Source organism: Gymnoscopelus braueri (genome assembly GCF_963280865.1).
Source record: "Gymnoscopelus braueri genome assembly, chromosome: 6".
NCBI lineage: Eukaryota > Metazoa > Chordata > Actinopteri > Myctophiformes > Myctophidae > Gymnoscopelus > Gymnoscopelus braueri.
The window spans coordinates 47,474,147-47,546,235 of record NC_137607.1 but is presented as its reverse complement, the minus strand read 5'-3'; the positions used below and the strand labels follow the sequence as shown (position 1 = coordinate 47,546,235).

General features: G+C 41.7%; 5 protein-coding genes across 8 annotated transcripts; 1 reads left to right on the top strand and 4 right to left on the bottom strand.

The window, feature by feature from the left end:
• Positions 1-1,836: 1,836 nt before the first annotated feature.
• LOC308086977 (5-hydroxytryptamine receptor 3C-like) lies at positions 1,837-12,807 on the top strand (the record flags this gene model as incomplete). The annotated part of the gene is made up of 8 exons (XM_080430618.1): positions 1,837-1,863; positions 2,845-2,949; positions 4,179-4,285; positions 6,197-6,366; positions 6,707-6,843; positions 7,313-7,523; positions 11,742-11,930; positions 12,503-12,807. 8 exons carry the CDS (start codon positions 1,837-1,839, stop codon positions 12,805-12,807), a joined length of 1,251 nt encoding a protein of 416 aa, XP_080286744.1.
• Positions 12,808-37,483: 24,676 nt separating this feature from the next.
• Positions 37,484-45,272, bottom strand: LOC308086711 (uncharacterized protein). Of its 4 annotated transcripts, XR_013933265.1 has the most exons (11): positions 41,930-45,272; positions 40,303-40,482; positions 40,082-40,208; positions 39,848-39,971; positions 39,661-39,749; positions 39,464-39,562; positions 39,267-39,365; positions 39,070-39,168; positions 38,310-38,370; positions 38,164-38,221; positions 37,484-37,918 (listed from the first exon to the last, which is right to left on the bottom strand). XR_013933265.1 is itself a non-coding variant. In XM_080430360.1 (10 exons), exons 5-9 carry the CDS (start codon positions 39,745-39,747, stop codon positions 38,311-38,313), a joined length of 444 nt encoding a protein of 147 aa, XP_080286486.1. In that variant the 5' UTR covers positions 39,748-39,749; positions 39,848-39,971; positions 40,082-40,208; positions 40,303-40,482; positions 41,930-45,272; the 3' UTR covers positions 37,484-38,221; position 38,310. The 4 variants fall into 4 exon arrangements, 2 of the variants coding, with proteins under 2 accessions (XP_080286486.1, XP_080286487.1); XM_080430360.1 differs by having other exon boundaries at positions 37,484-38,221; XM_080430361.1 differs by having other exon boundaries at positions 37,484-38,218.
• A 4,593-nt stretch (positions 45,273-49,865) lies between these two features.
• On the bottom strand, positions 49,866-56,392 carry LOC308086976 (5-hydroxytryptamine receptor 3C-like; the record flags this gene model as incomplete). The annotated part of the gene is made up of 8 exons (XM_080430617.1): positions 49,866-50,170; positions 50,541-50,729; positions 52,529-52,739; positions 53,258-53,421; positions 53,837-54,006; positions 54,527-54,633; positions 55,026-55,070; positions 56,258-56,392. 8 exons carry the CDS (start codon positions 56,390-56,392, stop codon positions 49,866-49,868), a joined length of 1,326 nt encoding a protein of 441 aa, XP_080286743.1.
• Positions 56,393-65,609: 9,217 nt separating this feature from the next.
• LOC308087163 (receptor-transporting protein 3-like) lies at positions 65,610-67,495 on the bottom strand. Its single transcript, XM_080430875.1, has 2 exons — positions 67,365-67,495; positions 65,610-66,002 (listed from the first exon to the last, which is right to left on the bottom strand). The coding sequence occupies exons 1-2, from the start codon at positions 67,370-67,372 to the stop codon at positions 65,636-65,638; spliced, it is 375 nt and encodes a 124-aa protein (XP_080287001.1). The 5' UTR covers positions 67,373-67,495; the 3' UTR covers positions 65,610-65,635.
• Positions 67,496-70,075: 2,580 nt separating this feature from the next.
• Positions 70,076-71,776, bottom strand: LOC308086975 (receptor-transporting protein 3-like; the record flags this gene model as incomplete). The annotated part of the gene is made up of 3 exons (XM_080430616.1): positions 71,613-71,776; positions 70,794-70,887; positions 70,076-70,327 (listed from the first exon to the last, which is right to left on the bottom strand). Exons 1-3 carry the CDS (start codon positions 71,756-71,758, stop codon positions 70,076-70,078), a joined length of 492 nt encoding a protein of 163 aa, XP_080286742.1. The 5' UTR covers positions 71,759-71,776.
• Between the last annotated feature and the right edge of the window lie 313 nt (positions 71,777-72,089).

Here is a 72,089-nt window from a genome sequence, read left to right as displayed (position 1 = left end):
CCACCACCCAAGCATCCGCCTGTGGGCTCCAATTCTGTATGAAAATGTTCAAAAATAATAGCATATCTACAAGAATCAAGGTGGTTATATGTGTAATTTACTGTTAAGGAGACAGACCCATATCAATAATAATCATAAAAGTTGTAATTTATTTATTTAATTTGAATGGAGAATATAGGCCACAGTGCACAGTTTAAAAAATATATATAAAGTATAACTAGGCCTAACATTCATATGCATACAGCATGACAAATGAGAAGGATAGCACAAGAGCAGATTTATAAATAGGGTTAGATTTTTGAATGACTCAAAAGAGATGACTTCTTGAAAATAGATGTGTACGTTCAAATCGAAAATTCTGAAAACATGGTGGTCAAGTCCTGGGTAATCTCTCAAGAACAGATTCTGCTCTGCGTTTGAATCTGTCGGGGAGGTTCGTCATAACATGTACGCAGTAGCCTACACGTGGGCGTGCCTTCAGATCAGGAAGCAGGCCGCGCTTTACCCAATCAAATGTAGGCCGGGATTCACGTGTCCGTCGATCCTTCCCCACTCGAAACAAACCGACACTCATTTAACAATAGCGTCCACGGAGCAGACAAAACCACGGAAAGATATTCACATTTTAACTTGCTCTTTCATCATAGAAACAAGTGGGCTTATAACCAAAACGGTCCATGTTCTCTGGGAGAAGTGGTGTTAGTGTTCCGTGTAGAAATATTGTTAGTGGGAATGAAAACATAGTCGCACCACCGGAAGTGATGCGCTGAAGGCAAACCAAAACCCCGGTTTCCTTGCGCACGGGTGCTACGTTTTCTTCCTCCCAGAGCCAACTGAGATAGTCAAAAACAGCAGAGGGCGCTGTTTTTCCTTTTCATTTGGCGCTGGGTTCCCAGATTGAGTCCTGGGTAACGTTACAGATGCCCTGCATGCAGGCTTCACAGTGGACAGGCTCGTGGGGTCCTCTAACTTCAGGGTTATGAAAGGACCCGTTCCTTTCGCCCACATTTTCACCACTTTTCCCTGATCTTCTCCATCAGCTTCTCCAGGAGGACTTCAATGTTCTCTGAGGGGAACCTGGGGTCCTCCACATAGGGGCTTCAGTGCACCACTTGCATTTCTGACGAAAGCGTCTGACCTTAGTGTACAAGGTATTTTAAATGTAACTGTGCTGTTTTACATTTCTGCCTAATAAAATATTCAATCAATCAATCAATAGATAGCTGGGGATGGATGCTTTGTAGTTTGGAGATCATTTTGACTGGCATATGCTACATTTTGACGACTTCAGTCATGTCATTGACACCGCGGCCATCACTACACATACCACCCCCCCCCCCCCCCCCCCCCCCCACCTTATTATTTTTTTGCAGATCTAAAGAGATCTCATAAATAGCCCCTATAGAATCCTCACAAAGGAAATCCGTCGCCACAAAGGAGTTACGGAGAACTTTAATCCATGGATCCTTCAGCACAGTTTTAGAAACGTTTTAAAATTCTGCCCTCGTTTCTCTCTGAATAATTGATTAATATGAATAAATTGAATACATAAAAAAAACTATGATCCAGTAATTTACGTAAATTACTAAAGTAAGTTACTTTACTTTATTTGGACAGGACCAATGAACATTCAGTACATGAACGTGTATTCAATAAGATGAAGATTATCGCATGTAAATACCGGATTTAGCTGGAAGCTCATTTCCATTCGCAGTCCTCATCAAGATTGATTGTTTATGTAAAATACCTTTTCTTTGGTTATAAATTTCTGTGATCTGCAGCCATTTGGAAGCTGAAGAAACCATTACACTCTGACAGCGTTGAAATCACAGTGTGATGGATGACAAGAATTCTAAACTGAAGGTAAAAAAGAAATTCATGGTGCAATACTGTACATGTGTCTCATTTGTAGGTTAAAAAAATGGATTAAGCTCTGATTGTGATAAACACTTCTAGTTCTGTCATATTTAACTGTTGATTATATTACTTAATCTTGCTAATGTCAATTTTAGCTGCTCCAGCCATCAGTCCAGAACTTTGTGATTTTGTGCATCATTACCATCAGTGTCATGAAGGGTAAGGAGTGGTCTTTTAATATTAATGCTTAATTTTTGTTGTTATCTCGCTCCAAACACCACCCCAGCATCCGCCTGTGGACTCTAATTATGTATGAAAATGTTCCGAAATAATAGAATATCTACAAGAATCAAGGTGGTTTTATTTGTCACTAACTTATAGTTAGTACTTATAGTAGAAGCAGTGGAATGTTGTTGGGACCTGTTCCGCACATTATGCTACAATCACAATGGGGTCGGCAACCTTTTTGATATGAAGTGCCATGTTTTTATTTCCTTGATAGTCAGTGTGCCATATAAACATTAAGAATGATGACACCGCATCAACATAAAATATTTCAGATTTTGATTGTCCATATACATTTATTTATTTTTATTTTTTTGAAATATTTTCAGGATTAGACTCCAACCCCAGGCATCTCTCTCCCAGACTCCCTCCCCAGTCAGAGTTCAGAGTTTGAATGAATGTAAAATTATGTGCAGGATGTAATTTGCGTACAGATGTGAGGGGACTTGGTTTAATTGACTACATTTCCTTTAATATTTAACTTTAAAAGAAAATCCTCTCACACTTGTGGCAGTGTGCCAGTCTCCAGTGACTACCCTGCGCTGGGTCAATGTTGGCACCCGTGCCTAAGATGATATATAAAAGCGAGCAAGTCTGTAAGAGAACAAATAACCATAACATGACCAGGGTCGTCCCACAGCTCCATGTGATGGTGCCATTGTATTGAACTGTACGCGTCCGGATCCCCCTGCTCTCCTGGAGGCTCTGGGACCTGTCTTCAAGCTGAGCGCCATACGGCCCGTCATGAACAGGTCGACAACCACCTATGTCAACACATCCTTCACCCTGTACGGTATTCTCGGCGTGGTACGTCCTCTTGTAGAATCAGTGAACGTTCTGTTCTCCACAAAATAGTTATTACAGTGTGGACCAGAGGTCAGCAACCTTTTTGACATGAAGTGCCATGTTTTTTTTTTCTTAATAGTCAGTGTGCCATTAAAACATTAAGACCACATCAAATTAAAATATTTCCAACAGATTTTGATTGTCCACAGATACCTATTTTTTTTTTCACATCAGGACATTTTGTCATTAGACCCCAACCTGTCTCCCAGACTCCCTCCCCAGTCAGTTCAGAGTTTGAATGAATGTAGAATTATGTGCAGGATGCAATCTGCATACAAATGTGAGGGGACTCAATTTAATTGACTATTTTTTTTTATTTATAATTTTTTAAAAACCAGAAATCCTCTGTTTCACACATGCCAGCATGTGCCAGTAATCACCTCTCCCTCTGCCAATGTTGGCACCCGTGCCTATAAGGTTGCCTACCTCTGATGTGGACCATTCCACTCCAGACACCCAGACAAGAGGTTTATAGTATTTCATTTAGTTCAAGTATTGTTATGCAGTCTGGACTTTCAATTGTCTATGGTAGTTTGTCTTTAATTGTATTGTGATACATAAGCCGTCTAAAGTGACACAATGATGTTTAATTTCCACAAAATAATAGGTCTTAAAGAATTATATATTGCTTAATTATTATTTTCTCTTTTATAAAAAACAGGATGAAAAAGCTCAGGTTCTGAATACATACATCTGGCTCTATTTTGTGAGTATTTTATCTTAAACAATGCAAAACAATTACTTGTGGTTGACCACTATTTGGACTTTACTTAATTTCTTTCACTGTTCTACATTCTGACAACAATGCAACAGTCCAAAACTCAGTAATGACAATACAAATATTCTGCATTGTCTATGACTTCATTATTAAAGGAGTAGTTCACCCAATTTTTATTTTATTTTATATCAATTACACACCCCATAAAGCCTTAAATTCATGGAGATTTTATAGTTATTGTCGCATTCCTGAGCCAATGATTGGATGACCGGGTCAGTAGGAGGTCATCAAATTATTGTTTTAGGAATGCGACAAAAACAAAAAAAACTTAATGAATTCAAGGCTTCATGGGATGTGAAATTGATAGAAAATAAGTAATTTTTTGGGTGAACAACTCCTTTAACCCAGCATCCATATGACCTACAAAGACCTACTTTGTGTACAGCACAGTAACACTGGTTTGTTGTTTTAGACCTGGATGAATGAGTTCTTCAGCTGGGACCCGGTCCAGTGTGGCACCAACATGATTACTCTACCAAGAACAAAGTTTTGGGTTCCAGATGTAGTGATTGAAGAATTGTGAGTTCTGTTACATGTACTACATGATTGTCTCTTAACAAGTAGAGTCGTTCCAATACCGATAACAGTATCGTAAAAGCTAACGATACTGCCCAAAAATAACGTAAATTATGATATCTTCATTTGCACTGAAAATTTATTTTCAGTTGATGTTTTAATACTGTTTTATACTCTTACTGTACTATTTACATTATTATTTTACTAACTTGTGGCTGCACTTGAACTATTATTAATGGAATTGTTATTTATTCCTAGATTGTTCTTTTATTACGCGTTGGTACTGTATCGGATCAGTACAGAATCAGAATCAGAATCAGAATCAGTTTTATTGTCACATCACAGGTTTACAAGGTAAAAAAGTGGGTGAAATTCTTTTTTGTACATCGTTCCCATCGCAACGTTAGTTTCCATAGAAAGAAGAGGGGGGGGGGGGGAGAAGAAGAGGGTGGGGGGCAGGTGGGAAGGAGATCAAAAACAAGAGAGCAACAGAAGGCCAGACAAGTTATCTACATATTTACAAAAACCTGAGATAATAAAAAAACTAAAAAACTAAACTAAGGTGCCTGAGCATAGCAGCAATGTATTGTATACTGTGCATGTTATACTTATACTGTGCATGATAGACAAAGGACGTTAAGGTGCTTAGAGGAAAAGGAGCACAATAAAAAGACCCAAAAAAAGTCAGTGCGTTATACAAGGGATTAAGGTGCAAAAGGTCAGTGCGTGTCCACCTAGAGTGGACTGACCCTAGTATAATCCGCATGTAGCTCCATGAGGGAGTGCAACAAAAAGTCATTTGTACCTGGTGTAGTCCACAGGTGTGTCCGAGGGGGGGCTAAAGTCCAAGTCATTGTCCCTGGTATAATCCACAGGTGTGTTCAGGAAGAGCCAGAAAAGTCTGCGCCGCCTGCTGTCAGGCTGCTGAACTCATCCAGGCTTATGCCCCATTCAGCATTCTGACAGCAGCTGGATTGAAACTACACCAAAATCTGGTGGTGGAACTCTTGATACTGCGGTAGAGCCCCTTGCCCGGTCGCGGTCGTTGTAGGGGGTTGAACAGTCTGTGACTTGGGTGGTGCTTGTCCTTGATGATGCGCTTGGCTTTGACCACGCACCGCTTTTTGTACAGTTCCTGGAGCGCTGGGAGCTCGATTCCCATTATCCGCTCTGCCGATCGCACTACTCGTTGTAGGCTGACCTTTTCTCGGGCAGTGCAGTTCCCGTACCAGGCCGTGACACAGCCTGTTAGGATGCCTTCAACAGAACTGTTGTAGTACAGCCTGAGGATGCGACGTCCTACTCCGAGCTTCTTCAGGCGGCGGAGCCAGTACAGTCGCTGCTGAGCCTTTTTCCTCACGTGTGTGGAGTGCGTCTCCCATTTGAGGTCCTCCTCGATGTGTACTCCGAGGAACTTGAACTCGCTGACCCTTTCCACTGCAGCACCGTCGATGAGGATGGGCGCATGGTCTCTCCGCGGCCTCCTGAAGTCCACGATCAGTTCTTTGGTCTTGTCGACGTTAAGAGAGAGGTTGTTCTCACGGCACCAGTGTGCCAGTGATTTGATCTCCTCTCTGTAGTCAGACTCGTCGTTGTTGACGATTCGGCCTATCACTGTCGTGTCGTCCGCGTACTTTATGATGGTGTTGGAGACATGTGTGGCTATGCAGTCATACGTGTACAGGGAGTAGAGGAGAGGGCTCAGCACGCATCCCTGGGGTGCTCCGGTGTTGAGGTACTCAGCATGATAGCCTGGCATTGGCCAGTGAACCCACGTGATAAGTCTAGCTAATGTCAGGCTAATGTCCTGATGATGAGTTGAAAACAAGGAATGACTTTAAAATACTTCACAAAAAGGTCATTCTAGAGCTGTATGACATCAGTCTGCTGTTCTGCTTTGTTCCCATCTTGCAGCATGGAGAAGAACGACGCCCCGTCTGTCCCCTACGTGACCGCCTATCATGACGGCTTGATACAAGACTGGCTGCCCATGAGGGTAGTCAGCTCCTGCCACCTTGACATCTATACCTTCCCCTTTGACGTCCAGAACTGCACTCTCACCTTCAATTCCTTCTTGTACCTTGGTGAGGTGCACTATGAATATTACTAATAATGGATAATAATGAATAATGGACATTAGATATGTTCAAAACTTTGAGTTTTCAGGATTCAAATTCAAAAGAATCTACAAGCTCTACAAGCTCAAAACACTTTGTGCCGCGCTTTGAGCTTGCGGATCTGCTACTTTTGATTATTTTGTGTGACCCTGTAGTATGATCAAGTAGGGTGTTAATTTGCAAAAAAAAGACAAAAGGTTCAAACGTGGAGATGAGAGGTTTCTGCCCGACAGGAACAAATCATAACTTACCCTTTTCTTCTTATTTCCTTGTATAATCTCTCGTTTGGTCCCTCTTCTCCTCTCAGAGAATGAGGTGACATTGACACTTGGGGATTCACCAGAGGCTATTCTGACAAGTTCAAAGGAGGTGATGACAACCATGGGAGAGTGGGAGCTGATGGACATCACATACACTAAAAATATCCCTGAGCTTGCATTCCATGTACGTTTAAATCTTTAAAAATAATGTGTTGTTGCTTTTTTTCCCTCCAATGTTGTCGTTATGCCAATTAATTCCTCCCCACGGACAATTGTGTGCTGTCACTGCTGTTGTATCTTACTGACTCACCTGCCAGTGGGGAGCCCCAACCGGGAGGACGTAGGGCCTTCATTCTAATCCTCCTGCCCAGCACTCCCTCCCGACAGGCGCCCCCAGCCCGTAGGAATACGTGCAGCGACAAATATCATCTTCCCCGCCCCGGCTTCCCTCCCCGAACACGGGCTAATTGTGTTCTTGTAGACGCTCCCGGTGGTGGGAAGGCACTTTATCACTGCACCACCCGAGCACTTTAAATCTAAAATCTTAAACATATTCAATGGAATATACTGATAGCAGATATTATGATATGTAGTAATAATACCCTGAACCCAGAAGCGGTGAACCTATATGGTTTGTTCCTTGTCCCTTGTAGATCAGACTGAGACGCAGAGCTACTCTCTATGTGGTGAACCTCATCCTTCCCAGCTGTTTCCTCATCACAGTGGACCTCTTCAGCTTCCTGCTTCCTCCCCAGAGCGTCGACCGCTCCTCCTTCAAGATGACCCTCATCCTGGGCTACACCGTCTTCCTCCTCATGATGAACGACCTGCTGCCGGTCACTGGAAGCAGCATACCTCTCATAAGTCAGTAGTACAAGCTGTCCAGGCGTAAAGGCCAGAGGACTAGCTATAGCTTTCTGTACGGCTTAACTGAAATGTGTGTGTGTGTGTGTGTGTGTGTGTGTGTGTGTGTGTGTGTGTGTGTGTGTGTGTGTGTGTGTGTGTGTGTGTGTGTGTGTGTGTGTGTGTGTGTGTGTGTGTGTGTGTGTGCATCCCTTGAAATACAGAATCGTCCCATCATAAGGAACCCACTTTGTTCCTTATTTGTGGGAATCAATCAATGACACACTTGTTACAAGTTCAAACAGTTCATATAGATACGTACAGTATATAGTATAATCCAGGTTGTTAACCACTTAAACCCTCTAGATTTAGTCAACTGGACCTGAGTTGTCTCTGTACTTGAACCGTTTTTTTCCCTCCAGTCTACACCAAATCACTTTGCCAAAAATAATCAATCTACAAGATCGGCTTATGTTCCCCCCAGAATTAAGCATGCTGGGGTTCAAGTGGATAATACACAAAAACTATATATACAGTGATTTTATTATTTTCCTGGAAAATATAGATACTGACATTGGACAAATTCTCAGTGGGCTGGAGCTTTTCCCATCGTCGTACATACCGGGAGAAAAGTAAGGGAACACTCTCTCAGTGAATCTGTCTTTGAATGTATACATTGGTGTTGAATCGGTAGCATTGATGAACACCACCTTCCCCTTGTCATAGTCCTGGAAAAATCCTTCCAGGAAAAATACGCCCAGCCGGCTGTCCTGTATTTGAATTTCAGGTAGATGGCAACCCTAGTGTGCGTGTAAAGGTAAGTCCCCACCAGACCGACTGGTTCAGACTATTTCAGACTACTTCAGACTGCAACAGACTGGTATTTGGTTGGCAAAAGTTGGCATTTAGTCTGTCAACCGACTGGGAACCAATCGCCAAAAGAAAAGGAAAAACAGCGCCCTCTGCTGTTCTTGAGAGAGCATAGCCTGCCAGCTTTGCCAGGTCTGCTTATTATAAGCGACTTTGGGCTTGTTTCCCTGATGTTCCCAGCGTTTTTTCTTTTTTTCTTCACTGACGTGCAGTGGTGTAAAGTAACTAGTACATTTACTCAAGTACTGTACTTAAGTACAATTTTGAGTTACTTTTACTTTACTGGAGTATTTCCAATTGTCTATACTTTTACTCCACAACAATTATTTGAAATGTTTAGTTACTAGTTACTTTGCAGATATAAATCATTATAAAACATACATTAACCACTTTAGCCCTATTTTATACCTATAAGCTATTTGAAAATAGCAGATCTACAAGCTCACAATGTGTTGCGATGCACGCGTTCTGAGCTTGTCGATCTGCTATTTTCAAACATTTTAGTACTTTTACTTTTGGTACTTTAAGTACATTTTTATACCAATACTTTAGTACTTTTACTCAAGTAAATGTTGAATTCCGGACTTTTACTTAACAGACTCAGAGTACATCTATTGCATTGATACTTTTACTCAAGTAAAACATTTGAGTACTTTTTCCACCACTGCTGACGTCTACACAACATTTTTGAAAACGGTTATTCGAATAATCAAAAATAAATACATTAATTAAAGGTAGGGTAAGTGATATTTTTTGGTTAAAACAAAAAGTATTTTGTTAAAAGGTTAAAATACTATATTCTCATAGTAATCATTGCTATAGAGTGTTTTTTCAGTAACAGATGTCTCCCTGTCTCTCCAGCTCTTTAATAAACAGAAAATACATTTTTCGGTAGGTGTCAAAATCTCAGCCAATCAGGAGAAAGTACCCATTTTTAAGCTGAATTTGTATAGTGTTCCAGTTCCAATTTTGTCTGCTCATTTCTTAGTGTCATCACTTCCAATTTCACTTGTTTAATCTGTATCTTGATTGAGTTCTCTGTCCTGGTTGGATAAAATTGGAAATGAAACTGAAACTGAAACGAAAATGCATTTTATGTTTAATAAAGAGGTGGAGAGACAAGGAGACTCCTTGTCTCTCCACAGCCGACTGTAAATACTATTTACTCTATATATGCTTCCTTTAGGTGAGATAATTAGGAAACACTCTATAAATTTCCACTGTTATGCAGATGATACACAATTATATCGATGAAGCCAGATGAAACAGATCAACTGGCTAAACTTCAAGCTTATAGACATCAAGAGTTGGATGACCCGTAATTACCTACTCCTCAACTCGGACAAAACTGAAGTTATTGTACTTGGCCCTAAGCACCTCAGAGATAAACTAGCCGATAAGAATTTTAACCTAGATGGTATTACCTTGACCTCCAGGGCCACTGTAAAGAATCTGGGAGTCACGTTTGACCAAGATATGTCCTTTCAGTCCCACATAAAACAAATTTCAAGAAATGCCTTTTTTCACCTGCGTAATATTGCAAAAGTTAGGCACATTCTGTCCCAAAACGATGCAGAAAAACTTGTCCACGCATTTGTTACCTCTAGGCTGGACTATTGCAACGCTTTATTATCAGGCTGCCCAAGTAAGTCCCTAAAAAGCCTGCAGCTAGTCCAAAATGCCGCTGCGCGCATACTGACAGGAACCAGAAGAAGAGATCATATCACTCCTTCATTGGCCTCGTTGCACTGGCTCCCGGTTAAATACAGAATAGAGTTTAAAGTTCTCCTCCTCACATACAAGGCTCTCAATGGACAGGCACCAGTATATCTCAAAGAACTCATCAAGCCCTATAAACCAGCCAGAACACCATTGCGTCCACAGTATGAAAAAATGCTTACAGCTCCAAGAAACCCCAAAAAGATTAGAACAGGAGGTAGAGCATTTAAGTTTCAGGCACCTCAGCTGTGGAACCTTCTCCCAGTCTCAGTCCGTGAAGCAGACACACTCTGTACATTTAAGACTAGACTAAAAACCTTTCTCTATGATAAAGCCTATAGCCAAAGTGTATAGACTCAGTCACCCTATAGTCATCCTCTCCTCCCCCCCCTTTTCCTCTCTCCTCTCGTCCTCTCCTTTCTCGTCCTCCCTTTGGTTGTGTGGGTTTGTGTCCCATTGGTACAATTGTAATTAACCCTGTACAGATTCACGCTCTAGTAAGGCCTGCCACTAATTCTACAACCGGGGACCTGCTCCCCGGAGTTTCTTTTATTTCCCACGTCGCAGGTCCATGGACCCCCAGCTGCAGCTCAATACTGTGACTGCGGACCGGGCCTCTCCATGGAGCACGACCGTGGATTTCTACTACATTACACTATACCACTACACTATACTGTATATTATCTTAACATTCTTTTATTATACCATTATATACTGCATACACACTATTGCTGTACTATATTATTTTATTATATTATATTATCATATACTATCTTACACTATTATATTTGCTGCTAGTGTTATTGTTACTACTTGCACTGTATCTCTCTTTCTGTCTCTCCTCTGTCTGTCTCTCCCTCTCTCTCTTCTTTCCCCCGACACGGTCGAGGCAGAAGGCCGCCACCCTAGAGCCTAGGGTCTGCCTGACGTTTCTTCCAGTTAAGAGGGAGTTTTTCGTTGCCACTGTCGCAAAATTGCTTGCTCAGGGTGGGATGTCGGGTCTCTTCTCTACATGTAAAGTGTCTTTAATAAAATTGAATTGAATTGAATTAATACTGAACAAACACTCTATAGCAATGAGTACTATCAGAATATAGAGCTATTTACCACTTATTTTAACCAAAGTAAATCACTTACCCTACCTTTAATTTATTGAAATTAACACCAAGAAAATAGCCAAAACTGAGCACATTTCGATCTATCAGGCCAAATCTAATTTGAAAAAAATATATTAAGAGTATATGAAAGCCAATTAAAATGTTTATACTATGGAATCTTACACACCTGCTCCCAATAAATTACGTCATCACCACAGCGCAAAAGTAGGTCAAATCAATCAATCTCTCTCTCTGGGAGCAACAACGAGAAACAGTGAATGTAGGTTTTCATAGACATGGTCGCTTGTTTCTCTCACATAATCTGGCAACACCGACAGCCCTTTGTTGTCACGTCTTCTCTGCTACATAGCTACTCCCAGTCGGGCAAAGAACTGAACATGTTCGGTCGGCTCTGGGTCGGCCGAAAAGGTCCTGACGGACCACCCGACGGACCCCTAACCGACTGGACGACTATATAGAACGCTTCCCGACGCCAAGTTGGCCCAAAGTCGGTCTGGTGGGGACTTACCTTAACAGAACTCTCTCTTCTCAGACGTGTTCTTCTGTCTCTGCCTGGCTCTGATGGTGGCCAGCCTACTAGAGACCATCCTCATCACCAATCTCCTGTGTGACTCCAGTTGGAACATCACTCCGGTCCCCCGATGGGTCCAGGTGTTGGTCCTACATATCCTGGGCCCTCTTGTAGGCCTTCCTCCAAAGCCCAAAGAAAAAACTAACTCAGGTATGGGAATAATATGGTATTAGTTATATAATCAAAGAATATGAGTTTTATTCCACTATAGCATTTGTTCTCAAAGTGGGGTCCTTGGGGGGGTACCAGGGGGTCCCCAGCAAAATGTGTTATCATAGCGTCAATCATTTTAACCACTTCAACCATATTTTATACTTTAGTTTGACTAAAGTATAAAATAGAGTGCCGCACTATGAGCTTGTAGATCTGCTATTTTTTTTAAATTGCGACAATTTTGCGACAATTTTGCGACAATTTTGTCCACATTTCTATATACATCTGATATACATCCTCAATGGAACAGCGACGTTAACAAACTCTTCTCATGAAAACAACACAATGCATAGCATCCAATGAAAGGAAATAACCAAGTACATTTAGCTGACCATACATGCACTGAATTAGGAGTAGGCCTAATGCACCTGCATGTGCCAGAAGGGACAGGTGATGTCAGTTCAGAACTTTGCCGTTTTTATTCACCCCATTCACTCAAAGCCAGTGATCTATTTACCTCCCATGCCCAGCTATTTTACACTAATGTCATGTGCATACCTGTTTCCTAGAAGTGAATGCCTGCCCTCTGGTGGCAGTGGAGGACAAGGCTGATGAGAAAGCTCCAGAGGAGAGGGGGCCAGAGGTGGAGGATAAGGCCCTGGAGGAGATGAGGAGGCTGGGTAAAGACCTCCAGGCCATCCGCCTCCAGGTGGACCAGCAGCTGACAGGGAACCAGAGCTCTGAGGAGTGGGTCCAGGTGGGTTTCATCGTTGACCGCCTGCTCTTCATCTTCTACATCATCTTCTTATCAGTCAGCTTCATTACCATCATCGGTATCTGGGCCAGCTCACATGCAGCTGATAATTATATGTAGATGACCACTGTTTGTTACAAGGCCCATTATTGTAGACCAGGTTTTTCAGGCCAAAGGACCCCATAGCTGAGAGAGAGATGAAGCTGGGACCCCCACTACATATTGGATTCATGTTAAATGTGAGTTTTTAGACATTTAACGACTTAAACCCTCAATACTTTGTAAACTTGACCTTTGGCTCTGTACTTGGTCAGCTCTTTTTTTCTCTGAACAACAAACCTCTATGCCGAAAATAGCCGATCTACAAGCTCACAACGCGTCGCAGGCGCGTTGTGAGCTTGTAGATCTGCTATTTTCGTCTAATGTTCCCCCAGAATAGTGATGTGAGGTTTCAAGTGGTTAATAAAAATAAAAATTTAAAAAGTCTTAGCCTAGTCTAAAAAGTTTTAGCGGCCCCCCTGAAGTATCTCTGAGGACCCCCTAGGGGTCCTGGACCCCTTGTTGAAGACCCATGTTGTGACATGAATGTTTGTTGAAATTGCTCAAGATTTCATTTGGGCTTTTCATCCTTTTTAGTTGACCTTGTAATTTGAACTGTACTCCCATGTGCTTTTTTCTCTGCAAACTTCTAAATAAAGTATTCAAGTATTCAATCATAGTTTTGTGTTTCTTTATGTGAAGGCTTTGTTTTAAGTGTCCTATGCCACTTAAAAGGCATCGAATATGGTGAGATTGATGATACAATTACAGCCTTGTTTATGTTGGAGCCTTATGTTAAAATGAATGATGGCAGTGATTTATTATGTATCACCATCAAATAAAACAGCTATGGCATTGTCATATATATCCTTCATATTTGCTACAGCTGCTTTAAAGAAACAAGCATATATTCAGTGTTTAGCCTATAGGCAGTGGTGGAAAAAGTATTGACATTTTTTACTTAAGTAAAAGTATCAATACTGCAATATAGAAATACTCTGTTACAAGTAAAAGTCCGGAAATCAAAATGTACTTGATTAAAAGTACAAAAGTATTGGCATCAAAATGTACTTAAAGTAACAAAAGTAAAAGTACTCATTATTTCCCATTTCAAGTTTTCAAATGTATACAAATCTTTTGAAAATAGCAGATCTACAAGCTCAGAGCTTGTAGATTGGCTATTTTCAAACGGCCAAAATGTATATAGGGCTGAAGTGGTTAATGTATGTTTTGTAATCAAAAGTAAGTAAATACCATGACACTCAAGCATCAAGAAACAAACTGAGGCATATTTTATTTATTTTTTAAAGACTTTATTTTTCATTTTTTTAACTTTGTCATGTGGACAGCAAACGACAGTGCTGTCCTCAATCTACAACCCCACCTCCGCCCCGCTCACCCCCACCCCCACCAAGGCACAGTACAGGAGCTTGGCACATCCACCTACACTTAACTGAACAAAACAAAAATAAAGCGAGACAAAAACAAAGGGAGGGGAGGGAAATAAAATAAAATAATAATAATAATAATAATAATAATAATAATAATAATGAAATAAAAACGCACATGAGAGGCACAACACCGACCGTGCTACACATACAGTAGAGCCAATATCAGTCTCCGTAATAACGGCCACACTCACATACATTTATATATATACATATATATAAGTAGAAATAATTAGGTGGTAAACCCAACCTCCTGGCACTGCCGCTGGCCCAAGATCCCACCATAGGCCACCTAGACCTGTTTATGTCAAGTGAACGTCAAGTTTGTGACATAATTTATAAATGGAGACCAAATGAGATTACATTTAGTTAATGACCCATATGTAGTGTATCTAATCTTCTCCAATGGTAATAATTTCATCATCTCCTCAATCCAAACAAGGAAGGAAGGTGACATTGTAGATTTCCAATTCAGAAGAATGAGACGTCGCATGACTAGTGAGGCAAAGGCAATAACATTTGATTCATGCTTTGAGGACTTATGTTCGATGGGGAGTACTCCAAAGATGGCAATATATGGATTAGGGTTAATAGTTTTCTTGAAAATATGTGAAAATGTTTTAAAGAAATTATTCCAGATGTCTGTCAACGATTGACAGGACCAGAACATATGTCCTACGGTTGCGGGGCTGTGGCTACATCTTGGGCACTTAGAATCTATGTTTGGATACATTTTAGCCAGTTTCTCCTTTGAGTAATGTAATCGGTGAAAGACCTTGAACTGGATGAGACCATGTCTTATACAAAACGATGAGGAGTGAATACGTTCAATACTATGGTTCCATACAGCATCTGGGATCTCTATGCCTATGTCCTGCTCCCATGCCAACTTTACACCCACCCAGGATAGGGGGTTCAGGTTTTGAATCGCATTATATAGCCTTGAGATGGTGCCTTTCTGTGAAGGATTCCGAATTAAACATTCATCAAACTTTGACTTGGCCGTAAGGTGTGGAAATGAGGGGAGGTGTTGTATCGCAAAGCTACGAATCTGAAGATATCTGAAAAAATTAGTATTAGGAATATTATAATTTTCTGTAAGTGTAGAGAAGGCAACAAAAGTATTATCCACAAAAAGGTCACATAAAAAGTTCAAACCGTTTCTCCTCCAGAGCTGGAATGCAAAGTCGGACTGTGATGCAGGAAAAAGATGGTTGGAAACCAATGGGAAGAGATAGCTTATCTGAGTGAGATTAAAATGTTTCTTAAATTGGAACCAAATTTTTATGGACTGTTTAACAATGGTATTGGGGATTTGGGTGCCAGGGCCAGAGGGAGAACATGATAGGGACACGGGGAAGTTGTTCTGTCTAATTGGAGTTCCATACGAGCCCACGTTGGAGCATTTCTATTATTTTTAAAAGTGGAAATCCAATATATGCATTTATGTATGTTTGCTGACCAATAATAGAAAAGAAAATTAGGGAGGCCCAGTCCACCGTCATTTTTGCGTCTTTCTAAAAATGACTTTCTAATTCTTGGATGGGTATTATTCCAGATGAAAGAGGAGATATAAGAATCTAATTGTTTGAACCATGATTTTGGTATAAAGACCGGAATCATCTGAAATAGATAGAGAAATCTTGGCAACACTGACATCTTAATAGAGTTTATACGGCCCGCTAGTGAGATGGGAAGGGATGACCATCTTGTTAGATCTAGCTTTGTACGATCTAATAGTACCTTAAAATTTGCTTGGAACAGATCCTTGAAAGAACGAGTAATTTTAATACCTAGGTACGTGAAAGCCGTTTTTTCTATTTTGAAAGATGATTGCTCAAACTGAGCATCATCTAAAAACTGGGTGATAGGGAAAAGCACACTTTTCTTCAAGTTAAGCTTATAGCCGGAGATTTTACTGAAAGACTGTAATATCTCTAAGAGGGGGGGTATAGATTGCAATGGCTCAGCTAAATAGAGTAGGAGGTCATCAGCATATAAGGAGACCTTATGGGTGATTTCCCCCCTAATTACGCCCCTAATTCTCTCCTCAGCCCGTAAGGCAATAGCGAGGGGTTCTATAGCTAAGTTGAATAGGAGAGGTGAAAGGCTGCAGCCTTGTCTAACCCCCCTATGCAGACGGAAGTAGTCTGACGTGTTGCTATTGGTGCGTACCGCAGCCACTGGGGTAGAGTATAAAGTCTTAATCCATGAAAGAAAGTTTGGACCAAATCCAAAACGTTCTAGCACCGCAAATAGGTAACGCCACTCAATCCGGTCGAAGGCCTTCTCCGCATCAAGCGAGATAATGACCTCCGGAACCGGGATTGAGGTTGCAGAATAAAGAATATTAAACAGTCTGCGCATATTATAGAAAGACTGTCTATTAGGAATGAAACCAGTCTGATCGGGATTTACTATGCCAGAGATCACCGACTCTAATCTGTGTGACAACATTTTTGTGAGAATTTTATAGTCGCACCCTAACAGGCTTATGGGGCGATATGAACCACAGTCTAATGGGTTTTTCTCTTTCTTTAATAAGACTGAAATAGTTGCCTGAGTGAATGTCTGGGGTAATTTCTGGTTTAACAGAGTTTTGCCAAATACTGAGTAAAGACATGGGGCTAGTTTAGAGGAGAAAGTTTTATAAAAATCAATGGGGAAACCATCAGGTCCTGGAGCTTTACCGCTCTGCATTGATTGGATGGCCTGAGTTATTTCCGCTAGGCTAATTGGGGCATCAATGGAAACCTGAAGTTCCGGTGTCAAGCTAGGGATGACTAGCCCCTCCAAAAAGCCCTGGATCCTAGATAGATCAGGAGATAACTCAGTTGAGTATAAAGAAGAGTAAAATAATTTAAACTGATTATTAATGTCTATTGGGTTAGTAGTAATGGACCCAGATAAAGTACCAATTTTTTGTATTGTACTATCGGCGGAGGATTGGCGCAGTTGATGTGATAGCAGTCTGCTAGCTTTCTCCCCATGTTCATAATGCGTTTGTCTTGACTTAAATATAAGTTGTTCTGCCCTTTTGGTTGAGAGCGTGTTAAATTCTGATTGTAGTAGGAGTCTCTCTTTATAGAGAACAGGAGATGGGTTAGCCGCATGTCTGCCATCTATCTCTAGAATAAGCGGAGACAATTCTTTTAACCGTTTATTGCGAACTTTATTTTCATGTGCGACAAATGAAATAATTTGGCCTCTTAAATATGCCTTCAGTGATTCCCAGACTGTAGTGTGGGATACTTCAGGCGTCTGGTTAATCTCTAGGAACATGTCAATTTGGGTTGATATATACTGTTTAAATATATTGCAAGACAGTAGCAATGGATCAAAACGCCATGTGCGTTGGGCGGTAGTACTTTCCGGAAAGCATATATCCAGTTGGACCGGGCTGTGATCTGAAATTACTATACTATGGTACTGGGTATTATGTCTGAAAGGGAGCATTCTATTATCCAGTAAAAAATTATCTATACGACTATATGATTGATGGACTGGGGGAAAAAAAGAATATTGTCTAGCAGTGGGATTGTTCGTTCTCGAAGGATCTGATAGCTTGTATAATTCTGTGAATGAATTTATTACTACCGCAGATTTTAAGATTGGTCTGTTAGGCTTAAAATTTGATCTGTCCAGCGGATGTAGAGCACAATTAAAGTCACCAGAAAGTAAAAGAAGGTGGGAGTCTAAGTCTGGGAATTTGGAAAAAAAGTTTGAGAAAAATTGGGGGTCGTCACAGTTGGGTCCATATACATTTGCTAGCACAATATTTATATTATATAGTTTTCCTGCTACTATAACATATCTACCATTGGAATCCAAAATTATTTTAGAGGGGATAAAAGGTATGCCTTTTCTGATCAGTATAGTGTCACAGTCTGACCTAGGAGTGGGTGTGTCTGGATCAGTGTGACCACCTGCATACACTCACCTCCAATCATGCCCACAGTATTTAAGGCCCAGCCTCTCTGCAGGCCTTTGCCAGATTGTCTTGTTTTCAAGCTGTCAAGCATTGTACTAGAGCCTAGTTTTCAAGCCAAGTTTTTGCTGTTTTTCTGATCTCTGCTTTGTCCCCTAGACCTCGTTTTTGCCCAGTCCCTGCCTGTACCTTCGCCCTCGTTGACTGCCCCCCCTGGATTCGACCCCCGCTTTCCACTGTTTATTCTCTGCCTGCCCCTTGCCTGCCTTGGAAGTTTTTTGTGAATAAAGCCTGTTTTCAGTGCCTTCTGTGTCTGCATTCTGAGTCCTTCCATGTGCGCCTGACATTACAATCTGGCCATTATGGACTCAGCAGACCTGAAGGCCCTGCAGGCGGCAGTGAGTGAACATGGAGCCTTGCTGGGAAATCAACAACAGGGAATACAGAAGATTGACCAAAACCTGACCACTTTGGCTAATTCTTTCCATGCACTCAATACTCAATTGCAACAGCTGAGTGTGCAGGCTTCCTCTGCTGCACCCGTCCCCGCCCCTTTTAGTCAGCCTGACGCTCCTCAGCCTGCTGCCAGAGAACCCAGACTGCCCCCACCTCAACCTTACAACGGTGAGCCCGGAACCTGTCGTTCCTTTTTGTCCCAATGTTCATTGACTTTAGAGCTACAGGCCTCAGCTTTCCCTACACAGCGTTCACGTGTGGCCTATATAATCACCTTACTCACTGGCAAGGCTCGGGAGTGGGGAACAGCCATATGGGATTCTGATGACCCTATTTGTGGTAACTACAGGGACTTTACCAGTGAAATGAAGGAGGTTTTTGACCGCTCTGTTTCGGGCAGGGATGCTGCCAGACAGTTGCTACAGCTCAAGCAAGGCAGCAGGTCCGTTTTTGACTATGCCATTGATTTCCGTACCCTGGCTGCCTCGTGTGCGTGGGGAGACACCGCCTTGTCTGATGCCTTCTTGAGTGGTCTGTCAGATGCTGTTAAGGATGAACTGGTGTCACATGAGCTGCCGACTGAATTCCATGAGTTGGTGAAGCTGTCCGGCAGGATCGACGCTCGACTCAGGGAGCGGCGCTATGAGAGGGGTTTGTTCCGCCCTCGCCCACAGCCCACAACTGCTTCTCCGCCTCTCCAGGAGGCAGCCCCCCCTCCAGAGCCTATGCAGGTCGATCGTGCCAAGCTGTCCCCCGAGGAGCGCATTCGTCGCCGCCAGGAGAATGCCTGTTTCTACTGTGGCCAGATGGGTAATTTTAGCCTCAAGTGTCCACTAAAAGGCGACGCCCATCATTAGAAGCAGGGCTTCTGGTGGGCACTGCTCAAGGTAATTACCCTGCCAAACGTTTTTTATTACCCATTATGCTGTTGCTGTCTGATGGTACTCACCCCCTCACAGCTCTCATAGATTCCGGGGCAGATGAAAGTTTCATCTGCGCGGCCACAGCCCGTCAGTTGAAAATTCCTGTGCTTCCCCTGAAGCAGCCCTTATTGACTAGTGCCATTAATGGACGGAGTCTCATGCGTATCACTCATGTCACAGAGCCCGTTGGGGTGCGAGTTTCCGGTAATCATTCCGAACGCTTATCTTTTCACGTAATGGAAAACCCTCATGTCCCCATTGTCCTAGGCTTTCCCTGGCTGTCGGTCCACAACCCTCATGTTAACTGGGCTGATAGCACAATTATGAGTTGGAGTCAGTTTTGCCACTCTCACTGCCTAACCTCAGCTGCCATTTCTCTCTCTCTGGAGCAAGACAGGACTGAGGAATTCCCCGATTTGTCCTCTGTCCCTCCTGAGTACCTGGACTTAAAGACTGTTTTTAGTAAGTCCCGTGCTGTTTCCCTGCCGCCTCACAGGCCATATGACTGTTCGATTGACCTCCTGGAAGGAGCCATGCCCCCCAAGGGGCGCCTTTATTCTCTCTCACCTGCAGAGACTGAGGCGATGAACAAGTACATCTCGGAATCCCTGGCCGCAGGCATCATCCGCCCATCGTCCTCCCCTGCTGGTGCTGGCTTCTTTTTCGTTGGCAAGAAGGACGGTTCCCTAAGGCCATGCATCGATTACAGAGGTTTGAATGATGTCACTGTCAAGAATCGTTACCCTTTGCCACTCATGTCTACAGCCTTTGAACTATTACAGGGGGCACATGTCTTTACTAAACTTGACCTACGCAATGCCTATCACCTTGTGAGGATAAGAGAGGGAGATGAGTGGAAAACTGCCTTTAACACATCCACAGGGCATTATGAATATCTAGTTTTTTTGACTAATGCTCCTGCTGTTTTTCAGGCCCTAGTCAATGACGTGCTGAGAGACATGGTCAACCGCTTTGTTTTTGTTTACTTGGATGACATATTAATTTTTTCTCCCTCTCTTAAGGAGCACAGACACCATGTCAGGCAGGTTCTCCAACGACTCCTGGAGAACCGTCTCTTTGTAAAGGCAGAGAAGTGCGAGTTCCACCAGAGCACAGTGTCATTTTTGGGGTTCATTGTGAGCTCCGGCCAACTTCACGTAGATCCCTCCAAGGTAAAAGCAGTCACTGATTGGCCCAGGCCAGCCACAAGGCGTGATCTCCAAGGTTTTTTAGGTTTCGCCAATTTTTATCGCAAGTTTGTACGCAACTACAGTACTGTTGCTGCCCCACTCACAGCTTTGACCTCGTCTAAGATACCTTTCCGCTGGAATCCTCAGGCAGAGGATGCCTTTTCCAAACTCAAGTATTGTTTCACCACTGTACCTGTCCTAACTGTCCCTGATCCCTCTCTGCAGTTTGTTGTGGAGGTTGACGCCTCAGAGACCGGAGTCGGTGGTGTGCTGTCCCAGAGATCCCCCAAGGACAATAGACTGCACCCCTGTGCCTACTTCTCTCATCGTCTGTCTCCTGCTGAGCGCAACTACACCATAGGAGATCGTGAACTGCTGGCAGTGGTGCTAGCTTTAGAAGAGTGGCGGTGTGTCTGGATCAGTGTGACCACCTGCATACACTCACCTCCAATCATGCCCACAGTATTTAAGGCCCAGCCTCTCTGCAGGCCTTTGCCAGATTGTCTTGTTTTCAAGCTGTCAAGCATTAGTTTTCAAGCCAAGTTTTTGCTGTTTTTCTGATCTCTGCTTTGTCCCCTAGACCTCGTTTTTGCCCAGTCCCTGCCTGTACCTTCGCCCTCGTTGACTGCCCCCCCTGGATTCGACCCCCGCTTTCCACTGTTTATTCTCTGCCTGCCCCTTGCCTGCCTTGGAAGTTTTTTGTGAATAAAGCCTGTTTTCAGTGCCTTCTGTGTCTGCATTCTGAGTCCTTCCATGTGCGCCTGACATATAGCAGTCCCTCTGGCCCTGGCCCCGAATTTAGAATGGAAAATTTGGTCGACCCACCTTACTTTAAGCTTAGACTGGTCGCTAGGTTTTAGATGGGTCTCCTGGAGAAAAACAATATCAGAGTTCAGTGCTTTCAGATGTGAATATACTTTGCTGCGTTTAACAGGGTGATTTAGTCCCTTTACATTCCAGGTAATGAAAGTTGTGGAACCAGGCAGGCGTGTATCTATGCTAGGCATTATAATAGGAAATCATAGTATTTAAATAAGTGGCCGTGGAGATGCTGTGCCAGGAGGTTGGGATACAAAAACAAAATAAAAGAGACAAAAAACTACCACAGAAAATACTGAACACAAAACTAAAATGACTACACAACCAAAGACGTGGACATACGTGCCCCAGTACCGGTCTTGGACCCCTAAGCTGGCCAACCCATATATGGGAAGCTGCTTCTAAATCGCCTAGACAGGAGTACCCTATCAACATGCTAGACTAAACCTAAATGTGTCCCAATCAAAGGAGACCTAATTAAATGCACATGGGGCAGGCTGTAAGGGGAGCAATTACTTCCCTTACAGCCCACCCCATGTCAAACCATGTCAAACCCATCAAGAGCAAAAGCAAAAAATAATAATAATAATAATAATAATAAATATAGCTGCAAGCAGCGATAAGCGGGCCAGGGAATAGAGAGAGAGAGAGAGAGAGAGAGAGAGAGAGAGAGAGAGAGAGAGAGAGAGAGAGAGAGAGAGAGAGAGAGAGAGAGAGAAAGAAAGAGAGAGAGACTAATGAGGAGTGAGTGAGGGCAGGTGTGATTATGGATTGAGAGGGAATGACAGCAGGTGAGGTGGGTAGATCCAATCCATGGGAATAGGCCAGGTGGACTGTTGCTGTTGGTCACTTTCTAAAAGAACATAATTATGAGAAAGAGAGAGAGAGAGAGAGAGAGAGAGAGAGAGATAGAGAGAGAGACGGAATAGATTGAAGAGAGAGAGAGAGAGACGGAATAGATTGAAGAGAGAGAGAGATAAACGGAATAGATTGAAGAGAAAGAGAGAGAGAGAGAGAAACGGAATAGATTGAAGAGAAAGAGAGAGAGAGAAACGGAATAGATTGAAGAGAAAGAGAGAGAGAGAGAAACGGAATAGATTGAAGAGAAAGAGAGAGAGAGAGAAACGGAATAGATTGAAGAGAAAGAGAGAGAGAGAGAGAGAGAGAGAATCGGAATAGATTGAAGAGAGAGAGAGAGAGAGAGAGAGAGAGAGAGAGAGAGAGAGAGAGCGAGAGAGAGAGATAGAGAGAGAGAGAGAGAAAAGGAATAGATTGAAGAGAAAGAGAGAGAGAGAGAGAGAGAAACTGAATAGATTGAAGAGAAAGAGAGAGAGAGACTTGGAAAAGGAATAGATTGAAGAGAGAGAGAGACATGGAAACGGAATAGATTGAAGAGAGAGACATGGAAACGGAATAGATTGAAGAGAGAGACATGGAAAGATAATAGACTGAAGAGAGAGAGAGATGGAAGCAGAACGGATTGAATGGACATCTCAACTTATTGCCATTAACAGGAATCGAACCCTCAATCTTCGGATTGACAGGCTGCAACACTACCTATAGTGCTATAGCTTTGTACAGATTGAGGTTGTCTGTTGAAGATAAAAGTGAACCAGTGAAAGCAGCCGACCTACAAGCTCAGAAATACGTTGCTATCTGAAAAGTTGTGAGATTGTAGATCGGAGAGAGACATGGAAACGGAATAGATTGAAGAGATAAGGATAATTCCTTTAACAGGTCTGTTCATGAAAGTCCTTGCGGTCTTGTTTCCAATGAGGGCCTGTGAGCAATTAGGGGTTAAGAGTCTTGCTCAGGGACAAATTTAATTTGCTGGCCTGGCCTGGAATCGTACCTGGGGCAACTAGGGCCTCTGGCTCCCTAGGCTGGCTCACTAACCACTCAGCTATGGCCGCCCCTCAAAAGAGAGAGAGAGAGAGAGAGAGAGACATGGAAACGGAATAGATTGAAGAGGGAGACATGGAAACGGAATAGATTGAAGAGAGAGAGAGAGAGAGAGAGAGAGAGACATGGAAACAGAATAGATTGAAGAGAGAGAGAGACATGGAAACAGAATGGATTGATTGGACATCTCAACCTATTGCCATTAACAGGAATCGAACCCTCAACCTTCGGATTGACAGGCTGCAACACTACCTATAGTGCTATAGCTTTGTCCAGGCTAAGGTTGTCTGTTGAAGATAAAAGTGAACCAGTGAAAGCAGTCGATCTACAAGCTCAGAAACACGTTGCTATCTGAAAGGTTTTGAGATTGTAGATCGGCTATTTTCAGAATGAAGTATGTCATACATTGCAAAAACATAACTTCTCAGATAAGCATTTCATGTTATCTTTATCAATTGCATATGTATTCATTAATACAGTTTTGTTGTTTGCAATGTACTTTAAATGAAGTCTCCACCAAGGGAGGCTTGAACCGGCAACCTTGCTGTTGTGAAACATTCACTTAAGCGGGAAGCCATTGGACCAACAGACCTGATCCAGTGAAAACGGAGGTCAAACAGATGATACCATTTCACGCAAATAACTGAAAAATCCTGGGTTTAAGTGTTTTTCAAACTGCTCAAAATTGCGGACAATCTAAGGGCGGAGAGAGAGACATGGAAAAGGAATAGATTGAAGAGAGAGAGACATGGAAACATAATAGATTGAAGAGAGAGAAAGATGGAAGCAGAATGGATTGATTGGAAGTCTCAACCTATTGCCATTAACAGGAATCGATCCCTCAACCTTCGGATTGACTGCAACACTACCTATAGTGCTATAGCTTTGTCAAGGCTGAGGTTGTCTGTTGAAGATAAAATTGAACCAGTGAAAGCAGCCGATCTACAAGCTCAGAAACACGTTGCTATCTGAAAAGTTTTGAGATTGTAGATCGGCTATTTTCAGAATGAAGTATGTCATACATTGAAAAGACATACTCTCAAATAAGCATTTCAGGTTACCTTTAACAATTGCACTTGCATTAATTGACACAAGTAAGACGCGCGAACGCTGATTGACTGAGGCTGCTATATTTCAACCACACTGTAGTAGTGCACTCTGCCGCACTCTGCCGGCTGTATACAGGCAGTGCAGCTGCTGGCATTTCAGCACGGAGTTTCGAGTCACATGGGGGCGCGAGCCAATGAGAGCGTGAACACACGCTGTATACAGGCAGTGCAGCTGCTGGCATTTCAGCACGGAGTTTCGAGTCACATGGGGGCGCGAGCCAATGAGAGCGTGAACACACACGGAAAGACCATAAATAAGGGACAGACACACACACACACAACCCAAGCACGGTGATATAGTAAGCTCCACTTGGTCGGAGGCCTCCTTCCGCGTTCGCAACAATCATGTTGTGTGCAATGCAACTTAAATGAAGTCTGCATCAAGTGAGGCTTGAACTGGCAACCTTGAGATTGTAAGGCACACACTTAAGCGAGAAACCATTGGAACAACAGACCTGACCTGGTGAATGAGAGAGAGAGAGAGAGAGAGAGAGAGAGAGAGAGAGAGAGAGAGAGAGAGAGAGAGAGAGAGAGAGAGAGAGAGAGAGAGAGAGAGAGAGAGAGAGAGAGAGAGACGGAATAGATTGAAGACAAAGAGAGAGAGAGAGAGAGACATGGAAACGGAATAGATTGAAGAGAGAGAGAGAGAGAGCAAGAGAGCCATGGAAACGGAATAGATTGAAGAGAGATAGAGAGAGAGACATGGAAACGGAATAGATTGAAGAGAGAGAGACACGGAAACATAATAGATTGAAGAGAGAGAAGCAGAATGGATTGATTGGACATCTCAACCTATTGCCATTAACAGGAATCGAACTATCAACCTTCGAATTGACAGGCTGCAACACTACCTATAGTGCTATTGCTTTGTCCAGGCTGAGGTTGTCTGTTGAAGATAAAAGTGAACCAGTGAAAGCAGCCGATCTACAAGCTCAGAAAGAACGTTGCTATCTGAAAGGTTTTGAGATTGTAGATCGGCTATTTTCAGAATGAAGTATGTCATACAGTACATACTTCATACCCTCTCAAATAAGCATTTCAGGTTATCTTTATCAATTGCATTATGTATTAATTGACACAATTACTGGTAGTGTCTGTTGATATTTATAAGTATTTCCGTCCATTATGAACCAAGCCTCTGTGTCCCGAACTACTCTAGATCACTGGTTCACAAACCATTTACCAATAAAGGCATTTTTGTGTCTCCTCGGAACGAAAACTAGTGAAAGTAGCCGATCTACAAGCTCACAAAACGTTGCTATCTGAAAAGTTGTGAGATTGTAGATCGGCTATTTTCACAATGAAGTTTGTCATACATTGCAAAAACATACTCTCTCCAAGAAGCATTTCATGTTACCTTTAACAGTTGCACATGCATTAATTGAGAGAGAGAGACATGGAAACATAATAGATTGAAGAGAGAGAGAGAGAGATGGAAGCAGAATGGATTGATTGGACATCTCAACCTATTGCCATTAACAGGAATCAAACTCTCAACCTTCGGATTGACAGGCTGCAAGACTACCTATAGTGCTATAGCTTTGTCCAGGCTAAGGTTGTCTGTTGAAGATAAAATTGAACCAGTGAAAGCAGCCGATCTACAAGCTCAGAAACACGTTGCTATCTGAAAAGTTTTGAGATTGTAGATCGGCTATTTTCAGAATGAAGTATGTCATACATTTCAAAAACATACCTTCTCAGATAAGCATTTCATGTTATCTTTATCAATTGCATATGTATTCATTAATACAGTCTTGTTGTTTGCAATGCACTTTAAATGAAGTCTCCACGAAGTGAGGCTTGAACCGGCAACCTTGATGTTGTGAAACATTCACTTAAGCGGGAAGCCATTGGACCAACAGACCTGATCCAGTGAAAACGGAGGTCAAACAGATGATACCATTTCACGCAAATAACTGAAAAATCCTAGGTTTAAGTGTTTTTCAAACTGCTCAAAATTGCGGACAATCTAAGGGCGGAGAGAGAGACATGGAAAAGGAATAGATTGAAGAGAGAGAGACATGGAAACATAATAGATTGAAGAGAGAGAAAGATGGTAGCAGAATGGATTGATTGGCCGTCTCTACCTATTGCCATTAACAGGAATCGATCCCTCAACCTTCGGATTGACAGGCTGCAACACTACCTATAGTGCTATAGCTTTGTCTAGGATGAGGTTGTCTGTTTAAGATAAAAGTGAACCAGTGAAAGCAGCCGATCTACAAGCTCAGAAACACGTTGCTATCTGAAAAGTTTTGAGATTGTAGATCGTCTATTTTCAGAATGAAGTATGTCATACATTGCAAAAACAGACCTTCTCAGATAAGCATTTCATGTTATCTTTATCAATTGCATATGTATTCATTAATGCAGTCTTGTTGTTTGCAATGCACTTTAAATGAAGTCTCCACCAAGTGAGGCTTGAACCGGCAACCTTGATGTTGTGAAACATTCACTTAAGCGGGAAGCCATTGGACCAACAGACCTGATCCAGTGAAAACGGAGGTCAGACAGATGATACCATTTCACGCAAATAACTGAAAAATCCTGGGTTTAAGTGTTTTTTCAAACTGCTCAAAATTGCAGACAATCTAAGGGCGGAGAGAGACATGGAAACGGAATAGATTGAAGAGAGAGAGACATGGAAACAATAGATTGAAGACAGAGAAGGATGGAAGCAGAATGGATTGATTGGACGTGTCAACCTATTGCCATTAACAGGAATCGAACCCTCAACCTTTGGATTGACGGGCTGTAACATTACCTATAGTGCTATAGCTTTGTCCAGGCTGAGGTTGTCTGTTGAAGATAAAAGTGAACCAGTGAAAGCAGCCGATCTACAAGCTCAGAAACACGTTGCTATCTGAAAAGTTTTGAGATTGTAGAACGGCTATTTTCAGAATGAAGTATGTCATACATTGCAAAAACATACCCTCTCAAATAAGTATTTCAGGTTATGTTTAACAATTGCACATGTACTAATTGACACAATCATGTTGTGTGCAATGCAACTTTAATGAAGTCCGCATCAAGTGAGGCTTGAACTGGCAACCTTCAGGTTGTGAGGCACACGTTTAAGGGAGAAGCCATTGGACCAACAGACAAGAACACGTGAAAAAGGAGATCACACAGATGATACAGTTTCACGCAAATAGCTGAAAAATCCTGGGTTTAAGTGTTTTTCAAACTGCTCAAAATTGCGGACAATCTAAGGGCGGAGCTTACTGCTCAACGTAATACATGTGTTCCTCATGAGTCAAGGCACATGTGTAAACAGGTTTAATGGCTGTCGGCCAAACGAGGCATGACTTTTGCCTGTTTAAAGTTTGCACTTTCAAAAAATCGCTATAGCGCCCCCCTTTGACCAATTGGAGTAAGATTGGTTTCAGTAATATTTGGAATGACCCTCAACATTACCGCAAAGTTTCAAAGAAATGTGAGTCTGCATGTATGTGTTAGGGGCAGATGAATAATTGTCATAAAACTGCAATATTCATTGGCTCATTAAAGCTTCATTTTTTCACTTATGGAAAATCTTTTGCACAGGTTTGTCGGCATAGGTCCAAAGTTCATGTGTAAAACGTTTCGTGCAGATTACTCAAAAATCCCAGGAGGAGATAGGTTTTAACGTTTTTTCATATAATTCAAAATGGTGGGAGATCTAAAGGTCAGAGGTCAAAAGTCAGAGGTTGAAAGTTGTTCAGCATGAAGAGACGCATATGTGTATCCAAGTTTCATGGCTGTAGGTCAAACAGGGCATGAGTTGTACCTGTTCAAAGTTGGCATTTTGCTATAGCGCCACCTTTTGACGAAAGATTGTGAGAATTATTTCTTGATAGTTTTTCATGACCATCTACCATATGGCCGAGTTTCGTAAAAAGAGACAGCACGGTTCAGCCAGAACTGCGAAAAGTGGCAGAAACAGAATACAGGCAATATTAAAACAGGTCCAGAGCTGAGCTCTGGCCCCGTAATAATAATAATAATTAATTTAAAACAAACAAAAAAATATATATATATATATATAAATAAGATAGCAATAATAATAATATTCTAGTTAAATAATATTAATGATAATAGTGGATAAATGAAACATAGAACATAGACAATAATAATATGTTGTTTCATTACACTCTATTTGTAAACATTACATACAACATGATACTACCAGTCAGAACCCTCTACCTATATCTCCCTCCTCATTAGTAAGGTCGTACCATTTTTTTTTTTCTTTAATAGGTAGTCCGACCCCCCCCCCCCCCACACACACACACACACACCCCAATTACCATCAGACAAATATAATAGCCCCCCGACCTCCATAGTCCCGTAAAAAAAAAAAAAAAAACTAAACGAGAAGAAAAACAGCCGATCCGTAAGCCCATGTTACGTGTATTTGTAGAGCTAAACTTATAAAGTCATATAAACTGAGAGCACCAACACATAGATCAACTGTATTATGTGGTTACGTATAATTACAGTAGTTCTCCTTCTCACTCTATTTATTTAGATAGCATTAAACTTACTAAAAATAAAGAGAAAAAATATTACACCCACGAGGGGGGGGGGGGGGGGCACAATTATTACAGGGACATAGTAGATGGGTAAGAGAGGTAGAGTGGGGAAGAGAGGGGGGAGAAAAAGAGAGGAGGAGGGAAGTTAATTAAGTGAGTAGCTGAAATAATAATACAATAAAGTGATAATAAAGAAAATTATCATAGCAGTCCCCTCAGTAATTAACATAAACCATAAACTATTCATTTAAATGGAACTAATGTTTAGTATTTAGGGGTTGTTAGTGCCAATTGGCCCAACTAGACCCCCTTCTGTCCTGTTGAGTCCATTGAGGCGAGTGTAACTACGTTGTGTAACCTTTATTTTGAAACCTACTCCGGAAGTTGCATTGCAGCACAGTACGGTTCGCTTAATAATAGTAATCTTTTATTTTGAAGGCTGCCCCGGAAGTTGCATTACATCACAGTATAGTTCGCTTAACGAAGCTAGTGATCTTTTATTTTGAAAGCTGCCCCGGAAGTTACATTACATCACAGTAAAGTTCGCTTAACGGTACTAGTGATCCTTTATTTTGAAAGCTGCCCCGGAAATTACATTATAGTACAGTGCTGTTCGCTTTACGATGCATGTGGTCTTTTATTTTGAAAGCTACAAACTGAGGCATCTTTGATCGATCGATTGAATACTTTATTTAGAAGTTTGCAGAGAGAAAAAGCACATGGAAGTACAGTTCAAAATACAAGGTCAACCAAAAAGGATGAAAAACCCAAAGAAGCCTTTAGGCTTGATTCAACAGGGGTCCTCACGTACTCAATTCATAAGACAATAAATGACCGACAGATATACACTACTATGCAGAACATCATATAAACAGTTGAAAGGTAAAACATATATGTACAGTAAACAGTTCAAGGCTGGGGGGCTAGGTTATGACTTTTACCAGGGCCCGTTTTGAATTGCAGCCTCCTGAAGGTATTCTTTTAGGGCAGTTTTGAAAGAGAGTAGGGTTTTACACTCCTTCACTACTTTTGGTAGGGCATTCCACATTTTTGTTGCATAGCAGGAGAACGAATTCAACCCCTTGTTTGTGCCAAATATATATTTATATTATATATATATATATATAATAATGGATGGTAGCTTGTCAATGATACACTTCAACAGCAGAAGTCTCCATAAAAACTTTAAAGACATTAAGGACTTTTTATCAAAGTTTAGCAAGTTCAGTGTCATTGCCATATCGGAATCCTGGCTCACAAAAGTCACGGAGGCCGAAGTGCAACTTGACCATTATGAACTATTCACAATTAACAGAGCAAACAACAGATATGGAGGTGTTGCCTTGTATGTACATAACGACTTTAAATGCAAAATAATTGAAACAATGTCATTAATTGTAGAAAACATAATGGAAATTATTACAGTGGAAATATATGTGGAAAAATCAAAGAGTTTAATAATAAGTAGTGTATATAGAACTCCCGGATCATGTCTTGACACGTTCAGTGATAAGATGACTGATTTATATGGTAAAATCATTGAAAGAAAGACGGTGTATGTATGTGGTGATTATAATGTAAATCTTTTGAATTCAAAGGAAAACAAAAAAACTAGAGACTTTGTGGACACAATGTATAGCTTAAGCCTATTTCCTGTTATTTTAAAACCAACAAGAATAACTTGTAATAGTGCTACCTTGATAGATAATATTTTTACGAATGACATTGAGAGCAAAGTAGTAAGTGGAATTTTACTAAATGACATCACTGGCCACCTTCCTGTTTTTGCAACCTTTCACAACTCTATTAAGACAAAAACCCAAAGTTATCATGAAAATCAAACATTTATTCGCAAAAAAACATCAGAAGCTGTAGATGCTCTAAGGGAAGACCTGGGGAAGCAAAACTGGAATGTGGTCTATACACACGATGATCCAAATGAGGCTTATGATGGATTCCTCTCTATTTTCACTGCCTTATATGATAAGCATTGTCCATTAAGATTACAGAAGAAACACAAATTTGTGGAGAAGCCTTGGATGACTAGAGGCTTAGAAAATGCATGTAAAAAGAAAAATATATTGTATAAGCTGTTTTTAAAGAATAGAACTAAGGAAGCTGAAAATAAATATAAAAAATACAAAAATAAATTAACTAACATAATGAGACTTAATAAAAAGGAATACTACAATAAACTGCTGCAACAAAATAGAGATAATACACAAGGTACATGGAACATTCTAAACAGCATAATTAAGAAGGGCTTAAAAAAATCTGATTATCCTGATCACTTTATCACAGAAAATAAATCAAACATATCTACAGCCAAGGAGATTGTAAATTAATTTAATGATTTTTTTATAAATGTAGGTTCAAATTTGGCAAATGAAATTGTTGACCCAATAATTAAGGACGGAATAGATGAGAATATTATTAACAACAACCCCAATACTATATTTTTAACGAAAATTGAGGGGAATGAATTAATTGAAGTGGTAAATAAATTTAAAAATAAACGATCTACTGATTGTGATGATATAGATATGAGCCTAGTTAAAAATATTATAATATATATTGCAAAACCACTGACTCATATCTGCAATCAGTCACTTCAAACAGGAATATTTCCCAATAAAATGAAGACAGCTAAAGTAATTCCAATTTTCAAAAATGGAAATAAGCATATATTTTCTAATTATAGGCCAATTTCCCTTCTCCCTCAATTTTCAAAAATACTAGAAAAACTTTTTGCACATAGGTTGGAGCACTTCATAGAAAAACAAAATCTATTGAGTGACCAACAATATGGATTTAGATCTAACCGATCTACAACCATGGCTGTTATGGAACTTATAGATAAAATATCTACAAACACTGAAAATAATGAATACACTGTGGGACTATTTATAGATTTAAAAAAGGCATTTGACACTATAGACCATAGATTATTATTGAAAAAACTAAATAGATATGGTATTAGAGGGGTAGCTAATGTATGGATTAAAAATTACCTAGAAAATAGATTCCAATATGTACAAATAAATAATAATAAGTCTGAATTATTGAGGGTCACATGTGGGGTCCCACAGGGATCGGTCCTGGGGCCAAAGCTTTTCATCTTATATATCAATGATATATGCAATGTATCCAGGAAGTTGGACTGTGTCTTGTTCGCTGATGATACAAATTTGTTTTGCTCTGGTAAAGATCTGAGGCATCTTCTGGATACAGTGGAAATGGAACTAAAAACAATAAAACGATGGTTTGATGCAAATAAATTATCATTACATTTAAATAAAACAAAGTTTATGGTATTTGGAAATAGACAAATTGAACAAAATATACAAATTATGATAGATACAGTAAAAATAGAGAGAGTCTATGACAACAAATTTCTTGGAGTGGTTATTGACCATAAGTTGAGCTGGAATCCCCATATAAATCAATTAAAAACAAAAATATCAAGGGCCATTGCAATACTGCATAAAACAAAAGACATTCTCTACACAAATTCATTACATATTCTGTACCAATCCCTAATAATACCACACATCACATATTGTGTGGAAGTCTGGGGAAACACTTTTAAATCAATAAGTAACCCAATATACATACTCCAGAAAAAAGCAATAAGAATTGTTAACAAAGTGGATTACTATGAGCCAACCAACACTTTATTCATAAATTCAAACAGTCTCAAATTCAGAGAACTAGTGGACTTTAAAATCTCTCAACTCATGTACAAAATCAATAACAGCATGCTCCCGGACAGTATCCAGAAGATGTTTCATAAAAGACAAACGAAGTATAATCTCAGGGGTACATGCATTTACTCAAAAGAAAAAACAAGAACAAATGCAAAACAAAGATGTACAACATTCAAAGGAGTAACTCTGTGGAACAGCCTTGATAAAGATCTGAAATTGTGTAGCTCATTAAAAATATTCAAAAGATTACTTAAAAATAAGATGATAGATAATTATAAAAAAACATAAATGGCATGTGCCTTCTGTATGACTTTATTTATCATAGCATATATACAAATACTTGTACAGTACAGCAAACACGTACATGTACAGAAAAGTATCTTGTCCTTGTACCTTGTTTCCTTTTTTCCTTTGGTTGTTTTTTGTTTTTTGTTTCTTTTTCTCTCTCCATTTTGACTTTCATTTTTTCTTTGTTTTGTAAAAGGGTAGGCGTAATAAGCAATGCTTCAGCCTATACCTTTTTGGTCAGAAATGTGGGTATCTTTTCTTGTTAACATTTATTTTATTTTATTACCTACTGTAATGTTACCACAAATTGACTGACTGAAATAAACTAAACTAAACTAAACTAAACTAAATCTGGGTTGGACGTGATCAGTCGAGCTACCTCTGGTGTTGTGATTGTGGACTTCATTTAAAATGTTTAAGTACTTAGACAGGTACATGGGTATCTTAATGTTGTGGTGTATCTTGTAGACCAGGCCCATTGCAAGTTGCTGTACTCTGTCCTCAACCCTGAGCCATCCGACCCTAGCAAAATGAGTAGGGGTTAGGTGAGTTGTAGGTTTAAGGCCAAGAAGTAGCCTTACCAGTTTTGGGATGTCTGGAGCCATGTTTTAAGGCCTTAGTGGTGTTGTGGTACCATCAAGAGCATGCAGAGTTGAAGTGACCTTGGATGAGAGCCCCTGTAAGAATCCTCAAAGTATTCTTACTGACTAGAAAGGAAATCCTTTACAAAAAACATGTTCTTGACTTTGGTTGACTTTTTTGATGACTCTTCAACTGGGTTGCCCAGGTGGAATCAATCTCTCAATCAACGTCTGGACAAAGAAGGGAGGGGGAGAGGGAGAGTAAGGGCCCGTACACACTGTAGGAGATTGGGTCCGAGATTGCTGTCGCCGACATTTTTTGGCGCTCGCCGACAAAACCTCCCGATCTGACGCAGATCGGCCTTTGATCTGCGAGATAATGCTCGCTCTGTGTGAAAGGTTCCGCGAGACGATGTGGCCGCGATTATCCGCTCTGCGACGGCTTTCCGACCGTTTTCAGATAACTACCATGTTAGATATTCAGCTCTGTCCCAGACAGGAGATCGGACAGTATCATACATTATGAAAGGGTCTGCGAGGAGATCCACGCTACAGCCAATGAGAGCACATTACAGCCACCGTGGCCAGGGGAGCGTCGCTGGATCTGACCACAACAAACAGTCCCTACCGCAATATTACCGTCCAGTCCTGTATTAAGTTAACATTATAAAACAAAATGAGAGAGTGAGCGAGCCTGGTGGTGGGCTGTTTATTTTAGAGGAATTGTACAGAGAGAGAGAGAGAGAGACAGACAGACAGAGAGAGAGTGAGAGCAAGAGCGAGCTCTGTGTGTGTGTGTGTGTGTGTGTGTGTGTGTGTGTGTGTGTGAGTGTGCAGCATGTGCACGCTGTTATGAACAGCGTTGCCAGATGTTGCGAGAGAAATAAGCAACCAGGTCTATGAAAACAAGCCCAAGAAAAGGCCACTTGAGCACTTTAAACCTATTTACAAATACATTGGATATTTGAAAATAGCCGATCTACAAGCTCACAACGCGTCGCAGCTATTTTCAAATAAAAATCTTGAGAAAATTGTGGAATATTTTCCAAATCCACACAAATCTTGTATGGGGGTCAGTGATGGCACAACATATTTACAGAAGGGGGGTCTGCGGACAAATACATATTATGTGTTGTTTAAACCACTGGTTTAAACAACATTAGGAAACAAGGCCAAATAAGCCCAAAAAATGCACCCCGCAACAACCAATATTTACAAGCAACTCTACAGAAAAACAAGCCCAAAGTCGCTTATAATAAGCGGACATGGCAACGCTGTCACTGACGGCTTCTGCGCACTTGACTGCGAGAGGGTGCATACACACATGATGGGGTGGGATGGGATAGACGGGCGGAAGTCCCATACACACCCATGTTAAGTTTAAAACCGACAAGACGGTCGCGATCCGCGTCCGGGAAAACACATCCGGGTTCCGCTCAAGAAACGATCACCCGGAAGTGATAGACACCAACCAATAGGACAGATAAGTCCTGTTTTTCCTCCACTGGGCGGGTTAGAGCTTGTAGTTTTCTCCTTCCACAGAGCCAAACCCCGAGTCTGGGAGGGACTTGTGAAGCAAAATATGACGATGGATACAGGATAGGTGGGCACTTGGGACATCTGGGCACCTCGAAGTGAAATTGGCTATTCTGTCCAAAATGTTCAAAAATAAAACATTTGAAAAATGGTGTGAAGTAATGTAAAGTATACATGATGTGAACAAGCACGGTACCTCATTATCAGACTTAATTTCCTTCCTTCCTTCAACTTCTTGTTTATGCCCCAAAATGACTGGGTATACAGGGTTTGTTAGACCCCAATAGACGGATTTTAAAGCATGTTTAATCGTGTATAGATAGATAGATAGATAGATTTCTTTATTTCTGTGTCATGCACCAAAGGTGCCCAGCCCATGGACTTACAGGACACAACATATAAATCATTGCATAGATGATAGGTGTACAATATAAAACAAAATAAAAACTATTTTTTCAAACTCCACTTCAAAACATACAGAACATTCTGTCTGTTCCCTCAAGTCTTACACACGAAATCTGCCAAAAAGAAAATACCTTTCCTAAAACACAATTCAAGTCTTTCATAATCATCTAACACAAATAGTTGACATTTTACAAAATAATAAATGTCTTTCATCATATGGGCAATAAAACCAAACATCACTCAATGTCCTCCAAATCACATGACAAACAGACTCTATCCTCCTCAGGAGTAGGCCTACCAAAGAATCTACCTGTTTCTATGGCTAATGGTAAGGTCCCAGAATGTTCTGTGCACAAAATGATCTTTGACTTTAATAGATACATTCTGCGTGACATAAGGTTCAGGACCATAATTATTCTTAATAAGACCAGTCAACAGACCATCTCTCTTTATATTTAAGGAACATATAATTCTGCATTTGATTATTGTAATGATTATTACAATATAAACTATTTAAATAAATAAATGATGAATTATTCATAAACAATAAAGATTTCACTTCATTGGCCCATGGGTAACCATTGTAAATGTCCCAGTTAAAAATCGTTTTAGTTAATCTGTCATCAGGCATGCTAACGCGTCTATTCCAAAGTCTCAACATCTCACCGGACCTTGTATTGTGAATTTGTACTTCCATGGACTGATGTTCTCATGTCTTACTAAATAAAGTACATCAATCAATCAACCGTTCTGTCTGATATTTACAGCCATCCATCCCATATCTCTGCTAATAGGACTCCAAGAAATGACTGTATGGCTGTATTTGTGTTACAACTTACATTTTCATGGAAACCCCATTCACCAGAAGCATAATCTGGAACAGGACATACACAAGATTGATATAATGAATTGTGGATTATGTATGATATCCTCAATGTGGGAACCCAGGGTCCCAAAAAGGAAAAACAGCGCCCTCTGCTGCTTGAGAGATTATGATATCCTAAATCTTTACAATCTTTCACTTTATTCAGGACTGAGTGACCCCAAAGCTCTACCAGCTGAATCAGTTAAATCCTGTATGCTTCCCTTGACGTTCATATGCTTCTGCTCATATACAGATTTGTATATTTTACTCAAATTTCTTCCCCCAAAAAAACTTTTTTGGTGCCCACTCTTCCTTGGTGCCAACCTATCCTGTTACCTTGTCAAGTACTGATTTTGTCAAGTCTGGCAGTGATTTGTACATTATTGTATATTATTGTATGTCTTTAAATGTCTTCATGAATTGAATACAAAGGACTACAATGTAAACAAGCAAGCACTTAGGGCTTTTTGTGTTGCCTTTAGCATCATTGTATAATCGTACCAGTCCACTGTACTATTTGCATTTTGCAAAATGTTAATAAAGTATTCAATCAATCAATTTAGTGTCGAGCCTGATACTGATTTTGTGTCCCCCATGTGCTATAAAATAGCTCAATTCATAAGCAGATTTAGAAAAGCAGCATGGAAGACTATAGAGAGGAAGAGGTCGATGATGAGACCCTCATAATTAGCGTCAGGGACCATCCAATGTTATATGATAAAACCAACCCATTGTTCTCGTACAAGAATAAGAGGGAAATAGCCTGGCATGCTGTGAGCAGAGCCTCCGGCATTGAAAGTAAGTAAATACAATTTGATCCATATTTCATACACAATGTGGCTACACAGATGTGTTGGTTGAATGTACTATTCTACCTCCTAATGTCATGTCACTGTCATGTAGGCAACTATATTGCTATTGTTTAGTTAGTCATTGCTGCAATGTCAAGGAGAGAAACATGTAACAATATTAGATCATGTGTTGGTGACTGTATCATTACCCAGAAAGCTTGCAAGTACACATTATAAACTATCATGTACTGTCAATGTTCTTCCTCATGAAACCAGAACACAAATGACAATGAATTGAAGACTTTTATTTCTAATACAGCAGCTGTATCACAGCAGATGATCAATTCCCAAATACTACCAGTGAATGTGTACAGTATGTAGTCAAAGATTGACCAAAAATAATACATTATACAGACATTAAATATTGCCACACCGTCTAATACAGAATACTGTCAACACACACTGCAGTGTAGCTTGAAAACTACAAACAAGTGTACTTGAGTTCATCCCGTCAAGATATAATGAAGCAGAGATGGTTGCTGTTGTAGGGTTCAGGTATCGCAAAATGGAATCTCAATCTAAGGATCTCCATGGTAGTGCCTTGGCCAAATACATTAACAATTTGAATAAGACAGAACACAAATCATTACTAATTCATCTCAAAATTATTTTGGTGTCCTCCCCATACAGTTACAAGGTGTCAAAAGAGATGGAGCCAACTCCGGGACCGCTACAGAAGATGGAGAAATAAGATCAAGACCAAGAAAAGCGGCAGTGCAGGGGGACACACTCCAAATTTTTCCTATTCCGGGATAATGTCATTCTTGGATCCACACATGGATCCAAGAAAAACAACCAGCAATTTCTGCCGTCCAGGTCAGCATGTGCTTAATGAAAGAGATAGATCGAATGTCATTGACACTGTGGGGGACATTCAGTTGTCATAGCTGTAACTAATAAATGTTTGAACCTCACTTTATAGAGAGCAGTCAGCAGGCGGCCTTTGATCCAAGTGCGGACCTGTTTGGCACTGCTGAAAGTGGTAAGAGATACACATCAGTCATGACAGTTTACAAATACAACAATCATAAAGCTGTACACAATCAATTCTCTAAACTTACTTTATAGAGAGCAGCCAGCAGGCCTCCCAGTCCAGCCAGGACTCGGAGATGTTCGACACTGCTGAAAGTGGTAAGAGAAACATATTAGACACGGCTGTTTACAAACACAACAGCAAACTATAAAGATGTACACAATAAATGTTTGAACCTTGCTTCATAGATCTCACCAGACCTTCTGCCCTTCACTTTATTGCTGAACATGGTAAGATATTCTGATGACTCACTCAGGCCAAATGACGCTTTGGTAGAGGTTTGTGTTTTGTAGTAATGTAGCTATATGCAACTCCTAAACGTATATGTGAGATATCTTCAACAGTTGCTCTGTTGCTAGATAATCCAGAATAGTCTCCCCATTTACACTGCACAAAGAAAGAGGTCTCAAATGTAGCCTTTTCACACAAGCAAATGTAAAAATGGTTATGCCAATGTCTAACATTACAACTGTTAAAGACATTCCACCAATATTTTCAAAATCCCCCATGGCAAGGTAAACTACACAACCCAAACTACTCAAGTCTAGTTGTGCTTTAAAGTTTACAAATTCACAAAACGATTGAACCCAATGTAAGACATGTTTGAATATCACCTAATAGTGACCAGTCTGCCGAGGGTGTCAGTGGCCCCAACAGCAACCGTTTCACGGCCTGTGGGACCAGCAACTTCCCCAAGTGGTAAGATATTCAGATTAGTCCTTAACGTTTATAAATCCAACCCCCAAACAAATCAAGCTCAGTATAATACTTCATTGAATCTTACACACCAGCAGCGTCAGGGTCCGGTCTGGGGAGAGCAGCAGTGGGACCTCCAGGTCCCCGAGCACCAGCTCCCATGTCGGTGCTCGAGCTATTTCATCCACACGCTTTGACAAGTGGTAAGATATTAAGAATTGACATGCAAGTTCTGTTACAATACAAATCCAGTCCAGCTCAGTATAATACTTCATTGAATCTTACACACCAGCAGTGTCAGGGTCCGGTCTGGGGAGAGCAGCAGTGGGACCTCCAGGTCCCCGAGCACCAGCTCCCATGTCGGTGCTCGAGCTATTTCATCCACACGCTTTGACAAGTGGTAAGATATTAAGAATTGACATGCAAGTTCTGTTACAATACAAATCCAGTCCAGCTCAGTATAATACTTCATTGAATCTTACACACCAGCAGTGTCAGGGTCCGGTCTGGGGAGAGCAGCAGTGGGACCTCCAGGTCCCCGAGCACCAGCTCCCATGTCGGTGCTCGAGCTATTTCATCCACACGCTTTGACAAGTGGTAAGATATTAAGAATTGACATGCAAGTTCTGTTACAATACAAATCCAGTCCAGCTCAGTATAATACTTCATTGAATCTTACACACCAGCAGCGTCAGGGTCCGGTCTGGGGAGAGCAGCAGTGGGACCTCCAGGTCCCCGAGCACCAGCTCCCATGTCGGTGCTCGAGCCATTCCTTCCACCCGCAAGTGGTAAGATATTAAGAATTGACATGCAAGTTCTGTTACAATACAAATCCAGTCCAGCTCAATATAATACTTCATTGAATCTTACTTCATAGTCCTCCGCAAGTCCAAAGCGAAGAGTTCAGGGTCCGGTCTGGGGGGAGCAGCAGTGGGACCTCCAGGTCCACGAGCACCAGCTCCCATGTCAGGGCCACGGCCTGTGGGACCAGCCACTTCCCCAAGTGGTAAGATATTCAGATTAGTCATTAACGTTTACAAATCCAACCCCCAAACAAATCAAGCTCAGTATAATTATTATATACATTACATTATTGCATCTTACTTTATAGTACCACACAACGCCACACCAAGGTCCAGTCTGGGGGTACCAGCCCTGGGACCCCGAGGTCCCCCACCACCACCAGCTCCTGGATCACACCCACGATCTGTGGGACCAGGACCACCCCCTCCTACAAGTGGTAAGACATACAGATTTGACATGAAAGTTCCGTAATACAATACAAAATCCAGTCCAGCTCAATATACTAAATGGTTGAACCTTACTAAATAGGATCCAGTCGAAGGCCCAGGAACCCTGTGGGGGGACAGGAGGAGCCATCTCAGCAGAGTCAGCTTGACCAATTTGACAATGCTGTGATGGCAGAGCTGCAGAGGGAGCGTCTAGACGGGACAGCCCATTTTGGACTCTATGTGGCCAGTCTGCTCCGGGACATGGAACCCCAACTGAAATTAGAGACAGAAATGGGCATCGTCAGTCTAATTTCACAGGCCAAATATAGAGGCGGCCAATAAAAGGCCTTTTGTTTTTTAGTTTTTTTTTATAATTTAACATTCTAATCAGTGGTGTAGAGTAACTAAGTACATTTACTCAGGTACTGTACTGAAGTACAATTATGAGGCATTTTCTTTACTTTACTGGAGTATTCCCAATTGTCTATACTTTTAATTCTACTCCACTACATCTCAGAGGCAAATATTGTACTTTTACTCCACTACAATTATTTGAAAACTTTAGTTACTAGTTACCTTGCAGATCCAAAACATGCATTAACCACTTTAGCCCATTAAAAATAGGCTATTTGAAAATAGGAGATCTACAAGCTCACCACACATCGCATCGCTTGTTTGCTATTTTCAAACATTTGGGTACTTTTACTTTTGGTACTTTAAGTACATTTGGATGCCAATACTTTGGTACTTTTACTAAAGTACATTTTGAATTCCAGACTTTTATTTCTACATTGCAGTATTGATACTTTTACTGCTATGATTTACTGATTCTAATTAAAAAAGTTTGAAGACTAGACTGTTTCAGTTGTGATTTGTTTGTGTGAAGATTGACATCAGATGTTACAAAACTGATGGGTAAGACAACAGATCATTTTAAAGGTTCTTTCTTATGTCTCAGGTCTTTACCGTTTGTCTGCTAAACAAAACCAAGAAGAACTCAGATTTATTTCTAATAGAAATCTAACCTTGAATAATATAGTGGGTGTCAACTATTGCAAATAACTCAATTGAGAGGCATTTTTCTCAATTTAGTGCTTAACCACATAAACCCTAGTCTAGACTTTGTGAACTGGACCTGGGTTGTCTCTGTACTTGGACTGCCTTTTTCTGTCAAGACCAAATGTCTTTGCCAAAAATAGCCGCTCTACAAGCTCACAACGGGTTGCATTGCAAACTTGTAGATTGGCTCTCTTTGGCTAATGTTACCCCAGACTATGGGTTCAAGTGGTTAAAAAAAGGACTGCAGTACTTCTTGTGTGGCTTGTAGGTTTCTAAACCGTTCAAACCATTTACATAGTGTAGTAGGTACTTTAAGGTAGCTTCCCCAACAGTGTTAAATTCACGCTGTGAAATGACTAAGATAACGGAATAAAATCCTTACAGTGGGAGTAAATAGCCGAACCCACCGCAGTTATGGAAATCCAAATTTGTTGCATTGGTCAGTTTTTAACAGGTCACACAGCAGACATTAGTCCATTGTAGTGAGCACATTTTCTTAATTGATTACTGATTAATTGATAGTCAATGACTTAACATTAACATCTACGAAATGTTTGGGACATGTGCGCCTCTATTTGTTGATTTTGTTGGCCCACAAGTGAGCATTCATTAATTCACTAGTACTGAGACTATTTACCAAGTGCTACAATATCAAAATTACCAAGTCACACAGACGGTGGAGCAGCTGACTTGAAATTGGAAGGTTCCCGGTTCGATCCTCCTGGCTGCATGTTGCTGTGTCGTTGAGCAAAGCACTTAACCCATACAGTAACTGCTCCCGATGAGCAGGTTGGTACCTTGAATGGTCTCCTCCGCCGTCAGTATGTGAATGTGTGTCTGAATGGGTGAATGTGTGATACTTTCTAGAGAGTTTTGAAGGGCCGGGAGGACTAGAATCGTGCTGTATGATTGCAGTCTTATACAGAACCTTGACTTGCAGGAGGGAAGCCAGGCGGAGACGGCAAATGTCTGTCACTGCACTGAGGATTGTATTTACAATGCACTTTAATGCTGTTCTGGATATACTGGAGCCTTTAGAGGCTCTTGCTAGGGATCCCGATGCGTTGCAGTAGTCCAACCTGGAGGAGACGAAGGCGTGGACAAGTTTCTCTGAATCTGCTAGCATGAGTCTGGGGCGGAGTTTTGAGATGTTTCTGAGGTGGAAGAAGGAAGCTTTGCACAGATGATTGATGTGGGACTCAAAGTTCAGGTGAGGGTCCATTTTTACTCCCAGGTTGGTGACAACTGGTGAGAGGGGTGTGGGGTGCCTATTAGAATTACTTCGGTTTTGGAACTGTTGAGCTGCAGAAAGTTATTTCTCATCCATGCCTATATCTCCTCCAGGCAGGTGGTGAGAGTGGATAAGGGCGGTAGTGATGATGAGGATGATGGTGGAGTGAAAGGGGTTGAGAAGGTTTCACAGAGGTTGTTGAGGTTGAGATGATTTTGTAGCTGTGTGGACACTTTCTCCAGAATTTTCGAGAGGAATGGGAGGTTTGAGATGGGCCTGTAGTTTGCCAGAGTGTCTGGGTCTAGGAAGGGTTTTGAGAATGGCAGTTTTTAGAGCGGGTGGAATGTGGCCGGCCCGAAGGGAGAGGTTGATGATTTCAGTGATCAGGGGATTTATTGCACAGATGTTGGATTTGACTAGGGTGGTGGGAAGGGGGTCCAGGGCACAGGTAGAGGGCTCGAGGACACGCCCCGCTGCCTTCATTGTTCTCAGCTCGCAGGCGAACCAGGGGGCTGAGCGTGAGAAAATGACTGTTCGAGTTTTGATAGGGGCGTGGAGGTCGAGGAGGTTTTGCAGGTTGGTGTTGTAAAAATCCACTGCTTCATTGGCTGATGGGAGGGTTGCAGAGGAGAGATGGTCGAGGTCTGAAGTCATGGTGTCCTGGTTGATATTTTTGACATTTCTGAATGTGATTTGGCGTTTTGGGCTTGAAAGGGAGGGAAGGGCAGCTCCATGGAGATGACCTTGTGGTCAGACACACCCAGTGTGTATAATATCAGATTACTGATGGGGGGGTGGGGGGGGAGTCAGTGATGACCAGGTCGAGTGTATGTCCCTTTTTGTGTGTGGGGTATTTACATGTTGAGTGAGGTTGAGACAGTCCAAATATTCGCCAAATATTTTGATGTTGGCAGATGTTGTGCAGAGAGTGGTGATAAGGTCCTGAATTTCTGAGATGAATGTTGAGTTTTGTTTGGGAGGCCGGTAAATGAGAAGTAGAGTCATGGAAAAGGGGGGTTTACATTTAAATGCAAAGCACTCAAATGGGGACAGCAAAGGCAAGGGGACTGGGGACAGTTCCAGATGTTTTTGTGGAAAATGGCTAAGCCACCACCAGGTGCTGCAGGCCTTCTCCTGGTAATTATAGCCCGGTGGACAAGTTCAGTTTGAATTGGTGAACTCCCCTGGTTTGTGCCAAGTTTCTGTGAGGCACATGAAGTCCCTTGTCAAGGATGTGGTCATGTATCAGGGCTGGTTTGTCTGTGAGAGATTGTACATTAAAAGGTTATTTTTTGAGAATTTGTGAAAGGGTGAATCTCTGGGATTCTAGGACTAGTATGAAAAATAGTGTGGAGCCTCTGTATTACTTGGTCATGGTGACACTGCTCACTGTCAGGTAAAGAGATTTAGACCGCGCAGGGGTCACCAATGTGTCCGTACACTGACAAATGTCTGTGGTAAGACTTTTCCATGTCCGTGGCAAATATTTTATAAAGGAATAGCCTGTATAAAGCCAGTATAGAGTGGCTGTCTTGCCAGTCTAAAATTTTTCTTCAGAATGGGGAGGACACCGATTTTTTGGGTGTGGAAATAGCCTACTATTGTTTTAAAATGTGTAGCACATTGTAATAGACACTTCGGCACATTAGGAGTCCACAAGAATACATTTAGGGTTAGTTCATGTGCTTCTGGGATTAGAATGATGCTCATTTCGTATGTCTGTGACAAAGATAAAGTTGGTACAAAAAATGTCCACCACAAACTGGCACGGTGAGGACCCCAGAACTGGTGGCATCAAGTGCTCAGGGGGCACAGCAGTGACGAGGGACTCCAATACGAGGGAAATGTAGAAGTGACAGAATGACTGGGAAGGGGGGAAAACTTGGGATGAGGGAAGACTTAAAACTAGAAAATGTGCTCCTCGGAGCACAAGTCTCCGCCAGCAGACCTGTGCTATCGTTTTTTGTCATTTAGGGATTCTTTGTCTCTGTTTAGTGTTCTTTGTCTCTGTTTCTTAGCTTTGGCCTTCTGCGCCTTTGCTTCTTCATCAGGTTTCAGACGATGATTTACTGCTTCTTCAGTTTGCGTAATGGGAGTTAGTTGCATTGTGTGATCTCAGCTGTGATCTCTGTTTGTACTGGATAGTACTGTTCCTGTCTAAGCTATTTATATATTTATATTACATGAAACTTGACCAATGTTAGGTGTTCTCAGAGGGACACACACACGCACGGACGGGTGATTTGTACTGGAAGGTACTGTTCCAATCAAGACTGATTGATCCTGTCTTACCTCACTTCAAAAAATATTTTGAAGTGACACACCTATTTATAGGAATTTATTTCGTCATGCGTCCCTCTAGCCAATCAAAAGCATTGGTGTCAACATATTGTCACGTGTCACGTGGAGCTTGACCAATGTTAGCTTGGCTAGGGGGGGGACACACACAGCGGGACGAAGCGAAAACATACTCTCCGCCTCCGGCGGAGACAATAACCAGGTGAAATGAGGGATGTCATGGTGGCTAGATTCCCTTTATGGAGGACGCCAGTGCGTTTGGGTAACGTGGGGAGACACTGTCCTTAACAGATGTCGGTCAGGATACAGTCACATGGAGTCCAAGACAATTGGGGGCCCAGGTATGCTGCAGCTTTCATCCGCCTTAGTTGGATCGCACTTTGTCTGGAACCTCCCCCTTGAGCTTTCCGCCATGGGTGACCCTACCAGGAGCAAAGCTCCAGACGGCATAGCTCTCAGGTTCATTGGAACTCACAAGCTTCTCCACCACAACAAGGTGGCGATCCGAGGAGAAGAAAAATAATATGGAGAAGGAAAATAAAATGAGACTAATGGGTAGGTGAGGATTAAACATGGGTGTCCTGCCACGACACAGCACCGGCTGGTGAACTGAAGAACTCCACGAAGGTGTTTCTCACGGAGCGAGCCTCTTCCCCAGAAGAATCACTCCCAACACCTCCAAATTGGTAGACAGAATCTGGAGTCTCCTCTGGAGTCATGTGTGATGCCTCCTGGTGCCATCTGAGGAGGTTGTGGAGGACGGTGGTTGCTCTCACAATCTTCCCCGCATTGTCAGGGCTCAGCTCCATCACTCGGTGGTAGATGCGAAACTTGGAAACCATAATGCCAAAGGCACACTCCACAACCATCCGTGCACGGGACAGGCGGTAGTTGTAGATACGCTGCGAGTACGTCTCGAGGTATCTTCCAGGGACTGGCCGCATCATGTCCCGCCGCAGGGGAAAGGCTTCATCTGCCACTAACACATACGGGACCGGCCCCAGGTGCTCGGCATTTGGGAGCGGGTCATCGTCAGGGAGGTTGAGTGTTCCCTCTCTCAGAGCTTGACCAAACTCTGAGGCCCAGAGGATGCCGCTGTCGTTGCTACACCCATAGCCTCCCACATCCACCACCCGGAATAAATAGTTGGCATCTACCACAGCCAGAAGCACGATGGAATACTGGCCTTTGTAGTTGTAGAAGCGGGACCCTGAATGCATAGGTCTCCGGATTACGATGTGTTTGCCATCAAGTGCACCCACACAGTGAGGAAAGTTCCACTTCTGACCAAAGCCATTGGCTGAAGCTTCCCAATCCTCCTTAGTTGGCACAGGCATTAACTCCGGAGCCAAACACTCCCAGATGGCTTCTGCAACAGTGGGCACAATGCCAGCCACAGTGCTACGGCCCACACGGTAATTACTGGCAATCATGCCAAAAGAATCACCATGGGCAAGGTATCTATAATAGAGGAATAGACAACAATCATCATGTTAGAACACAAGGTATCTGTAATAGAGGTATAGACAACAATCATCATGTTAGAACACAAGGTATCTGTAATAGAGGTATAGACAACCATCATCATGTTAGAACACAAGGTATCTGTAATAGAGGTATAGACAACCATCATCATGTTAGAACACAAGCTGAACTCACATGTTACAAGTGTGGTTGGTAACTAGGATTAAGGTTTATTAACCACAACTCCACTACATCTCTGAGGCAAATAATGAACTTTTTAATCCACTACAGTTAACCACTTGAACCCCAGCATCCCTATTCAGGGAAAAACGTTTGCCAAACTAGCCGATCTACAAGCTCAGAAAGCATAGCAATGTCACGTGGTGTGAGTTTGGATATCGGCTATTTTCGGCAAAGACATTTGGTGTAGAGGGGTTAAAGAGCGCAACCAGTACAGAAGATTTCAGTTTCACTGAGTATAGAGGGTCTAAGTGGTAACATTACCGGTTACTTTAAAGATTTACATTATTATAACAAAAAATACATTAACCATTTGAACCCCATTTCATACTTTCATACCTGAAAATAGCCAGGCTACAGGCTCACAGTGTGTCGTGATGCAACAAGCTTGTAGATCAGCTATTTTCAAATAGGTGATAGACACATTTGGACAAATTGGAGTACTTTTACTTAGGTACTACATATATTTGGAAGCCAATAGTAAAGATACAAACCTTTACTCAAACTGTGGAAACAGAACTTTTACTTGTGTCTGAATATTTTCTACATTGTATTACTACTACATTTATTGAAGTAAAAAATCTGAGTACTTGTTCCACAGTGTGGAAACATTAAATACAGATACTGCCGTACACCATGCCTCACAAGTGTTGTCGAGTTGAAATGATGCAGTGGTGTAAAGTAACTATAAGTACATTTACTCAAGTACTGTACTTAGGCACAATTAAGGTACTTTTACTTTGGCAGAGTTTTTCCAATTTCACTACACTTTTGCTCTACTCCACTAAATCTCAGAGGCAAATATCGAACTTTTACTCCACTACAATTATTTGAATGGTTTAGTTACTAGTTACTTTGTAGATTTGGATTATCATTACAAAACATACATTAACCACTGTAGCCCTACATATATTTCGGCCATTGGAAATTGCGACGCATTGTGAGCTTGTAGATCGGCTATTTACAAAAGATTTGTATACATTTGAAAACTTTCTTAATCTTAACAATGACTACTTTCACTTTTGGTACTTTAAGTACATTTTGATAGCAATACTTTTGTACTTTTACTCAAGTTAATTTAGAATTACGGACTTTTACTTGTAACATAGTATTTCTACATTGCAGTATTGATACTTTTACTTAACTAAAAAGTCAGTACTTCTTCCACCACTGAAATTATGTGAATACAATGCTAGGGCATATAGTCTCTCCACCTCTAGCCTTGATACAAGACATATAGTATATAGTATATGACAGTCTTGGATGATCTTCAAAATAGTGTTTGCACTTTCACATTTCAAATATAAAGTGCTTACCCCATGGCCACGGATGTTACAATTATGTACGGGTCCTCAGAAGTACCCGTATCTTCCGTATTGTTCAATAAAAAGCATTTTAATCCGATCGGTGGCCATTTTCTCATAGAGTTATACTGTATCAGAGTGCAATACACCTCCCAACCAATAGGGTCGCGGAGTTTAAAGCATACGGAGAAATGGCCACCGATCAGATTAGAATGCTTTTTATTGAACAATACGAAATATATGGGTACTTCTGAGGGCCCGTACATAATTGTAACATGCGTGGCCATGGGGTAAGCACTTTATATTTGAAATCTGAAAGTTCAAACACTATTTTGAAGATCATGACAGATGGCCGTATTGTGATCCAAGACTACTAACGACCGATCACAGTAGCAATGTAAACAACAACAGCAATGATCATAGTGGTGGCACTTACCGCAAACAGATGGCAAGACGTTCGGCCGGACTGATGGCTTCACGCCAAAAAGTGTCTTGCTTCTCAATCTGTGCCTTCACCTTATCCAGAAGCCAGTCGAACTGCTCCACAGAGAGCCTGAAGTGCTCTTGGAAGCGTTCTTCGTCCTGGCGTAGCTCCATAAAAAGGTGCCGGTAGTCCCCTTGTTCTGGCCTTCGTACAAGGATTGGATGGACCCAAAACCTCCTCCTGTCCGGCCTGTCCTCTTCACCCTCCGCTAACCTCATCAATCTCCTTCTCCTTCTCCTTCTCACCGCCAACAACGCCAAAATTCTCCTCTGTCTGTCAGTAAACATCTTCTCAATGTTACGCCCACTTCACCACAACGATCAAAGAGGACTACACGCCATTAAATACGCTTCCGTGTGCGTCTCTCCAGGACCGCCCCAAAGCCCCGGAAGATATCAAAGTAGCGCGGATCCGGAACAAGGGCTACCGTCTCGTAGCGTGCCGTCGCACGCTAGTATCCCATCATGTGTGTATGCACCCATAGAGGGAGAGAGAGAGAGAGTGAGAGAGAGAGAGAGAGAGAGAGAAAGAGCGAGAGAGGGGGGAGAGGGAGAGGGAGAGAGGCATATCACGGGATACGTCGATTAAAATGAATTGGAATAAACTCAAATGTATGTATTGGGTCTGACTCTGGAGATAGCATCCTACAGTGTGTCAGCCCTTGTCGGGGATCAATCCTGTTGTGAAGACCACAACGATATTATGACAGCCGATTTCAAGAAATAAACTCCTGCAGTGTGTAATGCTTAACGATCAGATAACCCCCCGAGCACTTTAAGGTCCTGCAATGTGTACCTGCCTTAACAAGGACATGCAGGGATGTTCCTCTCACATGAAAAGGATTGTTTTCAAGGAATGTTTTAGAGTTCACTTGTTTTCCTAGATTCTGCTAAACCATATCCACATCAACCACATCAAATTACTTAAGCAAATTGTATGGGACTTTGTGTGTCCAATAGTGTTAACTCAAATTCCAACCAACAAAGCCTTCACATAAAGAAACGCAAAACTATGAAATATTGAGCAATTTCAACATTTATGTCACAATATGGGTCTTCAACAAGGGGTTCAGGACCCCTAGGGGGTTCTCGGAGATACTACAGGGGGGCCGCCAAAACTTTATTATTTTTTATTAACCACTCACATTTCTGCGGGAACATTAGAGGAAAATAGCAGATCTACAAGCTCACAGCGCGGCTGTGACGCATTGTGAGCTTGTAGATCGGCTATTTTCGGCAAAGAGGTTTGTTGTACAGGGAAAAAAGAGCAGACCAAGTACAGAGCCAAAGGTCAAGTTTACAAAGTATGAGGGTTTAAGTCATTCCAACATGAATCCAATATGTAGTGGGGGTCCCTGCTTCATCTCTCTCAGCTAAGGGGTCTTTGGCCTGAAAAACCTGGTCTACAATAATGGGCCTTGTAACAAACAGTGCTCATCTACATAATAATTGCTAATTAATATCTTTACGTATTGAATACCGAGGACCTCAGTGGCAAGACCGCAAGGACTTTTTTGGACGGAGATTTTAGACAAAGTGTATTAGATGCATTTCTGCCTAATACAATATTCAATCAATCAATCAATCATATCAGCTGCATATGATCTGGCCCAGATACCGATGATGGTAATGAAGCTGACTGCTATGAAGATGATGTAGAAGATGAAGAGCAGGCGGTCAATGATGAAACCCACCTGGACCCACTCCTCAGAGCTCTGGTTCCCTGTCAGCTGCTGGTCCACCTGGAGGCGGATGGCCTGGAGGTCTTTACCCAGCCTCCTCATCTCCTCCAGGGCCTTATCCTCCACCTCTGGCCCCCTCTCCTCTGGAGCTTTCTCATCAGCCTTGTCCTCCACTGCCACCAGAGGGCAGGCATTCACTTCTAGGAAACAGGTATGCACATGACATTAGTGTAAAATAGCTGGGCATGGGAGGTAAATAGATCACTGTGAGTGAACGGGGTGTATAAAAACGGCAAAGTTCTGAACTGACATCATCTGGCCCTTCTGGCACATGCAGGTGCATTAGGCCTACTCCTAATTCAGTACATGTATGCTCAGCAAAATGTAAAACAATCCTTTCATTGGATGCTATGCATTGTGTTGTTTTTTATGAGAAGAGTTTGTTAACGTCGCCGTTCCATAGAGGATGTAACATAATCAGGTGTAGAAATGTGGACTTGGTCAGGGTGCTATAGTGGAATAAAACTCATATTTTTTGATTATATAACTCCTACCATATTATTCCCATACCTGAGTTAGTTTTTTCTTTGGTCTTTGGAGGAAGGCCTACAAGAGGACCCAGGATATGTAGGACCAACACCTGGACCCATCGGGGGACCGGAGTGATGTTCCAACTGGAGTCACACAGCAGATTGGTGATGAGGATGGTCTCTAGTAGGCTGGCCACCATCAGAGCCAGGCAGAGACAGAAGAACACATCTGGGAAGAGAGAGATAAAAGGGAGAGAAGGAGAGAGGGAGTGATGGAAGTCAACATGGCATTGTTCTCATGCAACACATCTGAAAGGTTATATTCCCAACACACACTCCCAGGAAAATAACTTCTACAGTATGTGATAACAGACTAGACAGCATTGTTAACAAAGTGATTTGGTGTTGTGGAAGTCATTCTCCAGGAGGACAATTACATGAAGTCCTTGTGCCGTCTATAGTGGTAATAATAGGGTTGCCAGCTACCTGAAATTCAAATACGGGACAGCCGGCTGGGCGTATTTTTCCAAGAAAGAATAAGGGACACACAGGAAGAAAAAATAAATCTCACTGTATATATAGTTTTTCAAACTTTTTGTGTATTATCCGATTGAACCCCAGCATGCATAATTCTGGGGGGAACATAAGCCCATCTTGTAGATCGGCTATTTTTGGCCAAATAAGTGATTTGGTGTAGACTGACGGAAAAAAACGGTCCAAGTACAGAGACAACTAAATCTAGAGGGTTTAGTGGTTAACAACCTGGATTATAGTATAGTATGCATATGAACTGTTTGAACTTGTAACATGTGTGTCATTGATTGATTCCCACAAATAAGGAACAAAGTGGGTTCCTTATCATGCCACACTATTCAAGTCTGTGCCGCTGTACGTACCAAAACTTTAGGTACAGCTCACTGCCAAAGCAGGGGTCCAATTCTCTCCCAACTTGCTACAAAAATCGCTCATGGCTAAGCTGACATTATCATCTACTTTCTTTTCCACCTTCACATGTGTCTCCACTTCTAAGAATCACAAAGTGTTTGCAATATGTTAGCCCAATACTTATGCAACTCACTTCCGCAAGTGCTGCAACGTCAAAATCGTCACGATTTCTTGGACAACAGATGTACAAGCTAACAACACCTTGCGCGTCGACGCGTTGTTGCCTTGCAGATCTGTGATTTTTTTCCTCACCTATCTGCCAGTAGCCTCTCTCCGTTTTACTAACTGCAACAGAGCGTGACAGAGACGGGGAGAGAGAGAGAGAGAGAGAGAGAGAGAGAGAGAGAGAGAGAGAGAGAGAGAGAGGGGAGAGAGAGAGAAGGGGACAGAGAGAGAGAGAGAGAGAGAGAGGGACGATGCTCACCATGTGTCACAAAGAACATTCTTTCAAGTATTTTTACGTTGAGAGACCAGACAAGTGTGTGTGCGTGCGTGGACAGACTTTCAAATACAGACAGAGAGGGGGAGGGGCACAAAGACAGAGAGAGAGAGACACAAAGAGAGAGAAACAAGCGTGAACGTTCAGTGTTGCCATGTCTGCAAATTATGAGCGACTTTGCCCTACTTTTATTATTAAATGGTCTCTCTCACACTGTGAGGTGCCTGTGAGGTGAATGTGCGGTGCAAAGTGGATGCTACGTCACGCTAGATGTGAGGGCCGCGCAGCGGCCCAAAAATCAGGTCAGTTCAATAAGGGGACACGTCTTTTAGTGTCCAAATAAGGGACGATTCTGTATACTAAGGGGGGGTGGCAACCGTAACGCACGCACGCACACACGCACGCACGCACGCACGCACGCACGCACGCACGCACGCACACACAGGCACGCACGCACGCACGCACGCACGCACGCACGCACGCACACACACGCACGCACGCACACACACACACACACACACACACACACACACACACACACAATGACAATCCATGGTCCTTCAGAAACATGACATTCCAGTTAAGCCTTACAGAAGGTTAGCTAGTCCTCTGGCCTTTACGCCTGGACAGCTTGTACTACTGACTTATGAGAGGTATGTGGTGTCCAGTGACCGGCAGCAGGTCGTTCATCATGAGGAGGAAGACGGTGTAGCCCAGGATGAGGGTCATCTTGAAGGAGGAGCGGTCGACGCTCTGGGGAGGAAGCAGGAAGCTGAAGAGGTCCACTGTGATGAGGAAACAGCTGGGAAGGATGAGGTTCACCACATAGAGAGTAGGCTTGCGCCTCATTCTGATCTACAAGGGACAAGAAAAAAACATTCCTAGGTTCACTGCTTCTGGGTTCAGGGTATTATTACTACAAATCATAATATCTGCTATCAGTATATTCCATAGATTATGTTTAAGATTTTTGATTTAAAGTGCTCGGGTGGTTCAGTGGTAAAGTGCCTACCCACCACCGCGAAGGTTTTGAGTTCAAATTCACCGTGGTACATTTGGTACTTTGTCGAGCGTCTACACAAACACAATTGGCCCGTGTTCGGGAGAGGGAAGCCGGGCGGGGAAGGTGATATTTGTCATTGCACGTATTCCTACGGGCTGAGGGGCGGCACCTGTCGGGAGGGAGAGTTGGGCGGGAGGAGTAGAATGAAGGCCTTACGTCCCGGTTGGGGCTCCCCGCTGGCAGGTGAGTCAGTAAGATACAACAGCAGTGACACCATACAAATGTCCGTGGGGAGGAATTAATTGGCATAACGACTAACTTGGAGGGGAAAAAAAGCAACAAAAAAAAAGGATTTAAGATTTAAACGTACATGGAATGCAAGCTCATCGATGCCACCACCCATAGTAAACTGCAGGACATATTTAGTGTATGTGATGTCCATCAGCTCCCACTCTCCGTTGGCTGACATCACCTCCTTGGAACGCTTCAGAATAGCCTCTAGTGATTTCCCAAGTGTCAATCTCACCTCATTCTCTGAGAGGAGAAGAGGGACCAAAGGAGAGATTATACAAGGAAATAAGAAGAAAAAGGTAAGTTATAATTTGTTCCTGTCGGGCAGAAACCTCTCATCTCCATGTTTTTTGCAAATTAACGCCCTACTTGATCATACTACAGCGTCACACAAAATAATCAAAAGTAGCAGATCCGCAAGCTCAAAGCACGGCACAAAGTGTTTTGAGCTACTTTCGATGCTTTTGAATTTGAATCCTGAAAGGTTTCGGACATACCTAAACATGCCTAATGTCCATTATTCATTATTATCCATTATTAGTAGTATTCAAAGCACATGTGAGGGAACAACCAAAAACCATTTGTATCTGAAACCAAACTAAATGTGACATTTGGGTGCTGAGGAGGAGCCCTTCTTGAGCAAAGCGGTGCACCTCACCGAGGTACATGTAGGAATTGAAGGTGAGAGTGCAGTTCTGGACGTCAAAGGGGAAGGTGTAGATATTAAGGTTGCAGGAGCTGACTACCCTCATGGGCAGCGAGTCTTCTATCCGGCCGTCATGATAGGTGGTCAAGTAGGGGACAGACTGGGCATTGTTCTCGTCCATGCTGCAAGACAGGAACAAAGCAGAAGAGCAGACTGATGTCATACAGCTCTAGAATGACCTTTTTGTAAAGTATTTTAAAGTCATTGCTCGTGTTTAACCCATCCTCAGGACATTAGCCTGACATTAGCTAGACTTATCACGTGGGTTCACTGACCAATGCCAGGCTATCCTGCCGAGTACTGATCCGATACAGTACCAACGCGTAATAAAAGAACAATCTTTAGGAATAAATAACAATTCCATAATAATAGTTAAAGTGCAGCCACAAGTTAGTAAAAATAATTATGTAAATAGTACAGTAGGAGTATAAAACAGTATTGCAACATCAACTCAAAATAATTGTTCAGTGCAAATGAAAATATTATATTATAAATTACGTGGTATCGTATTGGCATAGACTGGCATACTTGCTGATACCAGCATTTTTGGGCAGTATCGGCAGCTTTTCCGATACTGGTATGGGTATTGGAATGACTCTACTTGTTAAGAGACAATCATGTAGTACATGAAACAGAACTCACAATTCGTTGATCACTAAATCTGGAACCCAAAACTTTGTTCTGGGTAGAGTAATCCTGTTGGTGCCACACTGGACCGGGTCCCAGCTGAAGAACTCATTCATCCAGGACTAAAACAACAAACCAGTGTTACTGTGCTGTACACAAAGCAGGCCTGCAGTAGGTCATAATGGATGCTGGGTTAAAGGAGTAGTTCACCCAACAAATTACTTATTTTCTATCAATTTCACACCCCATGAAGCCTTGAATTCATTTATTCAAGCCTTGATTTTTTAGTTTTTGTCGCATTCCTAAACCAATCATAGTAATCTTTTGGGTGAACTACTCCTTTAATAATGAAATCATACACAATGCAGAATATTTGCCATCACTGAGTTTTGGACTGTTGCATTGTTGTCAGAATGTAGAACAGTGAAAGAAATTAAGTAAAACATTTTTTTTAAATCCAAAAAGTGATCAGCCACAAGTAACTGTTTTGCATTGTTTAAGATAAAATACTCACAAATTTGATCCAGATGTATGTAGTCAGAATCTGAGCTTTTTCATCCTGTTTTTTTGTTTTTATAAAAGAGAAAAACACATTAACTGCCAAAGACGTTTATAAACGTCTTTGGGAATTCAGCTATTGCCTGCCAAAGACGTTTAAAAACGTCCTGGAAAAAAAAAGGGAAAAAAAACTTAAAAAAAAAAAAAAAAAATTCTAAAAAGATTCTCTAATTATTTAGTGTCGACACTTTGTCGATATTCCAAACGAATAAGGAGATAACAATTTCCAAAGATTTGCTGCTCCATCCACTTCAATGTTAAAATTCAAACGGACAAACAATTCACATTGTTTTTTGGTTTGAAACTACTGGTTTTGAGCTATTTTCAAACATCAAACAACACATGACAACAAGGTCATAATGACCTCGTTGACATTTGTGAAACCACACCTGAATCTCATCTGTGATTAGAAACCATCTGGGGATCAATCATACTGGAGAAAAATATTCTGTGGCTATGCGAAAAGGTACCAAAATCGTTCAAAACCCTGGCAGAGGCTACAGACTGTTCTGAAAAAACTCTGGCCAATATATAATTCTTTACATAAGGACCTATTATTTTGCAGAAATTAAACATCATTGTGTCACTTTTAGAAGGCTTATGTATCACAATACAATTAAAGACAAACTAGCATAGACAATTGAAAGTCCAGACTGCATAACAGTAGGCCTACTTGAACTAAATGAAATACTATAAACCCCCTGTCTGGGTGTCTGGAGTGAATGGTCCACATCAGAGGTAGGCATTAGGCAACCTTATAGGTACAGGATCACTGGCACATGCTGGCATAAGTGTGAGACGGAGGATTTCTGGTTTAAAATTAAATATAAAAAAAAAATCAGTCAATTAAATTAAGTCCCCTCACGTTTGTATGCAGATTGCATCCTGCACATAATTCTACATTCATTCAAACTCTGAACTCTGACTGGGGAGTGAGTCTGGGAGATAGGTTGGGGTCTAATGACAAAATGTCCTGATGTGAAAGAAAATAATAATAAATAAAAAAATAGGTATTTATGGATAATCAATCTGTTGGGAAAAAAATAATTTGACGTGGTGTTAATGTTGATATGGCACACTGACTATCAAGAAAATAAAAACATGGCACTTCATGTTGACCTCTGTGCCACACTGTAATAACTATGTTGTGGAGAACAGAACGTTCACTGATTCTACAAGAGGACGTACCACACCGAGAATACCGTACAGGATGAAGGATGTGTTGACAGAGGTGGGTGTCGACATGTTCATGACGGGCCGTATGGCGCTCAGCTGGAAGACAGGTCCCAGAGCCTCCAGGAGAGCAGGGGGATCCGGACGCATACAGTTCAATACAATGGCACCATCACATGGAACTGTGGGACGACTCTGGTCATGTTATGGTTATTTGTTCTCTTACAGACTTTAAGTTAACTCATTAACCACTTAAACCCTGTTTACCTAGTTGTACAATGAATGCTGAATACAGCCAATATACAAGCTCACAACATGGTGAATTGGGACACATTGTGAACTTGCTTTAATATATCATGTTATTATTCAGGGGTGGGCAACCTTAGGCATGGGTGCCAACATTGGCACAGGGCAGGGTAGTCACTGGACAATGGCACACTGTGAGAGGATTCTCTTTTAAAGTTAAATATTTTAAAAAAATAGTCAATTAAACCACCCCTCACATCTGTACGCAAATTACATCCTGCACTTAATTTTACATTCATTCAAACTCTGAACTCTGACTGGGGAGTGAGTCTGGGAGAGGTGGATGGGGTTGTAGTCTAATCCTGAAAATATTTCAAAAGAAGAAAAATAAATAAAGGTTGCTACTGTATGTATATGGACAATCAAAATCTGAAATATTTTATGTTGATGTGGTGTCATCATTCTTAATGTTGATATGGCACACTGACCATCAAGAAAATAAAAACATATGCCGACCCCTGTGTGATTGTAGCACAATTTGCGGAATGGGTCCCAACAACATTCCACTGCTTCTACTATAAGTACTAACTATAAGTTAGTGACAAATAAAACCACCTTGATTATTGTAGATATGCTATTATTTCGGAACATTTTCATACATAATTAGAGCCCACAGGCGGATGCTGGGGTGGTGGTTGGAGCAAGATAACAACAAAAGTTAAGCATCAATATTAAAAGACCACTCCTTACCCTTCATGACACTGATGGTAATGATGCACAAAATCACAAAGGGCTGGACTGATGGCTGGAGCAGCTAAAATTGACATTAGCAAGATTAAGTAATATAATCAACAATCAGAGCTTAATCCAGTTTTTTTGTCTTACAATTAACCTACACATGAGACATGTACAGTATGCACCATGAAAACATAATTTACCTTCAGTTTAGAATTCTTGTCATCCATCACACTGTGATTTCAATGCTGTCAGAGTGTAATGGTTTCTTCAGCTTCCAAATGGCTGCAGATCACAGATTAATTTATAACCAAAGCATGTATTTTACATAGTTATGACTGCGGATGGAAATGAGCTTCCAGCTAAATCCGGCATGTTTGTGTAGGATAAGCCTAAGCCACCCCCATTTTATTTATTTATTGAGCTATAATTTGTTGTTTATTTCATTATAATTCATTGCTATTCAGGTTTATTGTAGATTTAATAACTGTATTTCATTTCTGTCATATTGTTTTATGTTATGTTAGTCTTCACTAAAATAGTCTGTGCTCCATTCTTGCAAGACAACACATACACTCTGAACGAAAGTAAGACCGAAGTCATCATCTTCAACAATAACCCTAAGCATATTAGCTCTGTGGTCAAGGCTAGCTTCTTTCATTAGGCTTCTAGCCAGGGCAAAGGCCTATCTGCCCCGTACCGACCTCGAGAGAGTCATCCACGCTTTTATTTCAACTAGACTAGATTACTGTAATGCTCTCTATGTAGGCATTGATCAGTCAGCTATCAGGCGTCTTCAGCTTGTTCAGAATGCCGCCGCTCGCCTCCTCACCAACACTAATAGGCGGGACCATATCACCCCAGTCCTCGCCTCCCTCCACTGGCTCCCTGTCCGCTTCAGAATTGATTTTAAGATTTTAGTGTTTGTTTTTAAAGCCCAAAATGACCTGTCCCCTCCATATTTAGCTGAATTGATCACTCCATACGTCCCAACAAGAGCCCTGAGATCGGCCAATCAGCCTCTCCTGGTTGTGCCCGACACACCAACCTCTGGAACGCCCTGCCTCTCCATGTTCGCTCTGCTCGGTCTTTGACGGCTTTCAAATCCCTATTAAAGACTCATTTTTACTCTATCGCTTTTAGTTCAATTTAATTTAAGTCTACCCATGTAGCCTATGATGTTCCCATGTACTGCTTATTGTATTTTACATTTTGCTCTCTTACATATTGAAGCAATACCTGTGTATGTTATTATGCTCTGTAATGTGAAGCACTTTGGTTCGACCTCGGTCGATGTAAATGTGCTATACAAATAAAGTTTGATTGGATTTGATTTGATTAGAGCAATAGCTCCACCGCGCCACAAGGGGACATTACACTCCAGTGAGCGCGGCAGGATTCTGTCAGTCAATGAGGAAGCCAGTACATCCTGTTATGTAATGTGAAGCAGACTGGACATAAACATGTCTAATTCATGTTTATGTGTTTTAAACTGTCTTGTTGCAGGTGAGTATCATACAGTGTTTAACTCAGACACATATAGTAGCATATGACCAGGGGGTATTTTGATGGTGGAAAAGTTGTCCGTTTGATTCCACAATGTTTGTTTTGTAGTATCGTCCCGTCCTCCTTGCTAAGCAGCTTAGCACCTTAGCTAATATGCACTGTAGTGACTGCAGAGGCCCCATGCTGCTACTATGTGACCCTGTGTTGTGAATAATTAATTAATTCTACCCCACTGTAATAGTAATACTATTTTAGAACCAGAACTATTTGGTGTCATGTATTTATGTTATTTTGTGTAAAACGGATTTTTGTTTAAATGTGATGTTATTTCTGTTTATGTATGATTCTGTTAATGTCCAGTTACAGTATAGGCTACCTGTCAGTCAATGAGGAAGACAGTACATCCTATTATCTAATGTGAAGCGGACTAGACACTGGACAGAAACGTGTCTAATTCATGTTTATGTGTTTTAAACTGTCTTGTTGCAGTTCCATGTCCAGTAAAAATGAACAACTCAAACCACACTGATATGGACTCATTCCTTCATTGAAGTGTGTAACATCCTCCTACCATAATTGGTGTGGCGGCCACACGAGTGTATGGGGCATGTATGGGGCCAGTCTCCAAGCACACACATGGCCCAACTAACTCCACATTTTCCCCCAAAATTCCTCAATATTCTAGCTGTAACACCAGCTGCTTCCCATACCGTTACTCTACTTGCACGATGTACAATTAATATGAAACGCATTATGCCCCAATACTTATGCAAATCACTTCGCCAGCTCGCAATTTACTTCCGGATGGTTCTTTTAACAGCCAATCATCATCATCTGCGACCAAAACTGAGCACCTTCGTTGCCACATCCGTGAAACGGGCAAGAAACAAGCGCTGTGGTCTATGCAAACGAGCCCCAAAAGCGCACCCAAATAAGCCCAAAATCGCTTATACAAAAGGCAGACCTGGCAACGCAGGCTACGCCAATCATGTTCGAGAGATCTACAGGCTATGGGGCAGAGACGCTATGTGCCACACACCGTATCTTAGCAACAACGAAAGCACTAGCTCTCATTGGTCTTGTCATGCTGAGGGCAGTTTCTAGATAGCATCATCCAATACTCGCTCAGACACACAACTCCCTGCCGACATCACAGACGCAGTAACGGCAGGGCTCCGTGATAGTTGGGCGAGCTGAGTTGGACAGCACAATCACCGTCATTTCTCTAATAAATCGCCCTGTCATTCCTATTGTCAAGACTTTTAGGTCACTGCAGCCTGCTACTAATGTAACGAATGTTTATGTCCACTACTGTGATAGCGTTCGTTGTATTTGAATGATTAGTGGCCAGGGGTGCTTAACATGAGCCGTTAGCATGCGGCTAACGCTAAAGCACTTTTACCGTAGCATGTAGCTAACGCTAACGTGGTTGTCGTGGCTGACGCAGCTGTGAAATCACGTTGTCAACAATGACAGTTAGTGTGGTGAATGTTACTATTCCTGCTCAGTTAGTCCATTGTAGATGGTGCGCCCACATAAGCTCAAAATCGCTTATACGACAAACAGACCTGCCAACCCTCATCGTACACACACAGCATTAGCTGCTAACGTGGCCTGCTACTTGGATTCTGTTGCTGCTGGTTGTTAATGCAGCCTGCTAATAGCGTCTAAAGCATGTATGTCAATGTTTATGTCCATTACTGTGTAGCCAAGCGCTGCCTATAATGAGCCGTTAGCGTGTAGCTAAGCTAACGAACGAGTAGCGCTAGCATGCAGCTAATGCTAACGCTGTTGTCGTGACTGAAACGGCTATGTTACACATCTTACCAACAACCTGTATGAACGTTAGTCTGGTATATGTCATCAATGCTACCTAATTAGCCCGTTGAAGAGTTTCATTTTAGTGTATTTTGTGGGTTTTTGTCACACAATGTAACGTAATGGCAGCGACGCGTTGCTGACCATCAGAGGGCATCATGGGAAATGTAATTTCTGCTAATTTCGGTTCTACTGTGTTAAGCTTGTGTTACATTACTGCTGCTTAAGGCCCCTGCATGCTACCAAATGAGGTGGTCACCCTAGCACCGTTTGTGACCACCGAAACGGGCCTTAGGTGGGCCCCACCTAGGCAATTCTATGTGGGGCCGAGGTGGTTCTTAACTGGTGGGCTATAAGTGGGTTCTCCTGGGCCCTAGGTGTATTCCAACCAACCAGAGTGCAGTGGCCATCACTCCAAATGTTGTGACGTCAGGGCTCTCAATACTGCACATTGGGGGAGGAGGAGGGGTGCAGGGCGGGCGCACAGATCGCTGAACCAATGGTAGCCCACGGATGTTTTCTCTGGAGATTTAAAATCCGCCCCTCTATGCCACATATCAGACGCGCTACAGGGTCTTTACTGACCGAGCCATGGCCCCACTGGCTACGCCACTGATATGCGCTGCCAAGTGGGCGCGGGCGCTATGTGGGCGCGGGCGCTAGAGCTGCGTGCGGCCGAAGTTCTAGTTTACATAATATGTAAATGTTAGAGATCATTTTCATCTTATTGAATTCACATTCATGAACTGAATGTTCATCTGTCCTGTCCAAATAAACAAATAAAGTAAAGCAAATTAACAGTAAACTTTCCCCAGAAAATTACTGGATCATAGTTTTTTTTAAAGTATTATATTCAATTTCTTCATATTAATCAATTTTTCAGAGAGAAACGATTGCAGAATTTTAAAATTAATTAAGGTTCTAAAACTGTGCAGAAGGATCCATGGATTAAAGTTCTCTGTCGTGGCGATGGATTTCCGTCGTGAGGATTCTATAGGGGCTATTTATGAGATCCGTGCAGATCTGCAAAAAACAAAAAAGGTGGGTTATGTGTAGTGATGGCCGCGGTGTCAATGACATGACAGAAGTCGTCAAAATGTAGCATATACTTGCTAGTCAAAATTATCTCCAAACTACAAAGTATCCATCCCCAGCGATCCATCATAAAGTTCAGCTGCTCAGAGTGCTGCGGCACGACCCCTGTAACCCGACACCGTAGTGTTTAGCCTCAGCTATACTTAGTTGTGTGGCGGTGCTGTGCGCAGTAAATAGCAGATCTACAAGCTCACAACGCGTCCAGTTTGCGTTGTGAGCTTGTAGATTTGCTATTTACGGCATGCAACTAAGTATGTTGTGCTCCGTTCCCCCTTTCTTTCTGACTTAAAGTAGCACGGATTTACCACTGAAGTTATGGATTTTGCTTTGTATGAATTGTTGGCAGTGTCCAAAAGATGATATCACAGGAATAATGGAATACACTGGAGTTTTAAATCGAAAGTGTATTACACCACGTAACAGATAGGATCTAATTATTTGTTGACAGGGAAGGCAGCAGTAATTGACAATAAACATGTGCTTACGTTCTCTTGCATTAGAATAACCAGCGGAACACTTGCTATGTTTCCCAATCAGAGATTAGAGAGGATTTCACAAAAGTCACCCATACAGGTGTCAATGCAAATACTTCTGGCGGTGTTTCACTTGGGACGGTATCATGATTGGTTTTCAAGGCAGTAGGCGGAGGTTTATCCACCGTGAATTGCATTGTTTCTCGCATTATACTCCCACGTGTGGTAGTGGTCAGTCGAGCAATAATCTTGGAGGCGTTGGTAGTAAAAGAAGGCTCGGACGTGACTGCCAGTAGGGGAATACCACTCATTTTCAAAATTGAAATGTCTTTAATACACCTTACAGCTGTTGTGTGGAAATAAGAACCCCCCCCCCCCCCTTCTATGTTGCCTAGCACTGGAGAATTGATTGTTGTTGAGGTCATGTGATCAGTGCATAGAGTTAAAAATAATAGAGAGGGCACCAGAAATCTCCTCCCATCCACTTGCATTGAGTTGCTCACCCAGCGCATGGGCCTAAATGAACCCCTTCTTCCGGGTTAAAATTTGGTGGGTGCGGCCTATTATGGGCCCAATTCGTCACAGATGTGACGCGTTTTGCGTCACAGAAGCGCGCAGCCCCGTGCGCAAGCACATGCGCACGCTCGTGAGTCGAGCCCATTGGTCGAAACCGTTTTCGCTCGTTCATGTTGAGGCCCCAGGCCTGCACTACCATGAATGGCCAGCATGTCCATTTGGCTTCAATGAAACCACTGGGTTCTGGGGGCTTGGATCAGTGACATACGTATGGTGTACTTTTGGCTCCGCCCTCTAGGCTACTGCATTCACTAGACTGGGGAATCTCACTTCCACTTGAACCAGTGCGACTTGAATATAAAGTTAAGAGTTATTAGAGCATTTTCAGCCAATTGATCTCTATTATCTACAAGTACTATGTCTTGTGAAATGTTATATATAACCATAATAATGCCATTATAAACTACTACTGTCGCAAGGAGCTGTACTTAAAAGTACAGCTCCTGCAGCAGAAGCCTCCGGGACCGTACCTATGTTCCCCAGGTCCTATGTTCCCCGGGTCCTATGTTCCCCGCTTTCCTAGGGAGAGCGGGGAATATAGGACCTAACCTAAACCTAACCCTAACCCTAACCTTAGTGGGGAACATAGAACCCGGGGAACATAGGTATGACCCCGAAGCGTCCTCTACTCCTGCAGTTAAAAGCAATGCCAGCCCTCTCACAGACCAACGACAGAGAGGGAAAAAAACTCAAAAGGATGTCTGGTGTAGCCAAACTTCAGGCTTTTGCTTTTGTTGCTAAAAAACAGAAAAGATGAATAGCATTTGTTTTCCAGTGAATTTGAATAAAGCTGCTTGTTAATTAATGCTTGATTTTGTTCTTTTTTTAATTCATTATTAATAAAGGTAAAGGTGATAATAGGGGAACACTAAAATGTTCTCCACTCAAAAGGTACTAACATGTTAGTAATTTGAGCCAAACCAAAGGGTCTTAACCAGGGGTGTATTGGTGATTTTTTTCCCCGTCCGAACGGTATTTCAATGACGTCACGCACACTGCATGCGCACACCGCGCATATTCTATTTTACCTTAAAGTAGTTTGTTTGTATAGGAAATGTTTTTTTAGCTTAGTTTTAGTCTTTTAAAACTAATACAAATTCAAGGAATGCCATGAATTATAGAGCTGAAACTAAAAGTTTGCTTTGAACAAGTATCTTTCTCTTCTTCGACGGTGGCTGAGGCATTGTTGCGTGCAGATAGGATACTGGCAGCAGCGGCTACTGAAGCCAAGATGCTGTGGTGCTTACCGGATAGCTAGGGAGTTAGTAGATGCAGGGAGTGAGGACACATTTTCACACTCACTTGTAAACCTGTTATGCAAAGTAGCCATTTGGATAGTTGGCTCGTGAATCTAGGGGAGGGGGGGGGGGCATGACACCACTGGTCTAAACTGTCTCTCTTGTAATTGACATAGGTTCTCACCTGCAACCGTTCCTCTCCCCTCATGCAAGGTGCATAATGGTTCAAATGACTACTGAAGGCTACATGGGTGTGCACCATGTTATTAATGTATGATTTATTTGTCTTACACCGACTTTTATCCCTGTCTAGGACAGGGGTAAACCGATGCAAGGTTGGGGGGTTTCCCCTTTCACAACGTTTCACAAATCACATATTGGGATATGGTCTGAAATCATTTTTGGGGTTTGGGATTTTTTTTGGCTTTAATCCCTGAGGATCTAATCCAAATTCCCAAATTAACCTTATGTCACCAGGCTTAATCCCAAATAAGACATGCAGTCGCACAGACAGCATAAGATAAGCCAAGCCAAGCCTGCCTTGGGAAAAACCTTCAGCAAATCAGGTGGCTTATTACATTTCTGTTTAGTTTTGCCTATACGTGTTTGGACAACAGAGCTTCAGTTGTGATGGATGGCTTTGGTCTGTGTGTCTGCAGGTGGTGAGAACTAACCACAGTGGTGTGTGACTCTCACACAAGGGGGGATTTCACCAGTGATGGAAGAAGTACTCACATGTTTTACTTAAAAGTACCAATACTGCAATGTAGATATACTCTGTTACAACTTATGTAGAAGTCCTGTATTAAAAAAAATATGTTTTAACTAAAAGTACAAAAGTATTGATATCAAAATATACTTAAAGTACTAAAAGTAAAAGTACTTGTAGTTTCACAAGTTCAAAATGTGTGAAAAATCTTTTGAAAATAGCCGATCTACAAGCATTGTGTTCAAACTGCTATTTTCAAATGGCCGAAATATATATTCGGCTGAAGTGGTTAGTGTAACTAGTAATTAAAGTTTTCATATAATTGTATTGGAATAAAAGTACAATACTTTCCTCTGAGATGAAGTGGGGTAGAAGTAAAAGTATTGAAAATTGTAAATACTAAAGAAAGTAAAAATACCTAAAACCTACATGTACTTAGTTACTTTACACTACTGGATTTCACCCCCACCCCTTCATGGTAGGGGTGACATCTGATGGACACATGAAAATAAATTAAAAAAAGGTTCCACTTTGTTTTCTACAAAATGATTAAAAATAGTTTTAGTCCATTTTCAACTTATCAAACATTTCGAACCAAAATAGTTCAACCTGTGTAACGTGCTGCTGTTGCTGCTGTTAGTGTGCTAGAAAACCACAGATGCTTTGCAGCGAATGCAAATGGCTTTCTCTTGTGATTCCAGTTGTCTGGGCTTATTTGCATTTCATGCAACGTATCATGGAGTGCTGACTTTGTGTCACGAAGCAAGGTATGACAAGGAGGACTCAGACCCATATTAATCATATTCATAAAAGTTGTAATTTATTTATTTCATTTGGATGGAGAATTTAGGCCACAGTGCACAGTTTAAAATATATATAACTAGGCCTAACATTCATATGCATACAGTATGACAAATGAGAAGGCAAACACAAGAGCGGATTTATAAATAGGGTTGGATTTCTGAGTGACTCAAGGGATGACTTCTTGAAAATAGATTCATAAGTTCAAGTCTGAAAACATGGTGGTGAAGTCCTGGGTAACGTTACAGATGCCCTGCATGCAGGCTTCACAGTGGGCAGGCTCGTGGGGTCCTCTAACTTCGGCGTTACGAAAGGTCCAGTTCCTTTCGCCCACATATTCACCGTAGCACTTTTCCCTGATCTTCTCCATCAGCTTCTCCAGGAGGACTTCAATGTTCTCTGAGGGGAACCTGGGGGCCTCCATAGGGGCTTCAGTGCACCGCTTGCATTTCTGACGAAAGCGTCTGACCTTAACGGTTCCCTTCCCCGCCTCCAGGCGCATGTGGAAGAGCACCATCACCCTGTTAGATGGCCAGCCTCTCCTACACTTGGAACACGTGTACCTGAATAATGAAGACAGTTATTATTATTATTATTATTAAAATGTTATATACACAGTAAAACCTGGAGTGTTAAAAGACGACTTCACCCATTTTCAACCTGTTCAAATTGTTTAAAATAAAGTACTCTGTCTGTGTCTCATAGGAGGACTGTGGACACCTCAGAAACCCGCCTACCAGTGACATTCATCGTAGGCACACTTTTTTTCCTTCAATTTTTTAAAATGTATTATTGCAAGAACAATTGCCTCCATTATCGCATGCTAACTTTCCAGGAAGAGAAAGCCTGCCGTTTCTCGATGATGTCACTGGTAGGCAGGGTTCTGAAGTGTCCACAGCCCTCCTCTGAGACACAGGCCCAGTAGACAAAAATGTTGTCATATTATCATGAGCTTTAGTGAGGACCAGTTATGAAGATAAATTCACTCTGAAAGTCAATGAAAACTAGAAAATGTGCTCCTCGGAGCACAGGTCTCCGCCAGGCGAGTACTGTTCCTGATTAATCCTGTCTTACCTATTTATATTACATATTGTAATAACACACACACACAGAGGGTAAAACTCTCCTGGCGGAGACAAAAATCACACCCAGTGTGAAGTGAGCGGTGTTATTTAGAAACAACAGTGGTCATCACAGTGATGGAAGCTCACTTAAAAGAAAATATATTTTTTTGAAGTGCGTGGTGCTATTTATAGGTTATTATTTCATCATGCGTCTCGCTAGCCAATCAAAGCAAAGGGTCTGAATAGAGTCAGCCAATCACGGTACAATATTACATATTGTCACGTGTCACGTGAAGCTTGACCAATGTTAGCTTGGCTGTGACGGACACACACACGGAGGGTAAAACATACTCTCCACCATGCCTTCGGCCTGGCGGAGACAATAAATGAATAAAATAGCATAAAAGACAAAAGGTCCAAGTGGAAAAATCTCTCTTTACAATACATAATCCAGTCTCAACATATTGACATGCCATACACAGACACTCTACTGATTTGGATGACTAAGGACCTTCATGCATCCCCTTTAAGCCATAATTTAACATTAGTCTAACCTCACTGTAATTCTAAAACTAGCCTTAATGCTTAATGCTGTAGTCCTTAAACTATATCTGAAAATCAAGGACAGAAATCTGTGGCTGTTTGTGAAGACATATGCTTTTCACAAGGATAAAAGCAAATTAGAACAGAGCCAGAACAAACACGCACACACAACACGCACGCACGAGCGCACACACCAACACACACACACACACACACACACACACACACGCACGCACGCACACACACACACCCTATGTGTACCCAAAGAACATTTCCACAGTAACATTCCTTTGATAAACAACAACAAAGCAGACTAACCTTGCCATTGCATGTCTGATGTACTGTTTCCAGCCATGGCTTAGACTATCTTTCACAATAGAATTACTAAACTCCAAAGTCCAAGAATCATCGGGTCGATTCAATTCCTCGATTTTTGTATTAAAAATACTCGTCCACTCCTCCAGTGCCATCGTGGATGTCTGACAGAGAGACAGAAGAATCCCTTCAACTGATGAATGCAGAGTACTGGAGACTTGTTTACACAGAATCCTTTTATATCAACCTGCTTCTGTTATGGAGGAAATGAAACTTAAGATAGAACCTTCTCTAGAAGTAGTGTTGCCAGATTTTGCAAGAGAAACAAGGTTCAAGGTTGTGTTTTATTGTTACAATACATCTTGTGTGCAGGTACATAAGAGTAAAACTTATTTTTGTTTGGCTTCCTTCAGACAATGCAGCAGCATAGGTAGTAATAATATTTAAAAAGCAGACAGGTCTACGAAAACAAGCCCTGAAGAAGGCTGCATGATCACACACACAGGGGGGTCCCCAGGAAGAAATGATTTAATAAAGCATCAAAAGCAGTTGAACCACTTTAACCGTATACATCAGCTATTTAAAATAGCCGATCTACAAGCTCACAACGTGTCACACCTGCTATTTAAAAAAAAGTAGTTTTGGAAAATAAATTGGATTTTAACTACACAGATCTTGTATCCATGGGGGTCCCGGGCAAAAATATTTTCAGAAGAGGGTCCGCAGACAAATACATATTAATTTAGGGCGTCCTTGCCATGAAAATGTTTGAAAACCATCTGGAGCAACATTAGAAAGGAAGCCCAAATAAGCAACTGCACTTCAGAAACAAGCCCCCCCCCCCCCCCCCAAAAAAAAAACAACAACCCACATACCAATATTTACAAGCAACTTTACAGGAGAAAACAAGCCCAAAGTCGCTTAGAACAAGCAGACTTGGCAACACTCTCTAGAAGCCCCTCTAACTTAAAGTAAAGGGATTCTAGGTAACTTCGGAGATCAAAAAAAGAAAAAACTGTTGTCAAACAGTTAGTACCGTTGACTGACAACCCCTTCAGCCAATCACCAGTTCAATCCCCTTCAGCCAATCAGCAGCTCCTTTTCCCCATCCCCAGCCAATATGACGCAGGGGGACTTTAGAAGGGTCCATGCCGAAAATAGATTGCTAATTAGAAGAAGTTTGAGAGCGTTTTAAAAACGAAAGTAAAAAGTAAAAACTGCCCACAGAAAACAATGGCGGCTCGTTCCATTTTTGTCGGCTGCACTCGGTTCCACTCGGTTTCACTCGAACAGTTCACACGGACACGGACGCGCACGGACGCGCACATGCGTGCCGTGCGTTTCATTTACGTCCCGGACACCCAGATGTCAAAACATAAACAGTAGGGAAAATACGGATTTCAGAAAGAGGACTGTGTTTCAACGCAGGAAAACACCCCAGCATCATTATATAGTGGCTGATAGAGGGGAAAAAATGCAAAATATTGATATATACATATTTTTTTAATTTTGGCTTAATGTTGCCTAGAATCCCTTTAAGTTTCAGTTTCAGTTTACGACCAGTGAGTGTATGGGATGGGTCGAGTTGTTTTGTTGTCAGATGAACAGCTGACAAAACAAGCAGCATGACTCATTATTTGAGAGCTTGTGAAATGATGATGAGGCAGTCTGTACTGTACTGTATGTATGTATGTATGCCACTGCATTCTGCCAGCAATGACTCAATGCAATGTCAGCAAATCACATCAGAAGGCCATGAAAGATCATATTTGATTGAGATCTTTAACTCTATAACTGACATACAGGTATGATGCAATTGGGGGTAAAAGGTCAAGGTCGAGACAGTCTGTTATTGATTAACACAACACACAACTTCATAACCATCTATGGTTCCCGCTCAATTATGCACACCTAGTTAAGTGTTGTCTATTTGTTTTATGTGGTGTTTATTTCATGTTCATATTTATTTTTTAAATTACTTTGTTTAAAGGCAGAAGAAAATGCATTAGACACATCTGTTGAATGTGGATGTATTTATATCACATTACTATGCACATAAGACAGTGAATATGAAAATGAATGACAGCAAGTCAGCTCATGCACATAATATCTTTTGACTTCTTATGATATTGTACAGCATTAAACTAGATGGCCACAATAATTCAAACAAATACTTCAGCTTTCTTATGAAAAAAAAGTATAATAATAAGGAAAAATAGAAATAGTAAGCAGGTTTATAAAGTGCAAGATAATGCAGTAAAGTGTAGAACATAAGTAATAACACATTGAAAAGATACTGTAATGTAACAGATAATCACAAATGTAAAGGTAGCGTAACAGGTAAAAAATCATTAAGGGGAGCAAGTATTGTGATCTTGGGCCTTCACCAGCGAACAGTTTTTCAGTGGTTTTCTATTCAGTTACTGTATTTGTCATGGAGGTTTTGAGTGTGTTTAGGTGTCATTCACCAAATTACGATGGTCGAAAGGTCGAAATTCAGTTTGTCCCCTGATCAAGCAGGCAGGCTCTATGCTCAATGGTATAAAAAGAAAATCAACACTAAGATATCAGGCATCAGGTCCTAGTTCAAAAGTCCTAGTTCAATTTAGCGCACAATTTAGGCATTTAGCAGATGAGGGGCCACACATGGGTCCCACACAGTGGAACAATTTTGGGACCCAGCTTTAAAGCTACGGCTGCTTATCTTATGACCTTCAGAATCGCCTCTTCCGCCACGTACACACGCCCTGCTTACAAGCCTCACAGTGGGACGCTTCATGGGGGCCATCGAGCTCTTTTTTGAAATACTTTTTGTACTCCTTTTTGGCCGGCATTTCATTGTAAAACTTGACCCCGATCTTCTCCATCAGATGATCCAGGAGGATGTTGATGTCGGCGGAGGAGAAGCGGGCCTCCTCCATCGGGGCTTCGCTACACTGTTTGCAGTTTTGGCGTAAAGACCTCACCTTGAAGACAGGGTTAAGCAAATATCACTGGGGTTGGAATTTAAGATAGTCAAAGAGACAGTGCACTCAGTGCCCTCAATATACCCTCATACCTGTCAAACTACTTCTCCAACACCCACAGCCACAACACCAGAGGGAGCGACCATGATCTGGCACCCCCCACATTTAGAACAAACATGGGAAAGTTCTCATTCTGCTCTGAATGCCCTGACACCATCCATTAAAGGATGCGAAACACTGGTTTCTTTCAAAATGGGCCTGACAAAACATCTATCAGGAGACCATTTGTTGTTGACAGGTATTATTGTGTTAATTGTGTATGCTATCTTGATTAATTGAATACATAGTCCACAATGGAAACAAGTCCCCAGGGCCTTTTTGTGTTATCCTTTGAGCTTTAATGTCTTACTGTTCTACGTGCTGTTTACATTTCTGACTAATAAAGTATTCAATCAATCAGTCAAACCTTGGCGGTCCCCTGGTGGCCCGTCAGGCGCATCTGGAACACCACCACGGCCCGGCCTGACGGCCAGCTTCTCCTGCACTTGGAACAGCTGAACCTTTAAAGAGAGAGGGGATGATGCATCAATGCTTTTGTTGTTGTTTCTTTATTGATTGATGTTTGTATTCAGTGGTTCCAAAACTGGGGTCGATCGGGACCCCCAAATCACTTTGGGGGGTCTCCAGATGATGAGCTTAATGTGCATAAACATTGTTTTCTCACTCAACAGCAAACAAACCAACATAGAGTATAAGTGTATACAGGGTATCTGCACATTTCTAAATTTAATGACTTTTTAGACCTCTAATGCCAAATTGGCGAAATTGTCAAATATTACATAAGAAAAAGGCAAACATTGTGAAAATAGCTGATCTACAAGCTCACAAGGCCTCTCTGTTTTTTTCCGGCGCAGTTTTTCCCCCTTTTTTTGACGACGGGTTCCCGGATTGAACTATTGAACTTGTCAGGGTGGGGGGGTCCCCTGTTAAATATGATTATTTGGGGGGGTCGTGGCCTGAAAAGCTTGGGAACCCTTGTTTTTATTGACAAAGATTTATATGACCATATATTTGTACTGTAACTGTACATATTGGCCAAAAGGATCAAACACAAAAGGAGAGCTTATTTCCATTGTGGTCCGTCCAAATGTGTATGTAAACTGAGTGCATATGTTGTTAACTTACTAGTCAAGTAAAATAGCAAAGAACAACCTGTCACTACTCAACTTTTAATGAAACCTATGCAATTTACAGTGTATCAGAGTTAAGACAGTAGGCTACTGACCTTGCGAATGCACCCTTTTGACATTGTTTCCAGCCAAAACTCGGTTTGTTCGGCACAATATTATCATCAAACTCCAAACGCCAAGAGTCACCTGGGTTGAGCTTTGCTGCTTTTGCCTGGAAAATGCGCATCCAATCCCCTGACATGATTGGCAGAGAAATAGAAAGTCTTGTGTGTGTGTGTGTGTGTGTGTGTGTGTGTGTATATAACTTCTCCAGGAGGATAATGTGCTGCCTGTGCAGTTACTGCATGGTGCATCTTATTATAAGCACATCAGGCACTCCTGAGGGCAGGGTGTGAGTGGCTGTGTTTTTTGGGAAAATGAAACTAATAGAGTTCCTTAGGTTTCTGTTTCAGTTCATGCTAGAATTTAGTTTTTTTTTTAATCTATTGCTGATAACGTCAATAAGATTAGACACTTGTCCTTGATTAAATTCATATTAAAATCGATATATATTATAAAATGATAATATATTA

Coding starts and splice junctions, on each gene's coding strand:
- LOC308086711 (XM_080430360.1), bottom strand. CDS start 39,747: ATGGCTCGAGCACCGACATGGGAGCTGGTGCTCGGGGACCTGGAGGTC. Junction 39,563..39,660: donor ACCGGACCCTGACGCTGCTG/GTGTGTAAGATT, acceptor CACTTGTCAAAG/CGTGTGGATGAAATAGCTCG. Junction 39,366..39,463: donor ACCGGACCCTGACACTGCTG/GTGTGTAAGATT, acceptor CACTTGTCAAAG/CGTGTGGATGAAATAGCTCG.